At 40.7% G+C, this 60,948-nt stretch overlaps 3 protein-coding genes and 1 pseudogene across 3 annotated transcripts; 2 read left to right on the top strand and 2 right to left on the bottom strand.

The window, feature by feature from the left end:
- Positions 1–5,698: 5,698 nt before the first annotated feature.
- LOC136132635 (disintegrin and metalloproteinase domain-containing protein 1a-like) lies at positions 5,699–8,333 on the bottom strand. Its single transcript, XM_065889520.1, has one exon. The coding sequence runs from the start codon at positions 8,234–8,236 to the stop codon at positions 5,699–5,701; it is 2,538 nt and encodes an 845-aa protein (XP_065745592.1). The 5' UTR covers positions 8,237–8,333.
- A 4,030-nt stretch (positions 8,334–12,363) lies between these two features.
- On the bottom strand, positions 12,364–50,146 carry MAPKAPK5 (MAPK activated protein kinase 5). Its single transcript, XM_065889405.1, has 14 exons — positions 49,998–50,146; positions 39,827–39,900; positions 39,266–39,341; positions 38,375–38,472; positions 36,852–36,960; positions 35,328–35,417; positions 34,481–34,576; positions 24,032–24,112; positions 21,360–21,547; positions 19,089–19,209; positions 16,422–16,552; positions 16,043–16,158; positions 14,586–14,690; positions 12,364–12,737 (listed from the first exon to the last, which is right to left on the bottom strand). Exons 1-14 carry the CDS (start codon positions 50,031–50,033, stop codon positions 12,643–12,645), a joined length of 1,416 nt encoding a protein of 471 aa, XP_065745477.1. The 5' UTR covers positions 50,034–50,146; the 3' UTR covers positions 12,364–12,642.
- Positions 24,377–24,924, top strand: LOC136133153 (small ribosomal subunit protein uS5 pseudogene; annotated as a pseudogene).
- Positions 50,002–50,412, top strand: LOC136132484 (putative uncharacterized protein encoded by MAPKAPK5-AS1). Its single transcript, XM_065889406.1, has one exon. The coding sequence runs from the start codon at positions 50,002–50,004 to the stop codon at positions 50,410–50,412; it is 411 nt and encodes a 136-aa protein (XP_065745478.1).
- Positions 50,413–60,948: the final 10,536 nt, after the last annotated feature.

Here is a 60,948-nt window from a genome sequence, read left to right as displayed (position 1 = left end):
TTGTTATAACTTGTGGAGATTAAGAGGATGTAGGATGGGCAGGAAATACCCTATAAAGGCCTAATTTGTTAATATGATATGCAACAAAGGAAAACAATAGTAACCTGGACAAATATTTATTGACTTTATTTTGTTCTGAGCAGAAGTCTAAAAGTTTTACATATTAGTAATCCACACGATAACACTGCAGGGTATTTATGATTTATCCAGTTTTATGGTTGAAAAAAACTGATGTTCATAGGGTAAAATTAAGTTATCCAAACTCACTGCTAAGAAAGATGAGTAGAGATTCAAAGCTAAATCACTGTGACTTCAAAACCCAAATGATTTAGCCAACCTCTCAAAATAGCCCTAGAGTTGGCCAGTGGTATAGGAAGTGGTATGCCTGGATTAGAAGTTTAGATTCCATCTTAGTGAGTGCATTGAAGGAGCAGAAGGCCCCAAAGCCCAATGTACTATTCCTAAACCCTTAATGAGGTGTCTGGGAAAATTTGTTAATTTTTTTTTCATAGAGAGATGTCCTCTGAAACTACCTCTGCAAGGCCTTAAAGGAGAGGGGCAGGCTCCCATAAATCACCTCAGCCTTATCCCCTGCTAGCAATAATGAATTCTAGCTGTGGAGTTAATGCCTCTCAGAACCAGCACAACACAAGCAGCCAAAGCTTGAGTTAACTCAAGGTAACAGGATTGCTTGAAGCATGATACTGGGAGGTGCTTCTCACCTGGTCTTAGTTTCCTGAACATGTCTGTCAGTCATCCTGAGAGTAGAATTCTGCCAAGAGGAGTGGTGGAGAAGAGAAAGGAATAACAGGAAGATAGCATAGTTGGAGAATAGGGCCCAGAAGAAAATCCTAGATGTACTATATTCAGATTTGTGTATTTAGAAGTATTTTGTTGGCAGTATTATTTGTAGAGGCTAAAAACAAAACCATGGAAACAAAATTCATGGCCAACTATTGAAAATGGTTGAATTAACTGTAGAAGATACTTAACAAAATACCATGGAATACTATGCAGTCATGAAAAGAAATGATTTAGAAATATAGGATGACTTGCTGAGCTTGCCACTATGCAGAGAAAAGCAAGATTCAAAGGAATATAAATAATGTGAGCTCAATTTTAAAAGATTACCCCTAAAACACACACACACACTATATATATATATATATATATGTATATATACTTACATGACTATGGAAAAGGATATGGAAAGTTGTACACTAAGTTAGCAGTGATTTTCAAGAACAAAGTGAGAGCTGCAGCCAGTGAAGGGGGTAAAAAGAGGAGATGATCATGAAATAAATTAAGATAGCATCTTCTTAAAGGGAGGGAGTCCAAAATAAATGGAGCATGTAGGATAGGATCCCATTTTTAAAAAGTATTTGGGTCTTGGCTTTCTGAAAATAACAGGGATTACAATTCAGAAAACAGGAGATAATGGATGTGTGACATCAATGCATCAAAACTCAAGAGGCAGCAGTCTTCCAGAGGGCAGTACCTTCCAGCCTCTTGTGCCTCGGTCCTTTACCTGGACCCTCTTAAACAGACCCTAGGTCCCCAACTTCCAACTTTTCTCTCAACAAAATCCTTCCTTCTCAGTGATCAACATTACAATGAGCTCCATAAGGATGTAATTTTGCCTACACTGAAGACAGCTCATCTTTAAGTTTAGTCGAGCTGTATAAATCATGTCTCAACCACTCTAGTGAGGAATAGGCCTTGAGTTTTATCTTAAAATTTCACTGAAAGGTTCTCCCACAAGTAAATGCAGATTTTGCCTTTGACTCTGATTAAGCAAAAACTACTGAGAATTTGAAATGTCTGTAATTATAGTTCATTATGCTACAGGTTTCAAAGACACAAAATCTATCTCATAGGTAAGGTCATAGTCAAAGTATTTAGCTCCCCCCACCAATCAGCATCTGGAATTATAAGGATTTTCCATAACAGAACATAAGGTGGTGGAGTGTGCATATTTCTGGGGGGAGGGTTACGAAAGATTCATCTCCTCATTCCAGAGTAATCACCTGGAGCCATGACATATATTATGGAGTGTGATAACGGAGCTTAAATATTTTGACAGCTTTATGTATAGAAGCAGGTGAAAAATTATTTTAAAGTTGTTCATCATTTTCGTTGCTAGAGGAAGATAGCCTTTTTTTTTTTAATTGGAGTAAAATTGCTTTACAATGTTGTGTTAGTTTCTGCTGTACAGTGAAGTGAATCAGCTATATATATACCTATATCCCTTCCCTCTTGCACCTCCCTCCCACTCTGCCATCCCACCCATCTAGGTCGTCACAGCTCACCAAGCTGAGCTCCCTGTGCTATACAGCAGGTTCCCACTAGCTATCTATTTTACACATGGTAGTGTATTTATGTAAAACCTAATTTCCTAATTCGTCCCACCCTCGCCTTACCCCCCTGTGTCCACATGTCCATTCTCTACGTCTGCAACTCTATTCCTGACCTACAGATAGGTTCATCTGTACCATTTTTCGAGATTCCACATATATGCGTTAATTTACAATATTTGTTTTTCTCTTTCTGCCTTACTTCACTCTGTATGACAGACTCTAGGTCCATCCACATCTCTGCAAATGACCCAGTTTCGTTCCTTTTTACAGCTGAGTAATATTCCATTGTATATATGTACCACATCTTCTTTATCCATTCATCTAACGTTGTACATTTAGGTTGTGTAATAATGGAGCTTAAATATTTTGACAGCTTTATGTATAGAAGCAGGTGAAAATTATTTTAAAGTTGTTCAGCATTTTCATTGGTGGAGAAAGATTGCCTTTGTTTTTTGTTTTGTTTTTTTTAAGAGACTACTTCAGTGAGATTTTGGTCCACACCCACCCCAAATGATGAATTCTACTCAAGAATGAAATTTGAGCCCATTGCTAACATTATGCTCAGTGGTGAAAAAGCTGAAAGCTTTTCCTCTAAGATCAGTAACAGCACAAGGATGCCCACTTTCACCACTTTTATTCAACATAGTATTAAAAGTCATAGGCAGAGCAGTTAGGCAAGAAAAAGGAATAAAAGCATCCAAATCAAAAAGGAAGATGTGGGCTTCCCTGGTGGCGCAGTGGTTGGGAGTCTGCTTGCTGATGCGGGGGATGCGGGTTCGTGCCCCGGTCTGGGGGGATCCCTCATGCCGCGGGGCGGCTGGGCCTGTGAGCCATGGCTGCTGAGCCTGCACGTCTGGAGCCTGTGCTCCGCAACAGGAGGGGCCACAGCAGTGGGAGGCCCGCGTACCAAAAAAAAAAAAAAAAAAAAAAAGAAAAAGGAAGAAGTAAAACTGTCACTACTTGCAGATGACATGTTATATATAAAAAGCCCTAAAGACTCAACCAAAATACTGTTAGAACTATAATAAATGAATTCAGCGGGAGAGGCCACAACGGTGAGAGGCCCACGTACTGCAAAAAAAAAAAATGTCCATAATACCCAAAGCAATCTGTAGACTCAGTGCAATCACTATCAAAATTCCAATGACATTTACCACATAAATAGAACAAATAATCCTAAAATTTGTTTGGAACTATGAAAGACCCCAGATAGCCAAAGCAGTCTTGATAAAAAAGAACAAAGCTGGAAGCATAATGCTTCCTGATTTCAAACTATATTACAAAGCTATAGTAATCAAAACACTATGGTATTGGCATAAAAACAGACACATAGATCAATGGAACAGAATAGAAAGCTCAGAAATAAACTCATACATATATAGTCAATTAATTTACAACAAAAAAGCCAAGAATATACAATGAGGAAAGAACAGTCTCTTCAATAAAGGGGAAAACTGAACAACCACATGCATAAAATGAAAGTGCATCACTATCTTATACCATATACAAAAATTAACTCAAGATGGGTTAAAGATGTGAAAATAAGATCTGAAACCATAAAACTCCTAGGAAAAAAACATAGGCAGTAAGCTCTTTGACACTGGCCTTGACAATGGCTTTTTGGATTTGACACCAAAAGCCAAGGCAACAAATGCAAAAACAAGTAGAACTAGGGACTTCCCTGTTGATCCAGTGGTTAAGACTCCATGCTCCTAATGCAGGGGGCCTGGGTTCGATCCCTGGTCAGGGAACTAGATCCTACATGCCGCAACTAAAAGCCTGCGTGCTGCAACTAAAGATCCTGCGTGCCTCAAGGAAGATCCCTCACGTGGCAATGAACATCCTGCATGCTGCAACTAAGACACGGAGCAGCCAAATAAATAAATATTTTAAAAGGAAAGAAAAAACAAGTGGAACTACATCAAACTAAAAGGCTTCTTTCTGCACAGCAAAGGAAATCATCAACAAAATGAAGTCAACCTATCGAATGGGAAAAAATATTTGCAAATCATATATCTGATATGGGGTTAATATCCAAATATAAAAAGAACTTATACAACTCAATATCAAAAAGAAAAAAGTCAAATTTAAAAATGGACAGAGAATCTGAATAGACATTTTCCCAAAGAAGACATAAAGATGGCCAACAGGTCCATGAAAAGGTGCTCAACATCACTAATCACCTGGGCAATTAAGGGCATGTCAGTTGTCTTCCTGCTCACTTTTTTTTACTAAAGGAACAGGCTCACGAGGCAGTGGCGAATGTAGATTCAGTCATACCTGGGGCCGTATGCAGGTTCCACCCCTTATCAACTCTAGAGCAAAAGTCTTTGGTCTCTGTTTCTTCATGTACAAGATGGAGGTCTCATAGGGTGGATGGGAGGATTAATTTAAGACAACAAATGTAAAGTAGCACAGTGTCTTGCACAGAATGCATAATGTTATATTGTATGTGCTCTCTTTACAGACAATTGACTACCCTCCAAAGCTCTGTTCCTTTGGACTGTCAGTCAACAATATGTTAACTTAAAAAGGAAATGAGAAATAAATATAATAAGTGAAGTCGAAAAACAGAAAAGAAGGAACGATTAATACTTTCAATTGAACTCTGCACTAGACAAGGTTGTCTCTTGCCTAAGTTGCTCCCCTTCCCCCATGCACCCAGACCCAGGGTGATCGGACAACCCTGGATCAGATGTAGCCCCTTCCAAGAGAGCCCCAAAATAAAGAAGCCTCAAGGACTAGGCTGTATGGAGTCTGAAGCGATGCTTCATCTTAAAATAGCTTTTTATTTATTTTAAATTACCTTTTATTCGTGAATAGCAACTTTTGGAGCAAATTAGATTACTCAACAGATAACATTTTTAAGATAATGTGTTATGAGTGGGATTAATGACCCTGTGATAGTCATAGGTAGAGATAATACTGTGTATCAAACAATGTAGATGGAAGATGGTAGGCCCTGAAAAGTAATTTCAGATCAGAAATTGGCCCAAATGAAAGATGATATTGATAGGTATGATTCATGAGAAGAGCTTAAATAAAATTGTTTCATGAAATGGGAAAAAAGCAAAAAATTGAATATTTTATGAGTTCATATATGAACATATAACCAAATTACTAAAATGAATACTGAAAGCAGGGGCGTCTCTGTTCCCATGTTAGTATGTTTCTGTAGACTATATATCCTGTTCAGAGCTACAGAAGCCATCAATTCTCACTTCACCTTTGCTTCTCTGAGCCCCTCTTTCCCACTCAGTGCTTGAGATATTCGATATTTTTGGATTCTTCCACCAATACACTTCTGCCTTTGGTTATCCTTTTCCTTTACCTGCTACCTCTTATGGTGCTGGCTCTCCTGTTGGTGGGGCTTCCGGCGGCAGCAGCATTGCCTCCAGCGGGGGGGGAGCCTCCAGCAGCGGCAAGGGGGCCTCCTCCGGTGGGGGGGCCTCCTCTTCCTGGTCCTTCTCTTCTGACTCCTCCTCCTGTAGCCCCACTGGTAGAAACTTCGTTAAGAATCCCTCACTAGTGGTTTCCTCTGAACTTTCCTCCAAGGTATGCCCTAGGGTCTCTACTGACTCATTTACAGCCCTGAGGGTAATGTAAAATATTAAAACTAACAACAATATTAAAAGAAATGAAGGGAGTATGAAAATTAGCTTGCCAACATTTCTAAACTGAATGCTACGATGAAAAGAACCACCACCTAGACCTACACTTTGAATTTCAGTTGGTTTGCCAGGTGGACCACTGTCTACACTACCACCATCTCCTGGATCTCTGCAGTCAGGGGGAGCATAGCCAGCCTCACAATGGCAGTGCCTAAAATTGTTGCAAACTCCTTTACCATTACACATTTCTGCTGGTTTGCAGTCATACTTTAGCACAGCATAATCAGTACAAGAGTAATTTACACAGACTTTGTTTGGAGCACAAAGAGTGCCAGTGTGTACATCTCCATCATCAGGGATATCAGTAGTGTTATAGGCATCCATGCTCCAGCACCAGTCATCTTCATGAGCGACCTGGATCAGTGTATGATTTGGTTTGATTTGTGGTACCTGTCTAACATTTGTACATATAAGTTTCCCACAAAATATATTATCATCTACACACTTCAAATATCTTAACCTAGGTGAGTTGGTAATACCACAGTTTCCAAACCGGTCCCCTCTTCTGTTCATTGAAATGTAACAGTTTTCTGGGGCAGACCTTGCAGAGAACCCATATATATCCATGCACTGATTATCAGGGTTCTTACAGCGACCTCCAGCGCAATAGTGAATTCTGTCACACACTGTACCATCTATCTTATAGCTGTCTATGGGGCATTCTCCAGAGGAACCATCACAATACTCTGGGAGGTCACACTCCCCCAAGGCAGGACGGCACATGAATCCCTTATATTTCAGTTGGCATTTAACGCAGCAGAGTCCATCACCACACTCTGCATTCTCCTTCAGCCTACATGTTTGGTCACAGCATGGGTGATTGTCACAGTCAGAACCACAGTCACACTGCTCCCCCTCTTCTACAACACCATTTCCACAGCGGGAATCCCTCCGTACGCGGCCTTTGGGCCCAGGCTTGTTAAATAGGCAGGCCCCTTTGTGTTCCCAGAGGAACTGGTAGAAAAAGTCAGAGCTGCAGTTGCTGAAGCCACTTTCTTTAGTGATATTTTCACGCATGAGGCCAAAGGGTTTATCTTTACAAACGCAGGCCGAATGGTCATGCGGAATACCCAAGTTGTGCCCAAGCTCATGGACCATGAGCGCTGCAAACAGGAGGACATCCTCATGGTGGAAGGATTCAACGGCTGCTGCAAAACCACTTGAACAGGCACCGCTGAGAAATGCCTGCCCTGTATCCCCTTTAGGATGGTGTCCAACGATCATGTGGGCAACATCATGCTTCACGCGATGGAAGAGCCTCTCTTGTCTCCAGCTATTGAAATGCCTGAGTGCAACTTGCAGGTCCACTGGGACCTGTATGAGGTCCCCCTCGGTCCAGATCTCCATTCCAGCCAGCACCACCTCTGTGTTTATTCCCCTAGTGAAGCTGTTGGCCAGAGCAATGATGTCCATTACTCTCTGGACTGTCTCATTGACGTCACTGCCCCACATTTGGAACCGCAGGTTGTCGACCACGACAAACATCTCCACATATTTGGTATGTGACCACAAGTAGGATGGCACCTGCTGACTGCGAGGCTTGCTGCTCTCCTGTTGCCGGCTGGTGAATGCCACTTGGCTGTCATTGGAAGTGACACTACAAGAGACTAGAGCTTCATGGGCCATGGTGTACAACACATGTTCAAACCGTTTTGAAGAGTGAATGGGCTCAATGCCATAGGATTTTGCCTCCTTAATCAGGACGCCTCTGAGGCCTGAACAGGTGTTGACAGAAACAAAAGAACCTGGGACTCCTTCTATGTAGCCTTCATAATGACAGTCATGTGAGATGAAAGGCATTTCTTGCCCCAGGATGCCATTGTGGTAGCTGAAGACTGGAAAGTTATTCACAAAATAGTCTCTCTTCACCTTCAGGTGAATCAGCTGTTTCTGGCCCTGCATAAATAGCACATAGGAGAGCTTTTCCACTTGGTCTTCCCTTCCTTCCACTGTCAGACTCTTGGGGGTGACTGTTTCATAGGAAGAGTAATATACTGATCCCAGGTCACAGTACAAGCTTGGCAGAGAAATCACCAACAGCAACACAATCCTCAAACTGAAACATGAAGATCCTGGCACTGGCCCCAGCCTCAAATCCCTCTTCTGCTGAGCCCAAGTCTGAAACTTTATCTTACCCTCCTTCAGGGCCACTTGGTTTTTCCGTAGAGAAGGCAGTATAGAGGCAGAGTGTGTCACAGACGCTGCCATGTTAAATCAGTTGATGATGCAGGGCCTATGTCCAGCAGCAGCAGCTTTCCCTGACACGCAGACCCTCTGTCACAGGTATTCACTTCAGATCTATGCTGGCTCCCTTATGGGTGGGTACTGCCCAACTCAGTCTTACAGACCTTGGGGCTGTGTTTCTGTTCTTGCTTTTCTCTCGGCCTTCAGTGGTTTCCTTACTATATGACTTCCTTCCAACAGCAATGGTTTTAATGCTCCTTGGCTAAGTTCCCTTTACGCTTACACAGAGATATACCAAGTAGAAGGCCTGTAATGATTCAGCCAGGACTGTTACTCAGGTAAATTATCCTTATCCTCAGCCCAGGGCCACACTACTCCTGATATCCGTTAATCTGCGCATTCTTTGAAACCCAACATTCTGGCAGGAGGTCAGGGGGGAGGGGATGGGGATTCTTCGGGATCTCAGAGCAGGACGAAGCTCTCTGTTGCCCATTACCTCTTTTCCTCATTTCTGTAGTATTGAGGGTACTGTTTTTCAGTCCAGCCCTCCTTTGTCAGGGTCTGGTTTTTCTCCTTTAATTCAAGAAAACTTGTATGTGGATGCACAAATTCTCCCTCATTAACTTTTGTTCATAACAGATGAGTTTAGCCACTTTGTGTCTGCATATATACATAATTTTCCTCTAATAAGTTTTCCTAATGCACAAACGTACTAAGTGTTAAATGAAAGGAGTTCAGTTTCACTACGGAGACTTACAAGTGACTAAGATCAAAGTTCAGTTCCTCCCAACATAAAAACAAAGTCTGGAATAAAACTAAACTCTGATTAACCAGGTATCTAGTTACCATTTCATCAAGAAAATAAAAATGGACTGTATAAGAGCTTTTTAAAGACTTCTTGAACTGTAATGTCTATGGAAGTCCTTGGATTTGATTTTGATGTTGATCTCCTGGTGTATTTAGCAGTATAAATTTAAAAGGAAAAAAGCCCTATTTAACCACATTCCTTGCCCAGTTATTCTCCTTTGCATCATAAGATGAACTAAAGACTCTACATCTTTTATCTTGCATAAAAATAATTTTATATTAAGTCAAATATCTACAATATAAAACCTTCAAAATAAGGGTTATGGCTATAAGTACCACACAAAAATGGAGAAATGCCTTATATAATTCAAAAGAGAATGGAATAGTACTACAAGATCTCAGATATAAGCATGAGAGTAGATCAACTCATTATCCCCAGTTAATAATATTTAATTCCTAATACAGATGAAAAAATTAATCATCTACATCTATCAAGAAAATTAATACTATCATATCACAAACACATTAAAAAATTTATAGCAAAAATGGTGAAATGATTTCCAGCTGGATTTCTTTTCTCCTTGTGTTCTGTATAAGAGGAAAGCCTCTTAAAATTATGTAACTTGGAAATTATCACAGATTTAAGATGTTCCCCTGTGTCTTAACCAAACAGGCAGGGAAAATTTAAGTCATTCTGTGGGACAAAAAAATCAATAATGAAAGACCACTTCTACTTTTTTAAATAAATAAAAATATAATTAAAATCAAATATCCAATTTTCCAGTTCTCAAATTGAGACACATTTTCTTCAATAAATACACACGCACGCAAGCATTCACACACAAGATCTGATTTAAATCATTTGACTTCTTCAACCAATAATTCCTTCAACTTGTTCTATCTCAAATGAATACAAAAACAAAACTCTTTAAAAAGCAGTTCCTCCTATCATATGTTTCAGACAATAAATTTCCCACGTGTTCTCCTATAGCTTATACAATACATTAGCTAGAAAAATACAAAAGTTGTTTCGCATCAAGCAGATTAATAACTATGGTAAAGTCTAAAGGTATTTGAGTAATGGTTTTATAGTAAGCAGAGGGTTAGCAAATCATGTAGGAAAACTGAAGACTCTAACCTCCTGCCTATGAGAACTGTTCTTACAGTGTGAACTTCCTGCAGGTACAGGCATTAGGCCAAAAGAGACAAGGATGATTGTGTTTCACTTCCAGTACATGTGAATGTTTTATTAGTAAACCTGACTGGTAAAGTTAAAGCCTACAAACAAATTCCATAAACAACACTCCACTTTAAAGACCAAACATTGCTGAGTCTTTTGGAAGCTGTTGTTTTGTCAAGGAGCTCTCTGTAGGATAGGACCCACTTTTGAGTTACAACAGCTAGAGCATCCTCCAGGGTATTCACAAACTTTCAGCATGGACCTGTCTGGATACAGCACTCATTTTCACGGCCAGTTTAATTCAGACTAAAGAGACACGGGCAACTGCTGCTCAGAGTAAAAGGAAGAATCTTTTGGATACCCTTTTAGATCATGCCTAAAATTCACCACACAGGGAAGGAAATCATCTTGAGCCTCTAGAAGACACCCAGATAACAAATTTGAGAAGTTAATGGTAGACTGGGCATGCTAGAAGATTCCTCTGAAGAAAAAGAAGAGTAACAAAGTTAATTACTGCCTTTCTCTCCCAAGCGAATACTGAACCTCTACCCTAAGATAAGAAAAATAACAGGTATTCAGTTGTTCCAGAAACAACTGCAGAGTTTTTCCTGATTGTAAGAAGTGATTTTGATTTGTAAGACTGCATTTCACTGAAAAAACAGAATAATTCAACCCTTAATTCAACTCTCAGCTAAGTTTTCTGGTTAGTAAATAAGAAAACATTTTGTTTTTCTCTGCTGCCTGTTTGTTAGATTCTGCCATGTTTAAAAGTACTGAATTCTCGGGCTTCCCTGGTGGTGCAGTGGTTGAGAGTCCGCCTGCTGATGCAGGGGACGCGGGTTCGTGCCCCGGTCCGGGAAGATCCCACATGCCGCGGAGCGGCTAGGCCCGTGAGCCATGGCCTCTGAGCCTGCATGTCCAGAGCCTGTGCTCCACAACGGGAGAGGCCACAACAGTGAGAGGCCCGCGTACCTCAAAAAAAAAAAAAAAAAAGAAAAGTATTGAATTCTCCTTACAGGGTATCCATTTGTAGCAGTTATCAATCACCGAAGATTAGTGAGCCTTACCTCAAAAAATGCCTTGAATTTAAAACTCTCCAAAGTAAAAGGGAACCAATGTGTAAGGTAATTTCTAAGAGATACTTAATGTTTTTATCATATATTCCTACAGTCATTCACACACATATGGGACATACTAAGCAAATGTCACCCTGAAGACATACTCAACAAAGTGGAAGAGTTAGAAAATAAGTGAGCTCTGTGGGGTTGATTTTGATTGAAGAGAATTTGATGGGATGAAACTGAATAACTGAGCCTACTGATCCTTTTCTTCTCCTCTGTGAATTGGAGTTGGCCTATTAGCTCTCCCATTTACCAACACAGAACCACCAATCAAGAACTGCTAAAAAAATAAATAAAAATGGTGTGTTATGGATGCCCATATGTACAACAACAAAGTAGAAAAGCACCCAGCCTTGTTTTCTATTCAAGTATCTGATCTCTGGGCCAGAACCATGCTTCCTGAAAATGAAGGGTGATAAATTAAAATACATGCATCCCAGGGGATGCCACCATGAAACCCAGGCAGAAACGTTAGAGAAAAAGGGTAGCTTTAAGAGAAAAAACTTGGACCATCTTTAGATGCTAACCCAATAGTCCAGTTTTTATGATATGTAACTTTCTCAGAAAAATCATCCCATAAAAGGGGCCAGAAGAACAGGGAAAGGAGATAAGAAGCAATGGAGCTGGTGAGGGCTGCAGGAAAGGGAGAGGACAAAGTAGGATCTCAAAGGAGGTGGGAGGGCTGAAGCTCTGGTTAAACATGAAAAGAATAAACTCAATAGAGAATCCCATTAGATTTAAGAAATACACCAATACCTTTTAAAAAAATATGACAAAAAAGGAATATTACCACTCTTCTCTAGGGAATTAGGGATAAGAGAAATGAGGGCTCAACTCCCTGCCTCTTCCATCATGGGAGGTGGCACCCTGTAACAGGCAAGCAGTCTGCAACATGGATCCACAAAAATTTCTTGGCACCAGAGCTAATCCACTGATAGTGCAGAAAGTAAAATACACAGGGCAATTGAAACCAGATTCCACAGTACTTGATTCAACTGTTTACTAAGGTCAGTATAGTTGGTCCTTTGCCTACCACTGGCAAATGGTTTTTGTATACTTTATTACAAATAAAACAATCCTGCTTGACAATACCATCTGTCAGCTTTACCACATATGACTAAACAATCCTAAAGTAATAATATATTAGGAACTGAGCTTTTCTTAAAAACAAATGAACTATACTATTAGTAAATCCTGTATCTAAATTTATACAGCATCTTTAAGCAATGTGGAAATGAAATTATGATTTATTAATTTACATACAAATTATACATTAATGAATAAATTTTCAACTTGTTAAAAAACAAAGTCTGAAGCTGTCATTATTGGGATTCGTGGGATGTGGTTTGCTCTTCTATCACTTGCTTCACAATTTCTGCCAGTTTTAGTCGATCTACTTTATCTGTGAATCCACGACCTGAAACCCAAAAAAGAAAAAGGTCAGTCTCCAAACTGTTTGGGAGGTGATAAGATTCTTGACAGGGACCCAATAAGGTACATCTCACCAGTATGTGAGGAACCATCACCAACACTGATCAAAAGCAGTTCAACTCCCCCATTTTTCAAGTAGAACTGAGCAGCTTATTAACCTGGCTGTAAAAATCCAATGTTCAGTACAACAGCACAGCAAGAAACCACAAAGAGGGAGAAGTTCTTTGTGATATGTATGTCGACAACAGAACTCATATCCGGACTATATAAAGAACTCCTACACATCTATAAGAGAGATACAACTCAATAGAAAAATGGGCAAAAGAATAGGCACTTAACAAAATCTAAATGGCCAATAAACATTAAAACGTGCTTAAGCTCATAGTCATCAGGGAAAGGCAAAGTAAAATGACACGCAATACCAGTAGTACTTATTAATCAGAATGACTGAAATGAAGAAGACAATAGCAAGGGTTGGTGTGGATATAGAATAACTAGAACCCTCAAACACTGCTAGTCGAAGTGTAAATTGGTACAACCACTTTGGAAAACTGGTGGCAGTACCTACTGAAGCTAAACAGATGAATATCCCCATGAACCAGCAACTCCAATCCTAGATACATAAGAGAAGTGAGTTCATTAAAATATTCATAAAAGATGTACACAAGAGTGTTTATAGCAGTGCTTTCCTTAATGACCAAAACCTGGAAACAACCCATATGTCCGTTCAACAGCAGAATGGATAGATATAAATACAAAAAATATATATGTGTATATATATGGAGAAAAATATATACAGAGAGAATATATATATAGTTACATACATATATATGAGAATGAATTGCTGCTACACACAACAATATGGTTGAATCTCACAAATATAATCTTGACTAAAAGAAGCCAGACACAAAAGAACATAGACTTCTCTGACTCCACTTACATAAAATATAAAACCAGGCAAAACTAATATATACTGCTAGAAACTGGGATCATAATTACCCTTGTGAGGAGGGAGGTAGCAGTTAAAAGAGGGCACATGCTCCACTACATGTTCTAGGTGCCTGTTACATGGGAGTGTTCACTTTGTGAAAATTCATTGGACGTGCATACCTCAAATGTGATCACTTTTCTGTATTGATATTTCAAAATCTTCAAAAATAAAAAAAATCCTAGGGAAGCTAATCTCCTCCAAGTATGGGAATGGCCAGGCTAGCACTTTGGATTTCTCATGTCCAAGAATCAAGCTAGGCAATGAGTTTGCTTCCTTCCCTGAGCATCCTAGACCTTAAGTCTAGTTTAGTCTGCTAAAGTAGAAAGACAATACAAAAGCAGCTCAAAAAACACACCTGTACCTTGTTTGCCTGTGGGGGAAAAAAATTCAAAGAGCAGCAGATTTGGCATTCTCTACTCTTCAGTGAAACAGGTCTTCTCTAAGCTAAGCAGATCAGCAGGGCGGACTCTGTGGTACTTTGCCCTCTTTCTCCCCTTCAGAGTATACTGCTCCTTAATACCCAGTGAACAACAGTTCAGGTATCTGGAAGGAGTTCTGAGATCTGACTGTTTTTTTGCCCAAGTGGTATGTGACGGGGGCTCTGCAGCAATGAATCTGCGACACATAATTCATCTGAACTCTGGAAAACAAGCGAAAGGGCCAGATGTCCAGATATGCCTGGGCAGTTACTGTAGGGCTAACCCCCTGTCCCACAGTATTCCACTCACTCGCCAGCCCTACTTTACCTGAAAACAGTCCCAGCTTAGCCCCCAGAGATCCTACATATTCTAAACACAATTACTTCTCTGCATTCCTGGGGAAAGGCATAATTAAGGCTCCTACCATTCCAGCTGAAGCTTTGCAGAGTATCTCTTAGGAGTTTGCATTCCCGGTTATACTTCCAAGCTTCCTGAACTACTTCATTCAGCTTTTCATCTTCATTCTCTCCTATTGATAAAGATGAAGAAGAAGTTGCATTTTCCTGCAGCATCATGGGATTTTAGTGTCAGAGATGGAAGGACATGAGGTCCAACTTATTGAGAAGTGATGATTAAAGGTGCAAGCTTTACCAGACTATCATTACTTCTAGTCCCTACATTACATGTAGACCAGGGGTCCCAACCACTGGGCCGCACAGCAGGAGGTGAGTGGTGGGCAAGCGAGGGAAGCTTCATCTGTATTTACAGCCACTCCCCATCGCTCACATTACCACCTGAGCTCTGCCTCCTGTCAGCATTATGGTGAGTTGTATAATTATTTCATTATATATTACAATGTAATAATAATAGAAATAAAGCACACAATAAACGTAATGCACTTGAATCATCCTGAAACCACCCCCCCCGCCCCCCGTCCATGGAAAAACTGTCTTCCACGAAACCAGTCCCTGGTGCCAAAAAGGTTGGGGACCACTGATGTAGACCGCTTCTGGTTTCTCAACTCTTCCTGCTCTGACCACCTCACACAAATTCCCTGATGCCCCCAGAGTCTTAGCACTGGGGGATGGGAAATAGGCACCCATAGGATGTCGGACTATTGCTGAGCAAAAGCACCTGGTTAACTTAAGAGACCATGAGCCGGAGGGAGAATAAGGCTGAGTGGGCTACCTTCTTTCTCCTAAGCTCATTTCTTACTTTGGAAGGCTACCTGAGGCACACTAGTAAGCTCCCCTAAAAGCCAAGGAATCTAGGAAGACTGGTCAACTCAACAGTTTCCTGGCCTACTACTTGAAGCATCTCATTCATCTGCTGAGAAAAGCCCATCATACCCCATTAGGTGGAAGGAGAACATACTGAAAAGAGAGCTCTCCCTCGAAAGGACTTCTGTTTAAGTCCCACCCTGCCCATGATACAAGTAGCAGCCAGGGCCGCTTCTGAACTTGAGAGATCGTCTCTTTATATTCACAAGTTAATGACAGCCTTGTACTCTAAGGGCTCTGGATATGGTGTTTCCCAACCCTCCTGACCTTCCCAACCTAATCCTGACCCTGTTCACATTTTTCATCCTCTATCCTGTAATCTCATTAACAAACTAGGAAAATACAAAATTACGTGCTGTGTCTGACGCTGGCAATTAAACCGAAACTAGAAATTTTACAGGAAACCAAAGGTGGGTCAGAGCCTCACTTTTCTGAGTTCCCACCGTCCATTCTTTTCAGTGGGCACAAACTGTATAATGTACTTATTTTCTTATAACACAAAGATGAAACAGACAACTTCAAATTAAGCCACTCCTTTAGTCATGTGCATGTGTGCACACACAGACACGCACAGAGCATTCATAAATGGTGTGACCTTTACCAGCCTGGGGGAGAATACACTGAGCAATCACATCTCGGAGCTTTTCCAAGGCAACATTTGAATCCTCGGCTCCATTCTCACGGTCGTGGATATAAACACCATCCTTTGGCTTGGTGCTTTAGAAGTTTGGGAGAGAGGTAATAACAAGGTGAGACTCCAAAACCCAACTCTTAACAGATGTTAATGCTAAACATAAGGAACAGATTTTTCAGATAAATAATTAACTATAGAGTATCTCCAACTTCTGATGCTATTTAAAGAACATATCCTTTCCACCCTCTTAAGAGACAAAAAAGGGCAGACCCCTGGCTGACCTTTCAGAACCCTGTACTCAACCACACCAGCCATGAGGGAGAACTGAAGAAATAAGCTCAGTTACCCGAGTAATTTCCTCTTCCTTAGAATGGGGTTGTTCACAGAGTGCAGGGGTTTGAGGCTGACTTTCAGGTCCTGGATTCGCATGTTGGCCAACTGTTCTGCATGGGCCTGTTGGATTCCTGCAACCACCGCCTGAATGCAAACACTGTCATCAGTTTTCCACATTCTGGGCACCTAAAAAGCCAATCTAAGACAGTGGGAAGGAGAATCACAAAGAACTAAGGTGGCAATTTCATTCTTATGCTGGCAGTATACAAATTTTGATAAGGCAGAGGACTCTTCCCCATGGATCAGCAGGGCCCAGGGAATACCAGGCCAACAGCTAGCCCTTCTTTCCTGTGGGCTGACAGAAATGCAAGTAAGAAATACTAACAAGGCTCATACTCACAGTCACTGGCAAGGGCAAGTGTAAAGAGAGTCATACATGTACATCAGGGGAAAAGCTAGCAGGCTGCCGCCTGAGAAGCCTCCCTGACTGGCATTTACTCACTGCCCCCATGGTGTAGACAGTCACCTTAGCCCTGATGGCTCAGAACCCCAAGCATTTCACCTGGTGAGCATAGCAGACCCTCACAAACTGATCTATAAGCCAGTCAATTAATTTACAATGAGAAATAATTGTCATAAGGTCTAGCACTCTTCAAGTCTGTCTTTATGACCAGTGCGATCTCTCACTACGGGCAGACCAATAAGGGAAGGCAAATAATCAGAAATGGCTTTGTAAGAATGAGACGATCCCACTTCTGTATTAAAAAAAAAAGACAAACTCCATGAGTGTGTGTGTGTGTCTCCCCAGAAAAAGATCAGGAAGAATACACCAAGCCATAGGTCACCTCACCTCTGAGGGGTGAGACTGAGGCAGGGTAATGAAAGGGAACTTTTGCTTTTTATTTTATATACCTCCGTGTTGTTTGAATTTCAACAACAAAATTTGACAATTTACAAAAATAGTTCCTTGGTAAGCATGCAATTAGATCAGGAAGAGTTTGAACTCATTTAAGAGAACTATACTAACTGGCCCTGGCTACACGCCCCCAGACCCTTGAATCTATTTCCTTATCCGTGACAGCCCGACCAAAAAGATGAGAACACCTCAAGGTTGTGAGCTCAGGCTCCATCTCTTAGGCACAGCTTAGATGGACACTATTCAGTTTCTGCATATGTGGACATTTTTTCTACACTTCCAAAGTTGACCAGCCTGCATCTTGACCACATCATTTCTTTAAAAATGGGAATACACTGTCACATTGCAGTTCCATCTTATAGGCCCAGGAGCTACTCCTCCTCATTAAGAAGACTATGCATATCCATACTTGGCTGATTCATTATACACTAATCTTAAAGTAACTCCAGAAGGCAATCTTATTTCTCCATTTCAAGATCTTGAGGAAAGCCACAATGTAACACTCAATTGCTGACAACCAGAGGGTATAAGTAATCCTTTTGTATTCTGGACTGACCAAACAAACCATTTCTGGACTACTGGGCACATTTAAACCAGGAAGACAACTGCACACAAATCAGAGATAGCAGAAAACTCTGTTCCTTCTAGCTCTCCTTTCTCTCTCATACTCCAGCTAAACTAAGGGAGGTCTTAGCATTCTTTTTTCCTATTCGCTTACATTTCAACTCCATCCCTTCTAAGTCAGTAACACTCAAGTCTGTGTCACTGCCTTTCCCTCTCAGCCACATTCTGATTCCACACCACACATCCATCTACCACCTTAAACAATATCTAAAACCTAAGAGACTTCCCTTCACCCAAAACCAGCCTCATTCCTGATTTCCCTCTGTCAATGGTGTCACCAGATATGCCCACTGTCCCCTTATATCCAGTCAGTCACCAAAAATTGTAGAAATTTGTCTTCAAAAATATTGAGCCTATTCATTCATCTCTACTTCTCTGCTCCTAGAGCAGCTTCTCAGCTTCTAGATTATTGTAAAAGTATTAGGTTGGAAAGTCTGCAAGTCTGACTAACCATCTCTAAACACCTTCCCTGTGGCAAATCTCTTCTCAAAAATCTACAATAGCCTCTCAATTATGTCCTACTAAGACTTAAACCCCTCTGTCTACTTTCAAAGCCAGGTCGGCCACACCCATTTTACCAACTTCCCATCAATGAAGTCAGGCTTCATTACATGTAAAGGGGTTAAACATGTAAAGGGGTTAAGAAATGCCACACAACAGTTAATAATTGTGATGGTTTTTGCCTTCTCTTTGGGAACCCTTCCCTAATTACAGCCCTTCAAAGATGTTCTCTTTTTCTGAATTTCCATAGCATTCACAGAAAATTTAGCATGCAAAAGCTCTGATGTCTGAAAATGTTCCCTCTTTGTTTTGTGTTTATTGGTCTTTCCAACCAGTCTTGTTTAAACTCCTTGGGCAAAAGAACGGTGTCTGATACTGCTCTGGGCCCCCAACCCCATAGCACAAATATGAAGGACAGTCCTTTGAGTGTTCCCTTAGTGTATTTACCAGGCCTTGATCTGGTCTTTTACGGAAATAATCTCTTTATTTCCAATCCTGATCTTTGGAAGACCAGAGATATTTCTCTGGGAAAGACTGTGTGCTCTGCATTGTTTTGCCTTTAACCCCTCATTGAGTCAAGCCTCAGCATTCCTTCCCAACACAGCCTTTTTGGCCAACAAAATAAGCATCATTCAAAACCTTATCCATCATCAGTTGAGCAGAGGGTAGCACATTATCCAGGGCCTCAGTTGAGTTGAGCCAGGGGTGATCCAACACTCCCTCGATGGTAAGTCTTTCCTCTGGTTTGACCTTCAAGAGCCTGTGGAGAAAAGGCCAACAGGGCTGCCATGCAGTTGCTTCCAGAGGCCGGGAAGTTCCTGGGTCTGGCTCTAACCAGCTCCAGCTTCTGACTTTCCACCAACTCTTATAAGCCTAGGCTTTCTATTTGCAGGACAGAGGTGGGGCTCTCGTCCCTAACCGTTAGTTGTGAGGGCACTCTGTCCTTAGGCAGTTCTTTCTATACTAAATAAATTGAGATAAGAATGGTAGGAAAAGGCTTAGTCCAGTGATACCTCAGACTGAGTTCTAGGTTCAGTAAAGTAATCTTACATATGGCTTACAGTTCCTGAGACACTGAATCCCCAGACTAATGTTTCTAGGACAGTGGGCTATAATTTCCAAAAGGGACTCAAAGTGCTCTTTTGGCTAACAGTGACTGTAGAATTAGTCGAGGGGTCATACGGTTCTGAAAATCCAGGTTGCTACTTGTGATAAAACTCTTGTCACCATTTGGCAGGACATGAACCCTTTATTCCAAAGACATTCAAAAGCTAAAAATCTAGGGTTTCCCTGGTGGCGCAGTGGTTGAGAGTCCGCCTGCCGATGCAGGGGACACGGGTTCGTGCCCCGGTCCAGGAGGATCCCACATGCCGCGGAGCGGCTGCGCCTGTGAGCCATGGCCGCTGAGCCTGCGTGTCCAGAGCCTACTGCTCTGCAACGGGAGAGGCCACAACAGTGAGAGGCCTGCGTACCGCAAAAAAAAAACAAACAAAAAAAACCCACACAAAACAACAACAAAAAGCTAAAAATCTAATCTCTGAGAAGGGGATGGCATTTCCTTCTAAGCCTAATGTATTGTTCTGTACCATCGGCTTTTTGACCATAGTTCTTTACATCTTGTACATTTATCCTAATGCAATTCCTAGCTCACCCCAGCATGTTCCCTGGGCCTCTTACAGCACCTTCTTCCAAATACATAGCCTCCCATTCCAAACATCAGAGTCAGGACAACGTGCCTACTTGCTCTTTCATGTTCTCTGTAACCTTTTGGATCATTGTGAACAAACAGCTTCAGATTCTAAAGAAAGGATTATTTAGAAAAGAATCTCAATGCTGAAAGAAGATAATCAATGTTGCTCTAGGGAGAGGAAATATATTCTACAGAACTGCAAAGAACCAATTAGAGGATACTGATATTTTGGTTAAGTAACTGAGAATACAGCAGGGAAAGAGCATAGGAAGACAAATGATGATTTAAACATTGCCTCCACCCTCCTAAAAAACTTTCACCTGTATATTTTAGAAACTAGTCCCTTTTTGAATACATAAACACCTAACCAACAGAACAAGCTCACTTCTGAAAGAGAGTAATCTCCATACAGAAACAGCTGTACTGTTAGGAGACAGTTCCCAGGTACTGCCCTTTTAATGCTTATCTTTATCGCATTACAGATGAAGAAACTGAAACCAAAAGAGGAAAAGTTACTCAGTGAAGAACAAGCAGTAGGATACCAGAACAGCGTCCAAGTTCCAGTCAGCTAAGCCTCTGACACAGGTGGGTAGAAAAAGCAAAGACACCTCATATTTAGGTCTGACTTCTTTCTTAGTGCTCTAGCTAATTTCTCCAAAGGACTCTGAATGTCAAGTCTCCATCATCCATTCACTACCCCTAATTCTTCTAAATCTTTCCATCTTAATATACACCAGAGCAACCAACTAGCAGTAGGAAGGGCAGGAGGTGGGGTCCAGGCCCCGCACAACCAATCACACACTCCCACAGCAGCTAAGGAATGAAAAGCCAAAAGCATCATGGTCATTTTAGCACCCCAGTTCAGTTCCTGGAATCATGTCTGTCCCAAATGACCGGCCTCCGTGCAGGAAGGGTACACCAGGGGGGTTACCATTTAAGGTCCTAAATTAATGCTCACAGATACAATGGCTACCAAGGGACCTGGATTCAACCCTAAGGACAAATTCTAGGAGTGCAACAGGAGGGAGCAAAGCTCCAATTTCACCAAGGTGTGGACACTGAGAACTCTCATCTCAGGCTCCAGGGAAAATTTTCTGTGATGCTAAAATGAGAAGGAACATGCCTGGGAAACAAATGACTTTCCTTTACCCAACATTCCTTTGTGTTCCACCACTTTTAAGGCCTCCCTGGCCTCCCCCCGCAGTGGCCTGGGGACTCACTTCCTCACAACATCTTTGGCCATCTCTGAGATCTGGCTCCACTCTTCCTCTGGGAACTCAAAACTGCCTGTCATGATCTTTCTCCGCATATCCTTTGGGATAGTCCGGCTGTGGTGTCTGGAGTAAAAAGGAGGGTATCCGCACAACATCACGTAGATAATCACCCCTAGGGACCACAAGTCACAGCTCTGAAAGCAAAAAGAACATGGTCACTCACAGCAGAGGCACAGCTCTAAAATAAAGTCCCTAGGACTGACCCAGAAACAGCCCCTGATATACACAGGCTGATATCTCTGAGAATCACTTCACAGAGACTGTAAAAGCTTCAGGAAGTCTTAAGAGAATTAACCATTCTCTCCTTATTTGTTACGTGCTACCAACACTACACGTGTGCACACCATATATACAAGGCCAGTCTGGGGTAAAATAGTCACTTATTCTCACTGTTTAGGCCCAAGCTGCTACCTGATTATTGGGTACAGATGTAGGATACTTTGTCCCCAGCCAGAAAAGTGATAGCTATAAGCCAGCTGGTTGTGAAACATTTACTCTGTCCACCTGGGCAGGGCTGAGGGTGCAGGAACAAAGCAGCTAGGACACAGGTGGGCTGACTCTATAAAACAGCACAAGTCATTTTATAAAGGCCCAAAGCAGTCTGACAAAGCTTAGGGATAGGCACTGCAGGGAAAAACAGGAAGCTAAAAGCAATCCTTTGGCCATGAAGGACTCACTGTGCCCATTTGCAAGACCATTCTTGGGGAAGATATTCTGAACGAAACAAAACTGCCACCAACTACCATGTCTGTAGATATTAAGGCGATTTCATGGCCTGTAGTCACAGCATGCTTATTAATAAAGGACTCCTATTTTAATTAAACGTAGCTCTACCTGCCTCGGAAACTGGGTCCTCAGAGGCTTCAACACAGAGGCTTGTCCTCCTGAATTGCAGGACAAAAGCAGTGTCCACCTGAGAAAGGCAGCCCAGGGAACCTGCCACTGTGGCCACACGCTCCTCACACCACAGCTGTGCGCTGCTCTGAGTGAAGCCTGGAAAATGAGGTGTCTCAGGTACTCTCAGCCATGTCTTGGCATCATACTAGTAGACATTTATAGATGACATGACCCATGCTGTAGAACATACTTATAAAATTATAGAGGTGGAGAGAAATCTTAAAAAATAGTTCACATGAGGAAACTGATACTACAGAGATCTTGTCATCTCTAAGGTCATCTGTCAAGAGTGAAACTAAGTGCACCACCAACATCATACAGCTGAATGGTGGTGGAGTCACAGCAAGTCACCTGGCCTACTGCCTCTTTTTCTTTTTCTTTTTAATTAACGTTGATGTATTTATTTAACTTTTGAAATTTTAACTACATCTTTTTACTTTATTTTTATTTAAAAAATTATTTGTAAATGTAGCAGTCAGTGTTCACTTAGTTGCCAATATAAAGATTATAACTAGACCAACATATATACACATTCAAAAGTAATATGAACTTATTTCAATATACTACTCATCTGTGGAGTGTAAATTTTATGAATGCCATGCTAATTCACAAACACCACTAGATTCACAAAATGGAACAGGAAGAGGAGAAAAAAATAGTACTGGGAAATAATGTATCACACAAGAATCCATTGTATTCATGATGAGAAGACCGTATCAAGTAAATTAATATCTCTGTTAGCTAAGTGCTTCTACCACTCAATTCCTGTCTGCACTGGGAAGCAGGAAGCAGTTTCTGACTGACTATAATCAGCACAGCCCTCACTTCCAACCTTCACTATATAAGGGCACAGCTGCCTACAGTTTTGCAAGTAGATCAAGATGATGTGGAGCAGTTCTTACTTGGGGACTGAACAGTGTTAATCATGAAAGTAGTTGTTTAGCGTTCTGGTCATGCTGTGCCAGTGCCAGCGCCAATGCAAGTGGAGGGTCCTGAGTGCCACAGAAGCCTGTGTGTTCTTCGATATGTATGCCTGCATGTGTGCACGCACATGCATTAGGAATATGTGGGGCCCTCTAAAGGTGTGGGACCAGGAAGAGCTGGCCTGCCTTTCTACCATCCTCAGCTCCCTCTCTACCATCTATATCACCTGGAGTCCCCAAGCAGCATCATTTTCTTCTGATCTACTCAGTGACTCCAGGACCTCTAGGACCTGTTTCAAGAGGCCCTAAACCTCTCATACTTTAGAACAGAGAAGCTTGATGTGTAGGCTACTGATTAAGAACTGTGAAGTACCAGGTAACACTTGGGAGCACTTGCTATGTGTACTAGACACTGTTCTAAGTTGGGTATTTTATGGGGTTAGAAAGAATGGCACCATAAATAGACAAATAATATTCTCTGAAATGGCCTCCACCTCAAAAAAGCAAGACAAACATATCTTTAAATGTGATCAGTGGACTGTACAGCTAGCCAAATATATAACCTCCAGGTGACCATAGCCTTTGGTTCCTGCTGTAAAACCTAAACTGGTATGAATCTTATTTCATCAGACAAATACTTGAATTCCACTCTTCTGCATATGTGGCTGCTTTCAGCCTCTTGGGCAGCAATATTAAGGGATAAGAATGGAATTTGCCACCTTCCCAGAGAGCCACAAACACCTCATAGGAGAAGAGGGGCTACACCCAAGGGGTAAAGATTAGTATCTCCTCTCCTACCTTGTTATAAGTGTAGGGTGTTGGCGAGGTAGGTATGATGCCAGATTTCTCCTTCTGATGCCTTCTCTGTGCCTCCAGTACCTGTCAGAGTTATACCAAAGGGGACAGTTTACTGAAAATCACACCAGCGACCTGCAGCTTGAGACAGACTGCTGGAAGGCTGAAGAGGGTAGTCACTGGCAGTCAACAATCAACAACTGAAAAAACTCTACATAAATACTTTCAAAAACCTTTTTCTTTCTTGGAATCAGCAATTTATCAGTGTTTGCCGAGGTCAAGGACATGAAGATTAAGTCCCTGAAGGAGATTTATCTCTTCTTCCTCTCGATCTGAGGTTACTTTTCCCTAGAGGAGTCCCTTATGCCTTTGAAAGCAGTGAAAGCAGAATGGTGCTGGCCAGCAGTTCAGGTTCGAGGTATTTGTTGCCATGAGGGACTGTAATAGTCACATGGGTCTGGGTGTTAAGTGCTCCAAGGAGGTAACCACTGCCATCCACAGGGCCATCCTCCTGGCCAACCACTCCGCTGTCATGGGTAATGGGACTCCTGGAAACACAAGATTGGCAAACCCCATACAGTTCCTTGAAGGTGACAGGATACTGCAGCTCTCTGCTGGTATGCTTCATCCTTGCACCCAGATCCACTGCTAGTGTCTTGGTCTTCGTGGCCACAAAGCTGCTGCTGACAGCAGGCACTGAAAACTGTTACACCTTGGTCAGCGGCTGCACAGCCTCATTGGGCAACTTTACCAAGGCCACCTTCGATGCCACCTCTAAGACCTACAGCTATCTTACACCTGACCTCTCGAAGGGGACTGTGCTCACCAAGGCTCCCTATCAGCAATTCATTGACCATCTTGTGTTGCACAAGGCTTGTGTTTTCACACAAGAATAATAAAGTGAATTAATTAAAACTGAAAAAGAAAATACCACTTATGAGAGCATAAAAAATTAAGAATTGGGCTTCCCCGGTGGCGCAGTGGTTGAGAGTCCGCCTGCCGATGCAGGGGACAGGGGTTCATGCCCCGGTCCGGGAAGATCCCACATGCCGCGCAGCGGCTGGGCCCGTGAGCCATGGCCGCTGAGCCTGCGCGTCCGGAGCCTGTGCTCCGCAACAGGAGAGGCCACAACAGTGAGAGGTCCGCGTACCGCAAAAAAAAAAAAAAAAAAAAAATTAAGAATAAATCTAAAAAGACATGTGAAAGACCTGTACATGAAAACTATACAAATATTGCTGAGCAAAACCAAAGACAAAAATACAGCTGGCTTATGGGTCAGAGGGCTCAATATTGTTATGATGTCAGTGATCCCATACTGAACTATACGTTTAAAACAACCCTAGTCAAAATCCTAGCATGTTTTTTTGTAGAAGTAAACAGTCAATTCTAAAGTTCATATGGAAATGCAAAGAAATTTGAATAGCCAAAACAACTATGAAAAAGAAGAACAAAGTTGGAGGGCTAAAACTACCTTATCTCAAAAATTATTAAAAAGTGTCAATAATCAAAACAGTATGGTATTAGTGTAAAGACAGACAAAGAGATCAATGGAACAGAGTGGAAAATCCAAAAATAAACCTACACATATACATTCAACTGATTTTTGACAAAGGCTCAGAAGCAATGCAGTAGAGAAAAGATAGTTTTTCAACAAATGGTACTGGAACAACTAGATATCCAAATGCTAAAAAATGAACTTGGATCCATACCTCACACATTATACAAAAATTAACTCAAAATGGATCACAGACCTAAATGTAAAGTCTAAAATTATAAAACTTGTAGCATAAAATCTTTGTGATCTTGAGTTAAGACAGATTTCTTGGATAGAAAACCAAAAGCAGAGTCCATAAAATTTTTTTTAAAAATTAACAAATTGGCCTTCACACCAAAATTAAAATCTTTTGCTCTTCAGAAGATGTTGTTACCACCTTACATCAGTCAGAATGGGCATCTTCAAAAAGTCTACAAATAGGGACTTCCCTGGTGGCACTGTGGTTAAGACTGCACGCTCCCAATGCAGGGGGCCCAGGTTTGATCTCTGCTCAGGGAACTAGATCCCATTTGCATGCCGCAACGAAGAGTTCATATGCCACAACTAAGGAGCCCACCTGATGCAACTAAAAAGCCCAAGTGCTGCAACTAAGGAGGCTGCAAGCTGCAACTAAGGAGCTGGTGAGCTACAACTAAGGATCCCACCTGCTGCAACTAAGACCCAGCACAACCAAATAAATATTTTTTAAAAATCTACAAATAATAAATGCTGGAGAGGGTGTGGAGCAAAGGGAACCCTCCTACACTGTTGGTGGGAATGTAAATTGGTGCAGCCACTATGGAAAATAGTATGTAGGCTCCTTAAAAAACTACAAATAGAGTTACCATATGATCCTGTGATCCCAATCCTGGGCGTATATCCAGAAAAGATGAAAACACTAATTTGAAAAGATATATGCCACCCAATGTTCACAGTAGCACTATTTACAATAGGCAAGACATGGAAACAACTTAAATGGCCATCGATAGAGGAATGGATAAAGACGATGTGATAGACACACACACACACACAGAGGAATATTACTCAGCCATAAAAAAGAATGAAGTAATGCCATTTGCAGCAACATGGATGACCTAGAGATTATCATACTAAGTGAAGTCAGACAGAGAAAGACAAATATCATGTGATATCACTTATATGTGGAATCTAAAAAAGTGATACAAATGAACTCATTCACAAAAGAGAAATAGACTCACAGACTTAGAAAACTAACTTATGGTTATCAAAGAGGAAAGTGGGGGAGAGATAAATTGGGAATTTGGGATTAACAGATACCCACTACTATATATAAAATAGATAAACAACAAGGACCTATTGTATAGCACAGGGAACTATATTCAATGTTTTGAAATAACCTATAATGGAAAAGAATCTGAAAAAGTATATATACATGTGTGTGTGCGTGTGTGTAACTGAATCACTTTGCTGTACACCTGAAACACCGTAAATCAACTATGCTTCAATTTTTAAAAAAAGAAAAAAAAAAGACACTGTTAAGAGAATGAAAGATAAGCCACAGACTGGAAGAAAAATCTTTCCAAAGCATATATCTGATAAATGACTTACATCCAAAATATATTTTAAAAACTGTAAAATTCAGCAATAAGAAAATAAACAATCCAATTTAAAATATGGGGAAAAGATCTGATCCGATACTTCACCAAAGAAAATATACAGACAGCAAAGAAGCACCATGGATGCTCAACATCATTAGTTATTAGGGAAATGCAAATTGAAACCACAATGAAATACTGCTACATAGTCACTAAAATGGCTAAAAAGACTGTCCAGGGGACTTCCCTGGTGGCACAGTGGTTAAGGCTCCATGCTCCTAATGCAGGGGGCCCGGGTTTGATTCCTGGTTAGGGAACTAGATCCCACATGAATGCTACAACTAAGGAGCCCATGTGCTGCAACTAAAGAGCCAGCAAGCTGCAACTAAGGAGCCCTCGAGCCACAACTAAGGAGCCTGCCTGCCTCAACTAAGGAACCCACGTGTCACAACTAAGGAGCTGGCGAGCCTCAACTAAGGAGCCCATGAGCCACAACTAAGAACCCTACCTGCTGCAACTAAGACCCAGAGCAACCAAATAAATATTAAAAAAAATTAAAATACATAAATAAACAAAAAATAAAAAGACTGTCCATACCAAATGCTAGTAAGAATGTGGAGGACCTGAAACTTTCATACACTGCTGATGGGAATGTAAAATTGAACACCACTTTGGAAAACAACTTGGCAGTTTCTAAATAAGTTAAATACATCTACCACATGATCTAGCCATTCCACTCTAGGTATTTACCAAAGAGAAAAGGAAATAAATGTCCATCCAAAAACCTGTGCAAAAATGTTTGTAACATGTTTATTTTTAACAGCCAAAAACTGAAAACAACCCAGATGTCCATCAATAGATGAGTGGATAAACAAACCATGGTATATCCACATAGTGGAATACTTCCCAGCAGTAAAAATGAAAGAACTATTGATACATGCAATAACATGGATAAATCTTAAACGTAATTTTGCTGAGTGAAAGAAAACCCCCCCAAAAGAAAATACCATATGATGTGCTACTTTATATATAAATCTACAGAAAATGCAAACTAATCTATAATGACAGAAAGCAGATCAACTGCTGCCTGGCAATGAAGGGAAAAACAGAGAGGCAGGGAAGGATTTCAAGGGGCACAATAAAATTTTGGGGGGTGACAAATACGTTCATTACCTTGACTGTGGCGATGGTTTAATGAGTGTGTATGTGTATGTCAAAACTTATAAGTTGTGCAAGTTAAATATGTATAGTTTATCATGTATCAATTACATCTCAATAAAAAAAATTTTTAAAAGAAGGCTTATATAAAACAAATCTCGAAAAGAATAAGCACCAGCTATATATATGTATATATATGTGTATATATGTGTATATATATATATATATATATATATATACGCACACACACATACACACACACACATATATGTATGTATGTATGTATATATATATATATATATATATAAATGACATGCTGGCCATGATGGATTAACCAGTACAACTTGCGTTTCTACCATACACAACTAGAATATTGGACAAAATATAAAAAATACCTTTTCTGCCACTGAATAGGCAATAAATACAGGTCAGTGAACCCTGAGAGAGAGCAAGCAAATGTGGGAAGTCCAATGAACTACCAAAAGGCACTTTGTGGAATGCAGTTCAGGGAAAGAGAATCTAAGCAGGGCACAGGGGGCTCACGGAGTTCAGCAGTGTGGCTGAAATTAGTGGAGCAGAGTATTAACTGTGGGGAAGGTACACAAAAATCTGCGTAAGGGTCCCTTTGAGTCCAGCTAAATAGTAAGCTGCACATAGTAGAGCAAGACTCCATGAAGCCAGGGAAGCAACCAGGTGCTGTAATGACTACTGGAGCTGTAAGCTAACTAATTCCCAGATGTCACACAAGTCCAGGAGGTATCTGAGCTCCAACTAGCCAGAGTAAAGAGACCTCGCTGAACATGTGTGGCATCAATAGAGGACCCAGAAGTGATTCATCTGGGGAGTAGGGTTGAAGTAGCCCTAGAATAAATCCTGTTCTAGACTTGCCCTGACAGAACTTAAAAATGAGTTTCAAAACAATCAAGCTAATCCACAAGTAACTTAACCACTCGCCAAACCAATCTTTAATACTCTTCAATGACAAAATCCAGACATTCATCAACATAATATTATAAGATCCAGCATCCAATCAAAATTTATTAGACATGCAAGGAAGCAGAAAAATGTTATCCAGAGCCAGGAAATGGGATCTATAGCCAGGAAGGAAAAAATCAATCAACAGAAGCAGACTCAGAAATGACAGATGATGCAATCAGCAGACAAGGATTTAAATAAATTATTAAATATGCTGAGGTACTTAAAGGGAAACATTAACAAAATGAGAAGATAAACAGATTATATAAATCTGAAGTGAGGAAATTCACAGATTAGACAATGCAGAAGAGTCATGAAATTGAAGACCTAGCAATAGAATCTAGCCAAAGTGGAGCACAGATATCAAAAAAAATGAAGGAAAAAAAAAAAAAGATCAGAACCTCAATGCTCAGTGTGTGATCTAACATACATATAACTGGAGTCTCGTTAAAATGGCACAGAGAGGACAAGCACAAAAATATTTGAATAAATGTCTGAAAAATTTCCTAAATTGGTAAACACCATAAACCGACAGATCCAAGGAGCTCAATAAACCCCTAGCAGGAAAAACAAACACCCATACTATAATCAAACGGCTGGGACTGCTGTTTCTGTCTAGGATGTAGAGAGCTGGAAAGGGTGTCACTCTCACCCTAACAGCAAGAAAAATCCAGATAAACTATAAAATCATCACTTTTCTTGAACTTATCAGAGGTCTCAAAGCAACAAAGTATTCTTGTCCCTTCCAAGAAGAGACAACACATAAAGACTGGCTCATCTGTGACAGAGCCCAGGAGAAAGCATTATAGCATGCCATAAGCATAAAAAGAAATTGGCTAAATTTTTAACGAATTGCTAAAGGCAAAGTTGGGGCTAGCAGACCCCTTAGGAGCCATGGAAACAAGGGGCATTCGCACCCACTTGCATGCTCTTCTGCTCTTGAGACTCAAGAAAAGAGGACCTGACCAAGACTGAGGCTGGTTCAGAAAAGAGATACCTCTCCACCCATCGTTGCCATCACCCTCCATCAGGCTAGCAAGCACCAAGTAATAAGTAACAGCAGTCCACTGTTAGTGGCAGAAAAAGACTGTGAAGCAAAAGCCCCTCTGAGGCAGAGGCACACAGCCAATGCCAAAGATAAAGATGGAGAAGAAACACAAAAAAACACACAAACCTGTGGCACCCCAAACCCCACCCTAAGCACAAGGTAACAAGAGAGGAATCTCAAGCCAGTGACACAGTAAAAATAACAATAGCAACAACAGAGCTCACACTAAGCTCAACTCCTAAGTAGACTGACTCAATTCCCTACTCCCATACTAAAGGACTAACTGCAGAAGCAGCAAGCCGACTTCCAGACTTCCACCTCCATCTCTACAGATCCTACAAAGATTTAAAAGGTTAATAAGGGATTATCATAATTTTATGCCAATAAATTAAAAAACAGTCAAATTTCTTAAAGACACAAATTACTAAAACTGGCTCAAGAAGAAATATAAAAATTCAATAGACCTATACCTATTTTTAAATTGATTACATCATTAAAAATCCACAATGAAAACTCCAAATTACCAATCTTACAAAAACTGTTTCAGAAAATAAAGGAGGAAGACACATTTCCCAACTAATAGTATGATGTCAGCATTATTACCCTGATACCTTGAAACAAGGCAAAGACATTATGGAAAGGATTATGGACCAATATCGCTTTTGTTAAAAAACACAAAATCCTTAACAAAATATGAGCAAAACAAATCAATCATTATGACTGAGTTTTATCTTAGGAATGTAAGATTGGTATAATGCCTGAAAATCAATTAATTCATCATATTAACAAAATAAAGAAGAAAAAATATATCATCAGTTCAATAGATGCAGAAAAAGCATTGGGTAAAATTTAACACATTCCCTTTCAGTAAACTAGGAACAGAAGGAAACTTCCTCAACCTGATAAAGGACATCTACAAAAAACATAACAGTTAATATCATACTTAATGGTGAAAGACTGAACATTTTTTCTGTAAGATCAGGAACAAGGCAAGGATGTCTGCTCTCATCACTTATATTCAACTGGTAGTTCTAGCCAACACAATAAGGGAAGGAAAAGAAATAAAAGGCAAACATACTGGAAAGAGCAAAGTAAAACTATCTTTATTCACAGATGACATGACTTTGTATGTAGAAAATCTTAACAAATCTATTAAAAAATCTACTAGAATTAATAAGCGATTTAGGCAAGATCCCAGGATTCAAGGGATCAAAAATCATTTATTTCTCTACAAACTATAAACAAACAATTGGAAAATGAAATTTTTAAAAATATCATTTCCAATAATTTCCATAAACATAAAATATAGGAAAAAATTTAAGAAAATAGGCATAAAACCTATACACTAAGAAATATAAATGTTTCTGAGAAAAATGAAAGACCTAAATAAATGGAAAGATATACCGTTTGGGCTTCCCTGGTGGCACAGTGGTTGAGAGTCCGCCTGCCGATGCAGGGGACACGGGTTCATGCCCCGGTCTGATGCCGCGGAGCGGCTGGGCCCATGAGACATGGCCTCTGAGCCTGCACGTCCGGAGCCTGTGCTCCGCAACGGGAGAGGCCACAACAGTGAGAGGCCCGCATACAGATAAAAAAAAAAAAAAAAAGATATACCACGTTCATTAAATAGAAGACTTTATATTGTTAAGATGTCAATTCTTTCCAAATTCATCTATAGATTAAATACAATTCAAATCAAATCCCAGGAGGCTTTTCTGTCATAGAGAATTGAATTCTAAAATTTACAGAGAAATGCAAAGGATCCAGAATAGTGAAAACAATTTTGAAAAAGAATACATTTGAAGGACTTATTACACTATCTGAGGTCAAGACTTACTATAGGTCAAGATTTAATATAAAGCTACAGTGATCCAGATGATATATAGACATATGTATCAAATAAACAGAATAGAGCCTAGAATAGACCAACACATATATGGTCAACTGATTTTTGACAAAACTGCAAAATAATTCAATTTGACAAAACTGTAAGGTAATTCAATGAGGCAAGGATAGTCTTTTCAACAAGTGATATGGAAACAACGACATCCATAAGGGAAAAAAAGAAGCTTGACCCTTTACACACACACACACACACACACACACACCCCTCAAATGGATCACAGTCTAAAATGTAAAAGCTATAACTATAACCTTTAATAAGAAAACATGAGAAAATCTTCATCTCCATAGATATGGAAAGACTTCTTAGGAACAAATAGCACTAACCATTGAAAAAAAATTGGTGAATTGGACTTGATCAATATTTAAAACTTCTACTATCCAAAAGATCATTAAGAAAACTGATGGGGACTTCCCTGGCGGTCCATTGGCTAAGACTCTGTGCTTCCAATGCAGGGGGCATGGGTTCGATCCCTGATCAGGGAACTAAGATCCCACATGCCATGTGGCACGGCCAAAAAAAAAAATGAAATGCAAGCCACAGACTGAGAGAAATATTCATAATACATATGTTGTAGGCAGGATAATGGCCTCCCAAAGAAGTCCTGTCCTAATCCCTGGAATCTATGAATATGTTACCTTACATAGCAAAAGGGACTTCTAAGATTTGATTAAATTAAGGATCTTGAGATGGGGGATTATCCTGGATTACCCAGGATAATCTGACCAATTATCCTTGGTCAGAGTCAGAGAGACTGGAAGATGCTACCTACACTGCTGTCTTTGAAAATGGAGGAAGAGGCCACAAGTCAGGGCTTCCCTGGTGGCGCAGTGGTTGAGAGTCCGCCTGCCAGTGCAGGGGATACGGGTTCGTGCCCCGGTCTGGGGGAATGCCGCGTGCCGCGGAGCAGCTGGGCCCGTGAGCCATGACCGCTGAGCCTGCACGTCCGGAGCCTGTGCTCCGCAATGGGAGAGGCCACAGCAGTGAGAGGCCCGCGTACCGCAAAAAAAAAAAAAAAAAAAAGGGGCCACAAGCCAAAGAATGCAGGTGGCCTCAGAAGCTGAAAAGGCAAGGGAATGGATTCTCCCCTAGAGCCTCCAAAAGGAACACAGTCCTGCTGACATCCTGAACCATTTCAGACTTCTGACCTCCAAAACTGTAAGGTAATAAATGTGTGCTGTTTTAAGTTACTAAGTTTGTGGCAATTTGTTACAGCAGCAGTAAAATATTAATACATATATATGACAAAGAACTTGTATCCAGAATATAATTTTAAAAATTCTTATATCTCATTTATAAAACAACACAAAAAGAGCAAAAGATTTGTACCCATACTACACAACAGAATGTTGTACCCATATTTCACAATAGAACAGCCAGTAGACACATGAAAAAATATTCAACAACAGTAGCCATCAGGAAAATGCTATAATTAAATCCATAACGAAATAACACGAACATACCTACCAGAATAACCAAGATTATAAACACTAACAAACATAAGTTGGTGATAAGAATGTGAAGAAACTGGAACATTTACATTACATTAGTGGTGTATACAACCATTTTGGAAAAAGATTTTACCAAAAGGGGAGGGGTATGTCCCCCAAAACTCGTAAATGAATGTTCCTAGCAACTTTATTCCTAATGGTGAAAAATAGGAAACAACCCCAAATGGCCATCAGTCAGTGAATGGAAAAACAAATGTGGCTTGCTCATATGATGGAATACTACTTAGCAATAAAAAGGAACTAATTACTGATACATACAGAAACATGGATGGATCTGAAAAACATGCTGAGCCAAAGAAGTGAAACACAAAAGGTACAGAATTCCATTTTTATGAAATTCTACAACAGGCAAAACTAACCAATAATGACAGAAAGTAGATCAGTGGTTTTAATTAAGGGGATTAAGTTGGGAGCAGAATGACTGCAAAGGCACACAAGACAGTTTTTGAAGTGATGGAAATGTTTTGCATCTTGACTGTGGTGATGTTCATGCAGGAGTATCCATTTGTCAAAACTCATCAAACTATACTTAATGTAGAAGTATTTTATTGTATATTAATCATACCTCAATAAGGCTGCTTTTAAAAGAATAAAATGCCTGCACCAAATTAAGCAGCCTATAGGTTTATGAAGCTGAGTCCTCCTTCTTCCATTTGTAATATATACCCACTCATGCTGTGGAATGGAAGAAACGTGAGTCTACAGGCAGCTTGGTGACACATCCTACGGAAGAAACAGCACATGCTTACCTGAGGTGCTACATAATATGGGGTGAACTGAGGTGTCATCAAGTCACCTTGGTCAATTTTGGCAAATCCAAAGTCACACAACTTCACTGGAGCATCCTGAAATAAAACAAATGGGAGTCACTGCTCCACAGTTCTTGGAAAACGTTAAAGGAAAATGCAGGTGCAAGACATGTTACCTTAAGCTCTCAGGAGTTTCTAGCTGAGACCTGAACCTATGAGTAGCATGTCCTTAGCTCTGGAGACAATGATTAATATTTAGAAATTGTTCTTAGTAATACAGAAGTAAGGAATTTCTACCCACTCACAATCATCCCTGTTTTATAACTTGTAAAGGCAGCACTAAAATCAAGATGCTTCCTGACTCTATTGGCCCATTATCTCTCATCAATCTAGGGTGCTGCTTCACCCTCAACATCAGCTTCATGATAGCCAGAGTAAGTTATCTGGTGGGACACAGTGCATGGGGCATGGATTGGGGCTGGAGAGGAAAACACACCTTATGAAGGTTAACACTAAACACAACCATTAAGTTCCAAGGTAACATATAACAGCATATAGATTCCTGCCCCTTCCCAAAGTCCTTCCAAATAATATCCAAAATCTAAAGTCCTTATGTACAAACACACATCAGTGTCATCCACAGTGATCGATGCCAGGGGTATGGTACAATTTCTCTGAGCCTCTAGCAAGGAAACAGATTTGGGAAAAGTAAGCTGCTTGCAGCACTTTGGCCTAAAGCCTCTTCACCATGGATTCAGAGCACTCCAAACATATACACACCTACACACTGTTCCTGAACTATACTCAGAGTAGCAGCACTAAAATACAGAAGGGCAAGTCATCTCACCAAAGAGTTATCCTTGAAGAGCAGATTTTCAGGCTTGAGGTCTCTGTGTGCGATGTTTAACAAGTGACAGTGCTGTAGAGCCAAAGCTATCTGGAAAGGACATAATGGAGCAACCATATCTTAGAAAAGATAGCTCTTTAATTCCCCTGGTTTAGAGAACTCAGGATGTTAAAAAATGATCCTTACTAAGTCAATTAAGACTGTGGTCAGTTTTCAATTTTAAAGCAGAAATTAAGTAAGATTTCAGATATCAAGAAATAGAAATGAATTAAGCTGTATTTTGTTCAACAAAAAGAAAAAATACAACAGTAAAACAATTCTTTGTCATAATCAACTGATGGTTAAATCCTGTATGAAATGGGAAAAATGAAATACTTGCACTTCCATTAATCTGAGATGTGACAAGTACTGCAAAGCAAACACTGGGCCAGGCAGTCTTCAGAGGGCCTGGCTTCCCCCTAGCAGGGCAGCGGCACTAACGCCTGACTCAAAGGAAACCTGCACTCTTCAGGGAGCCCAACTTGAAGTTCTGCTTTCAAGAACAACAGAAAGCAGCTGAATGGATTTTTCCACCTGATGTTCTAATCTGCCCGTCCCACTGGTTGAAAATGTTGCCTGTTTAGGTGGATTTAAAGGAGTTTGGTTTTACAGAAGATTATCAGAGCTCATCCTTTAGGCCTAATATTTGAAAAATACAAGCTATAATTTTTAAAATCAAATAGAACAGATTTTATCTGTTCTTTAACACTCTGTATGGAATTGCCTTGGCATTCCAAATATCAGTTCCTCCCTACCAGAAAGGAGGCATCAAAAAATGCTTGAGGCTCACAGAAAATTTGGAAGAATTTTTTCATTAAGAACCAGTTGGGCTATGTGTCCTGCTTCTCTCTGCTTTGCTTGCTTGGCCTGAAGAGAAACCTTGAGGGTTTAGATTTTTCATCTCCTCATGAGGTTATTTCCAGTTGGATTCCTAGTATTGTTTGTGACGTACATCATTCCTCTAGCAATAAAATGTGATGTCAAAATAGAGAGAACATAAAACCAGGAATAACCCAGAATTACAAAGACCTTAGACTACTATTAAAATCTGATGAGAGAAAGGTGACTCATAAGCAAAAAGTATCTTATATGTAATTGCCTTAGAACATATTTTTACACCATACAGTCTTTCAGGTAGTATCACTAGCATTTTATCTCAAAGTCCAATAACAGTGCTTGGAAGCTATACGTCTAAAGATTATCTACAATCTAAAAAGGAGTTAAGATTACCTTCCTTCCAGAGTTTATTTAAATCTTATCATAGGCAAACAATTGAAAACCACTTAAGAATACAGGTTCCCCCCACCAAAGCATAAAAGGGGGTCACATTCCTCCTGTCAAGGTATCTTTTCTAATTACATAACAAAGCAGGCAATGAGAGATCAAATAGAGCTTTTCTTCAAGCTTTCTTTTATTCCCCTCAATGAAATTGTGCTTGTTAACCAACACTGTTGGCAGTTTGATTGGTACCCGGGGTTAACTTGCCTGCTTTGTTACTTGGCTGGCTTGCTTCTCTGTAAAGTGCCGGTGCTGGCTGATTCTGTGAAATAGCTCTCCCCCTTCCATCATCTCCATTACAATTAAGAGTCGAGCCCTGTTTGAAAGCATTTGATTTTGTTAAGTTAAAAAACAAAGCAAAACAAAACAAAACTGAAACATCAAGTAGCTAACCTAGATACCTCATCTACAAAGTGTTACTACTTCCTAAATCTAGTCCTACCAAGCCCCTTTGAGTTGGATCCCTTGTCACTACCAGCTGGACAATATGAATAAGGACTATCCCTGACCTAAAGGTTTCTAAGAAGCTAAAAGAAAGCAGAAGAATTAGTTTTGAAGACAATGATCCTTTTGAAGATTCTGTACTTAACTTGTATATACATTTTAGGGAAGCTACACTGAAAGTGTATCGAAAACAGAATACGACTTTGTATAGGACATGAATATCAAGTCATTCAGTTGGGCTGTCTTGGTTATTCACTCTCGTGTGTGTGTGTGTGTGTGTGTGTGTGTGTGTGTGTGTGTGTCTCCCCCTCTCTACTCCCTGCCCCCACTCCACTAGTTTTCCATACAACGCACAGCATGCCCAGCAAGATAGCCAGATAGGGTTACACAGCTACTAAATAAAAGCAAAAATTCTCATGTTGTGAAAAAAAAAATCCGAATTTTGGTTACCACTCTTTGATATAAATGCTTCCAGCTTCCATCCAAATGCTTTCACCAACAGAGCACAATTTTAAGAAATAATCATTTGATTTCCCATTCTTCTTTACAAATTCCATCTTTTTCCATCTGGAAAACTCCTACTCACCCCCTTCAAGTCCTCGCCCCCACGTAACTGCTCTGAGACACCTCGCCTCCCTAGCCTACAGAGGGCAGCTCTCCTCCTTTGTAAGCTCAAAATATTTTATGCATGCCTCTCCTTGGTACCTATCACACTGCTAGAATAATAGTCCCTTCAATAGAAACCATACCTTATTTAACTTTGAATTCCCTGGAAAAGATTTAGAATGACACCCAATGAGCTTGCCAAACATTTGGAGGCTAAAAGAATGATGTTGATTTCTTCCTTTAAAAGGAATGTCAGATTCAGCAATAAGGGCTTTTTGCCATATCAACTTCTAAGACATTGCCTAGAATAATATTTGGTCTCCTTTTGCTAATTTGAAATAGAATCTGTTTTAATTCCACATTACTCGGCGGGGGCGGGGGGGGGGGGGCGGGCAGGAGAGTGGGTAGGGTATAGATGAAGCACGGCTGGCAATGAGTTGATAACTGTTGAGGCTGGGTGATGGGTACTTAAGGATTCATTACATGATTCTTTTACAAATGTTTGAAAATTTCCAAATTAAAAAGTAAAGGAGAGAAGAAAAAGAAAGAGGAAGGGAGGGAGGCAGGCAGGGAGGGAAGGGAAGGGAGAGAAAGAGGGCACAAAAGAAAAGAAGACCCCACTACACCTTGGCTTACATATGGAGAGGTGGTCATGTGATAATGACCCTGTGTAGTCTTACCTGGGGCTGGACTCATGAGGAAACTGTACACTGTTAGCAAACACTTCAATGATTTGAACTATATTTGGGTGTGTGGCACACATCATGTGCAGACGTACCTTAAAGAAGAACAGAGGAAATGTTTCTGTACATAGGGGATGCCAACATTTTCTCTCCAAACTTTCCCCCCAAAACTGACCACACTAGGCCTGTGGATGAGCCTATTACAGTAAAAAACCTTATCACCTGGAATGATGTAAAAAAAAAAGTGTTTTCATACACAGATTACCTCCTTAATGCTCTTTCCATGAAAAAAACCTCACCAACAGGTTTATTTACTTCTACTGTCCTATCTATTAGCAAATGAAAAATTTGGTAAATAATACATCTTATTTCAGAAATTATTCATATATCTCTAAGCAAAAGAATAAGTCCTTCATTGCATATTATTAACATGTCATCACCACATCCAAATAATTTTAAACAAATGCCTATTATTAAAAACTAGAAATACATCCTCAGAGTTCTCCTGCAACACCTTTTCAATACACTATTCACTAGAACCTTCCTCATAATATTTTATCTCCACTCTTTAAAGACCTTTTCCAATAAGCAAAAGCTGAAGTAAACCTGAGTATTTTGGGGTATAAGAATCGCATTAATTGAAAAAGAACAAAAGGTGGTTTGAAAGGAAGCAAGACTTCACTAACAGCTTTTGGTATTGATGGATGAAGAACTGCTTTATAATGATAACATGGAATAGCAAAAAGTATGAATATAAAGAGAGTAAGTATGAACATAAAATTCTTTGTGAATCTCTGTATTCTCTCCATGAAGCTGCCTTACTTGTAAAAAGAATAATTCTTAGGCACTTCAAATATTTAGGCAAATCAAGGCAATAAAGGACCATACCTCATTTCTAGCTTTTGGACGATCAAAAAGAATTTTCAGTGCAAACCGTTCTTGGGTAGATTTCTTCACACAGACTCTAGATTTGGAGAAAAAAGTTCAATCAGAAATTATCTAAGTTACAGTGAAAACTAATTTAGCAAGCTATTCTTTGAGAACTGTGCTTCTAATCAAAAATATATCCAGGCGCATCAGAACAAACTTGCCCCCATGTCTAGCAGATGGAAAGGCAGAAATGCATCTCGCCCACCCTTCACAGGCCTTAGACATGTGAAATCAACTTGATGCTGGCCAAGAAAGACAAAATGGCCTCTGCTGGCTACAAGTGACTGATACAGTGGCTCCATGGTATCAACATCTTAAATGATTCTGTTACAGATCATGTGACTTCGTCACTTAAATATATTTCTAAATGGATGAGAAAAAGCCTATCATAAATACCTCTGCTTGTTAAATTAAGGCTGTTTCACAAATCTGGCAAACCTAATGCTTCTAACTTAAGATGTATTTCGAACAGGTCCTCTTGAGAACAATTGTGTCATAGTTTGCACATGGGTCTCTTACCTAACTGGACCACTAATTCCAGCTCCCAGCTTCTGAGTCCAATTGATATTGTATTCCTCTAAAATGGAGGTTTCCTATTAAAATAAAAATGGAGGAGGCAGAGAATGATTCTCCAGTTAAAAAGCTGAATAGTTAAGTAGAGGTGGGACAACAGAAAACCTTAATGCTCAACATCTCAGCTTCTGAAAGAAGCTGATAAGTAGAGCTTTGTGTAGGGCTTTATAATTACACATTTCGCCTACAGGACCATGCTAGGCATTGCTTTCCAACAAGAGAAGGCAAACTTTAGGATAAAAAGAAATTCTTCAGCTCATCTGCAAGGTCCATGTGAGTAAATACTCGTGTTTTTTTTTTTTTGAGTGTGGGAAGAAGATATTCTTTCAAAATGTTTCACTACTAAGTACTTATTTGCCAAATGGTCAAGTATATTTTCTGAGATTCTAGAAAGATTGGTCTGATATATGCTGCTATGATATAGAGGTCTATATCCTTGAACAAGATCAAATTGGAATAACTGAATAAATTAAAACTTAAAAGTTCAAATAAAATAGTAATAAATATTGTAGTACATTTATCTAGTTTTCAAGTGCTATTTTGAGTACAAAGATATTGTCACGTTCACTGTATAACTATATTCTTCACAGTTTTAATAGATTCCAATAGCTTTCAATAGTTCCAGATAGAGCCTCTACAGTTTAATTAAAGTTTTTATGGAATTACTGTGTAGTCATCAAATATTAAACTTCTGTTGCCATATGTTTTTAGGCAAGAAAGCCATACACTTAAACTGTGGTAGGCTAAAATTCATTTTTCAGGGTTCCACGGGTAGAAAAGAAAACTGACTACAGACCTGGAGAAATTAGGCCAAAACTCATAAGACTATCAAATTGTTTTGTTGCAATGAAAATCTGATAGATTATAATTAGCAACAGAATCTTGATTCCCAGGTATAGGAACAGAATATTTGTCCATGAAACACAAACTCAATGAGCAGTTAGTAAGTGCCAGACACCAGGATAAGTTCAGAGATGAAAATAGAGCTTCTGTCCAATGAATATGTAAGTGTATAAAACAAGTTTAGAATAGCCTTCATCTCCACACCTTCCTGCTGCCAGTTCTTGATAAAGGTTCCCATCATATAGTAAATGCTCAATAACTATGGAATGAATGACTAGAAAGGTGGACTAAAACCAGGTGATGGAAGGACATTGATTTGCGAGAGACTAGCAAAATCATTACACAAACTCTCTTCTGAAAAACTGTATATCAGGGTTAAGGAGCTTGTCAAAGTCACACAGTGAGTTATAGGCACTGATAAGACTAGAAACTATGGCTTTGGCCTCTTCCCCAGCATCATTCATCTTTGGCATCATCCCCAGCTATCAGGGGTAACTGCCCAGGCCCCTGCATGAGGATTAGGAATGAATCCTGCCCAATTAGGGAGGTCCCAGGTCTCCACTCACCATCTCCTAAACAGAATTCAAACCTACCCATTTAACCTGTCTACCTCCTTCATGTTTCCACTGCCTATCCTGCCGGATTCAGAAGTATTTGAGAAGACAGAGAGGAAGACAGAATTGGGAAAGAAAGAATTGGAGCATAGTCTATGCTTCATGGTAGAGTAAAATTTGCCAGGCCTCTAATGAAGACATACACTCACTGGAGACTCAATGGAAAAGACAGATTCATTCTACGGAATTATTTGTTACAGTCAGATCAAAGGACTATTCATATGTCCAGTTCCTGGGATGTAAAAATAGTATTAGACCAAATTCTTCACTGCACTGGTGCTTATTAAGATGGTACTCTACCTAATGGACAGCCAAGAAAGTTCAAATTATAGAGGCTCTGACTGAAGTTTTGACACTTGGCTTTGCAGAAGGTAAGAGAAGCACTACCAGATCTCTCTACAGCCCTGATCTCTGAACCCTATTTTTCTTACGTCTGTTGTCCTCTTTACCAGGTTTAATTCTTGCACATTTGTTGATGGTGCCATAAACACTAACCAGTTCTAAGACTTCACTAAGCCCAGCTGGGCAAAAGAAGTAACATTCTCACATCAGCTGACTCTTCTATGTGTAGATGGCATATTTTCTCACATATTTTAATGGCAAAGAGAAGGTAAAAAGGCATGGGTCAATTAAGACACTTTATTGAAGAAAATTATGGACTACCTCAAATGTATCAATGACAAATACATTGACTGGGTTCTGCTAAAGAAATCTATACACTGGGACTTCCCCAGTGGCACAGTGGTTAAGACTCCGTGCTCCCAATGCAGGGGGCCTGGGTTCTATCCCTGGTCAGGGAACTAGATCCCACATGCATGCCACAACTAAGAGTTCACAAGCCACAACAAAGGAGCCCACGTGCTGCAACTAAGGAGCAGGCGAGCTACAACTAAGGAGCCCTCAAGTCACAATTAAGGAGCCCACCTGGCGCAACTAAGACCCAGCACAACCAAATAAATAAATATATATATATATTTTAATCTATACACTGTCTTAAATAAGGATATAGACTCATGGAATGAAGTACAGTTGACCCTTGAACAAGATAGGGGGTTAGGGGTGCTGGCACTGGCACAGTCAAAAATCCACGTATAGGGGCTTCCCTGGTGGCGCACTGGTTGAGAGTCCACCTGCTGATGCAGGGGACACGGGTTCATGCCCCAGTCCGGGAAGATCCACATGCCGTGGAGCGGCTGGGCCCGTGAGCCATGGCCGCTGAGCCTGCGCATCCAGAGCCTGTGCTCCGCAATGGGAGAGGCCACAACAGTGAGAGGCCTGCGTACCACAAAAAAAAAAAAAAAAAAAGACACATGCACCCCAGTGTTCATTGCAGCACTATTTACAATAGCCAGGTCATGGAAGCAACTGAAATGCCCATCAACAGATGAATGCATAAAGAGGATGTGGTACATATATACGATGGAATATTACTCAGCCATAAAAAGGAGTGAAACTGGGTCACTGGTAGAGACGTGGATGGACTTAGAGACTGTCATACAAAGTGAAGTAAGTCAGAAAGAAAAGCAAGTATCGTATATTAACACATATATGTGGAATCTAGAAAAATGGTACAGATGAACCAGTTTGCAAGGCAGAAATAGAGACCCAGATGTAGAGAACAAACATATGGACACCAAGAGAGGAAAGTGGGGGGTGGGGTGGAGGTGGGATGAATTGGGAGATTGGGATTGACATGTATATACCAATATGTATAAAATGGATGACTAATAAGAACCTACTGTATAAAAAAGTTAAATTAAATTTTAAAAAAACCCCAGAGGAACAGGCACAAAAGAATAGACAAAATGGATGTTATGAAAATTTAAAATTTTGTGCATCAAAAAACACTATTAGGGGCTTCCCTGGTGGCGCAGTGGTTGAGAGTCCGCCTGCCGATGCAGGGGACACGGGTTCGTGCCCCAGCCCGGGAAGGTCCCACATGCTGCAGAGCGGCTGGGCCCGTGAGTCATGGCTGCTGAGCCTGCGCATCCGGAGCCTGTGCTCTGCAATGGGAGAGGCCACAACAGTGAGAGGCCCTCATACCGCAAAACAAACAAACAAACAAACAAACAAAAAACACTATTAACAGTGTAACAAAGGCAACCCACAAAATTGGAGAAAATATTTGCAAATCATATATCTGATAAGGGATTAATATGCAGAATATGTAGAGAACTCCTAAAACACAACAAAAAACCCCCCAAACAACCCAATTCAAAAAATGGGCCAAGGACTCAAACAGACATTTCTCCAAAGAAGATACATGAATGGCCTAGAGCACATGAAAAATGCTCAATGTCACTAATCATTAGGGGAATGCAAATCAAAACTACAATGAGATACTACCTCAAACCCATTAGGATGGCCACTATTAAAAACAACAACAACAACAAAACAGAAAAGAACAAGTATTGGAGAGAATGTGGAGAAAACTGGAACCCCTGTGCACTATTGGTGGGAACGTAAAATAGTACAGCTGCTGTGGAATATGGTATGGTGGTTCCTCAGAAACTTAAAAATAGAATGACTATATGATCCAATAATTCTACTTCTGGGTATAAACCCAAAAGAGTTGAAAGCAGGATCCTGAAGAGATATTTGTATGTCCATGTTCAAAGTAGCATTATTTACAATAGCTAATACATGCAAGCAACCTGAGTGCCCACTGATGGATGAACAGATAAGCAAAATGTGGGCTATACATACAATGGAATGTTATTCACCCTTAAAAAGGAAGGAAATTCTGCAATATGCCACAACACGAATGAACCTTGAGGACATTATGCTAAGTGAAATAAGCCATTCACAAAAAGACAAATTCTGTATGCTTCTACTTATATGAAGTATTCAGAGTAGTCAAAATCATAGACAGAAAGTAGAATGGCAGTTGCTAGGGACTGGGGGAAAGGAGGCAATGGGGAATTACTGCTTACTGGGTAGAGTTTCAGTTTTATAAGATGAAAAGAGTTATGGAGTAGAATAGTGGTAATGGTTGCCCAACATTATGAGTATATTTAATACCACTGAACTATACAGGTAAAAATGGTTAAGATGGTAAATTTCATGCTATGTATGCTTTACTAAAAAAATGAAAAAAAAAAAAAGAATGGAAAAAAATATACCACAAGTAACCAAAAGAAAGCTGGAGTAGCTATACCTGACAACAGATAAAACAGACTTTAAAACAGAAGATGTTAATAGAGAAAGAGAGGAACTTTTTATAATGATAAGATCAATTCAAGGGCTTCCCTGGTGGTGCAGTGGTTAAGACTCCGCACTCCCAATGCAGGGGGCCCAGGTTCAATCCCTGGTCAGGGAACTAGATCCCACAGGCACGCCAAAACTAAGGAGCGCAAGTGCCATAACTAAAGGAGCCCCCCTGCTGCAACTAAGACCTGGTGCAACCAAATAAATAAATAATTATTGAAAAGAAAAACAAAAATAATAGTTGGCGATTTCAAAACCTCCACTCTCAATAACAGATAAACTAGACAGAAAATCAGCAAGAATGTAGAAAACAACACTATCAATGAACCTGACCTGACATCTATAAAACACTCCATTCAACAACAGGGGAATATATATTCTTCCTAAGTGCACACGGAATATCCTCCAGGATAAACCACATGCTAGGTCATAAGTCTCAATAAACTTCTGAAAATTAAAATTATGTAAAGTTCTCCAACAATAATGGAATTAAGCTATAAATCAACAGAAGAAAATTTGGGAAATTTAAAAATATATAGAAACTAAGTAACATGCTTCTAAATAACCAATGAAGAAGAAATAATAAGGGAAATTAGAAAATATTTTGATCTGAAGGAAAATGAAAACGCAATAAGCTAAAATGTATGAGCTGCAGCTAAAGCAGCATTTAGATGAAAACACTAAACACTGCTTTAGCTATCAACACCTCTATAACAAAGGAAGATCACAAATCAATAATCTAAGCTTCTACCTTGAAAAACTAAAGAACAAACTATACCCAAAGCAAGCAGAAATATTAAAAAGTAGAGCAGAAATCAATAAAGTAGAAAACAGAAAATAGAGAAAAATAAATGAAAACCAAAAGCTGATTCTTTGAAAGGTCAACAAAATTAACAAACCTTTAGCTAGACTGACTGAGAAAGAGAGAAAAAACACAAGTTATTAACATTAGAAATGGGGGCTTCCCTGGTAGCACAGTGGTTAAGAACCCACCTGCCAATGCAGGGGATCCGGGAAGATCCCACATGCTGCGAGGCAACTAAGCCTGTGTGCCACAACTCCTGAGCCTGCAAGCCACAACTACTGAGCCCGTGCACCACAACTACTGAAGCCCACACACCTAGAGCCCATGCTCTGCAACAGGAGAAGCCACCGCAGTGAGAAGCCCCGCCGCAACTAGAGAAAAACCCGCGCGCAGCAACGAAGACCCAATGCAGCCATAACTAAATAAATAAATTTATTTTTAAAAACAATTCCACCCTTGATAGCATCATAAAGAATAAAATATTTAGGAATAAATTTATCAAGAGAAGATCTATACACTAAAGACTCAGACACACTGATAAATAGGGGAAAGCCCAGAAAAAAATGGAGAGTTATACCATGTTCTTGGCCTAGTAGACAGTATTGTTAAGATGGCAACTGTCCTCAAACTGACCAACAGATTCTATGGAATCCCCCATCAAAATCCCAGCACACTTTTCTTGGTAGAAGTTGACAAGCTGATTCTAAAATTTATTTGGAAATACAAAGAACTTAAATAACCAACTTAATTTTTTTATATATAGAGAAACCTTCAGTTTCCTAGGTTTCTTGGGGTTTGTTTGTTTTTTGAGATTTATTTATTTTATTTATTTTTGGCTGCGTTGGGTCTTAGCTGCGGCACGTGGGATCTTTTGTTACAGCTCACGGGCTTCTCTCTAGTTGCAGCGGGCAGGTTTTTTCTTCTCTAGTTGTGGCGCACAGGCTCCAGGGCACGTGGGCTCTGTGGCCACACAGGCTCTCTAGCTAAGGCGTGCAAGCTCAGTAGTTGTGGCGTGCAGCCTTAGTTGCCCCACGGCATGTGGGATCTTAGTTCCCTGACCAGGGATAGAACCCGCGTCCCCTGCATTGTAAGGCAGATTCTTTACCGCTGGACCACCAGGGAAGTCCTGCCAGCTTAATTTTGAAAAAGAAAAACCAAGTTGGTTCTCATGCTACCCAATTTGAAAACTTACCATAAAGCTTCAGTAATCAAATCAGTGTGGCACTGGCATAAGGATAGTTATATGGATCAATGAAACAGAAAAGAGAATCAAACAAACAAACAAACAAACACAAAAAAAAGAAAAAAGGAAAAGAAGAAAAAAAGAGAATCCAAAAATAAACTTACACATTTATGATCAACTGATTTTCAACAAAGGTAATTCAACAAGCAAAAAGACAGTGTTTTGAACAAATGGTCTTGGAACAATTCCATTTTGGAAAAGTTTTGCCATTTCTTAAAAAGTTAAGCATAAACTTACTGTACTACCCAATAATTCCACACGTAGGTATTTACCCAGAAGAAAATGAAACATACGTTCACACAAAAACTTGTATGGACAAGTTTTATTTATCATTTTATTCATAATAGCTAAAAACTGGAAACAATCTAAATGTCCATCAACAAGGGATAAACAATAAAAACATTCCTCAACAATAAAAAGGAGTGAACTACTAATGCATGCACTAACATGGATGAACCTCAAAAGTATAAGTAAAAGAAGCCAAACACGTAAGACTACATATTATATAATTTTGATTATTTGGAATTTCTAGAGAAGACAAAAGAATAGTGACAGAAAGCAGATCAGCAGTTGTCTGGGGTGGGGAGTCACAGTAGAGGCTGACTACAATGAGGCAGAAGGAACTTTCCAGGGACAGGGGTGGGGTGGGGGAGACGGAGGCGAGATAGAAAAATTCTAAAACTGGATTGTGAAGACAGATGCACAGCTCTATAAACTCACTAAAAATTACTGAATTATACACTTACCTTGGGCGAATTTTATAACTGCAATTTTTAAAATGTTTTTAAAACTAAGAAAATGAATTTTCATTAAGTTCATAAAGTATTAAAAACTCTGCCATATACAACAGAAAACAAATATGTAAGGCAATCTCTAATCCCAAAATGCTCATTATCTAGGTTTAGCTAAGTGACTTGGGAGCAGTGAAGTCATGGCCTATGGCAGCAGAGACAGAAATGAGAAGACAGAGTCTATGGTTGTAGACAGTTGGCCTTATCCTAATACCTTGAAGAGTAATAGGATGAGATCTTAAAGTCCAATCCACCCACTCTCAGGTAATCAGGCAGCAGAAGTTTAAATGTTGTGGTTAGAACCCAGGGAAATAGCTTTTCCAGCTGAACTCCAGAGGTCTCAGTTCTTACCAAATGAGGGACAGCCTCAAAAAAGCAAAACAATGAATACAACACAATGCCACAGACCAAAAGTTTTATTTGATGTGATGCTGGCTTGCTGCCAAGGGAATATATCCTCATCAGTACTGGTTGTTAGATCAGATATTTTCAACTCCACTAATTTGTATTGGTTGGACACACCCAAATTAGTCGCAAGATTCACCAATGACCTATTAGTAAGTACATGAAGAAAAGCTAAAAAGTTTTAAGAAAACTAAGTTGGACAATAGTGACCGACTGAAGAAAACCCCAACTCTTTCTAAACCATTCTTAGGTTGCTATGAGCTAATATCCATTGAGTTCTTACTAAATGTTAGGTACTGTAAGCACATTTAGATACATGTGCTTATTAAATTCTCAAAAAAACCCTAAGCTGAGGAGATTCTTTTATCCTCTTCCTATGGATGAGGAAACTAAGTGACAAAGAAGTAAAGTGACTTATTCAAGGACACAGTTAAATGAATGGCCAGGCTGAATTTCAACTCATCAGTCAACCTGGAGAAACTATAACAACCACTCAGTAACACTGCTTCCCCGTTTATACATTTGCCCACTAGAACTATGTCCCTGTTCTGCTCAAAACTCTCTGAGATTTCCCCTTCTACTCAGGGTCAAAGCCAAAGTTCCTACGATGGCCTACAAGGCCCTGTGTATACTGTGGCTTCCCATCACCTATCTCTAACATAATCTATACTGACCCACTGTATTCCAGCCACCTTGTTGTTCCTGGGTCACACGAGACCCACACCTATCTCAGGGCCTTTGTACCTGCTGTTCCCACTGCCTATAATATTCTTCCCCAAGACAGTGGAGGTTTGTTCCCTCATTCCCTTCAAAGCTCTATGCAAATGTCACCTCCTCAGGAAAGCCTTCCCTGCCTACCCTTCCTAACATAGTACTCCCCACTTTTTAATACTTAATTATATCACCTGGCAATGTTTATTACCTAACTCCACCATCTAGATAGAAGCTCTATGAAAGAGGGACATCTAGGAGTCTGGCTTTGCACCACAAGTGCCTAAGACTGCACCTGGCACAAAGCAGATAATACTTCTTGTATTTAAAAATCTGCCAAATATATTTTGATTCACAACCCAATCATATAACTTTAGGCAATTCACGACGCTATACCAATAAAATCCAAACCAAAAGAAAAAAAATGTATCTATCAAAGTAGTCTTTTAGAACCTTTATTTCTATTATTTAAAGTTTGATCTTCCTTAATGTGTATGTTCTGTTTTGATGCCTCGTTTAAATGGTGAATTTTCTTTGAAGTGACTGATGACTTCTATAAACTTTACCACCCCCAAAATTGTTAGATGTGTAAGTTATTAATTCGTTATTGACTGTAGTGATTGTGTCTTGATGGGGAAAATAACCCCAAGTTGCCTGTCCCTCAAGGGAAAATGAAATTCTTAAATGCACAGAGTTCACCTAATACTGTAAAATAAGTAAATAATACATATCAAACTTTAAGATTCAGTGTTCAATTCACATAAGAACCTAATTTCCTAAGTACAGCTAAATAATAACTTTGACTCCTGTGACTGAATGCCTCAGTGTCTGCCTGTTTAAAAAAGAGTAAAAAGCAGGTTTTAAAAAATGTGTCATTTTATTTGGGTCACTTTGGAACACACATATTTGCTTTTCTTTTGGTTAACAGAGCAGTAACTTACAGGACACCATTAGCTCCTTCTAAATAAATTTAGCGCTACCTAGGAGGAGAAGGAAAAGGAAACAGGAATAGGGGAGGGACCACACGGAAAAGTGAGAACAACTTATTTGCCAAAGGACAGGTCTTGTAAGAAGGCGATCACCTCCTTCCGCAGCAGCAGATTTAAAACAAATCTGGAGCGATGGGTAAGGTCCAGCTCTCCAAGTGGTGTTGCAGCAGATCATCTGAAAGCAAATGCTAATGGCACTTGGGGAATGATCGAAAACAGTAGTGGGGCCCCCTCCGTCCTACTCACATCAAGTATCTCCACGCCACTCACCTTCCATTCTAGCGAAGCGGGGAATCATATCCCTGCTTTAAGCAGGTAAGTCGGAGAGAGTCGGATGTCCCTCCCTACACACACAAACCCTTCGCCCCAGTGCTGTAAAACGCAGTCCACGGAACCCAGTGAAACCCGAAACCCGGGAGTTGCTCCAAGTTCTCTCCGCTTTCTGAGGTTGGAGCCGAGAGGAATGTCACAGAGACAAAGCGGGGAGGAAGGGGGCATCTCCCCCTTACCTTGATGGCTTTCTCCATGTCGCTCTCCTCCCACATGCTCCGCGGGGCCCGCACGGCCGGGAGCAGCGGAGGCTGCGCAGCTGCCGGATCCCGCCGCAGCCGAAGGAACAAGGGGCTCAGCGCTCGGGGCCCTGGGTCTCGGGGAGACGGGCAGCAGCCGCCCCCAGGGACCTGCGGGGATGACGGCCCCGGCGCCGGCTCGGCCTCGGCGGGCGGCTCTAGGCTGGGGGCGGCGGCGGCAGCGGCCCCCGGGAACAAGCCTTTGTGCTGGGCCCCGCGCGGCCGCCTCCCGGCCTCATCCCCGGCCGGGGAGGCAGGCTCCCGGGGCAGGGCGAGGCGGCGAAGGCCCCGACCCGGGGCGATGTGCTGGGGCCTCGCGGGGCCGCCGCTTAGGCCCGGGCTCGCCAGGTCCTGAGTAGGAGCCTGCGCCTCCGCCTCCGCCGCCGGCACCGCCGCGAAGCCGAGGCCGAGCCCGCCGCCGCTGCTCCCGCTGCCGCTTCAGCGCCACACATCGCCGGGACACCCGCGCCGGGCAGCCCCGCCAGGCGCCCGCTTGCCGGCGCTGTGCCCCGCCTGAGCTCCGGGCCGCCTCTCCTGACGCCCGACTTCGTGTCCCCACGGCTCCACGCGCCCCTCGTCACGGTCAGCTGCGGTTTCCGAGCCGCCCCCGAACCAAGCAGTTGACTTGCAGGCGTCCGCCAAGGCCTCCCCAAGGTGGCGCCACACCCAGGATAGGCCCCCGGGCCCTCCGCAGCGCTGGCGCCGAGTTGATGACGTAAAAGGTTCAGGCTCGCGGGGCGGGGCTGTTGGGCCTCAGCGCCGGACTCTAGTGGCTGCGGGAGCGTTTCTCTTTTCTCTTAGCGGCGCGGACGAGATTTGTGGCGCCAGAAACACCCTGCGGAAGGAGCCGGGGATATCGACTAGTGAGAGAGAAGAGGAAACTGAGGCCACGGGCGGGTCCTACGGTAAAAACAATTATATATAATAAGTTATATATACGGAGCGTTTATTTTACGTGAAGCCCTTTTCTTCTCTTAGTTCCTTTCTCCTTTATAAAGTAGGCATTTGGCCTTTTCAGGTAAGTTTGTGCTTATTTCCTGTTAACGGATGCGGCAACTGAGGGCCTCAGAGAGCGGCACTCATTTGCGCACAGCTGAGAAGTGGTTAAGTCCGAAGCGGAACCCAGGTTTGTGCTCCTTAAACGACACCAACAATCTGTCAAAGAACCTTGCAGGAGCTTTTGGTTAATTACCTCTTGATGCCTCTTCATTCATTCACTTATTTACTGAGCACAGCTGTGTGCCACGCCTACTCGACCCTGGGGAAACAGTAGAAAAAAGACACAGTACCTGCTCATAGATCTTATTTTCAGTAAAGGGAAGCAGAAAATAAAGAGGGAAAAACAGAGTTTGTGGATACTAAAAAGCAAATAAATAGGATGCTGAGGTAAGAGAATAACGGTGTGGGGGCTTTTTCCAAGTAGATAATCAGGGAAGGTCTCCCAGGCCGTAACCTTGAAGCTGAGACCTCTAATGAGAAGGAACTGTCTATTGGAAATCCAAGGGGATTTCTGAGCAGATGGAACAGCAAGTGCAAAAGTCTTAAAGTGGAAGTAAGGTAAATGTGGTCAAGGAGCAGCAAGATCATTGTAGCTGGAGCAGGGTGAGTAGCAGAGAGTGATAAAGGATGAGGTTGGAGAGGTAGGCAGAGGTTGTATCATATACACCCTTAGGGGTCATGGTGAGAACTTTGGGTTTTATTCTAAGCCACTGGAAGGTTTTAAACTAAAGAGTGATATGATCAAATTTATGTTTTAAAAGATAAGACTCTGCTGTATGGAGAATGAAATATTGGCAAGCGAAAGTGGAGACATGGAAAGTTATTAAAATGCTTTTGGAATAACCCAGATTATTATGAAGCTTGAACTAAGAAAGTGGCAGTAAAGATAGAATAGATGGGTTTATGATATGTTTTGGAGGTAGAGTTGAAAGGGCTTCCTGAAGGACTCCACGTGGAAGATGAAAATAAGAAACAAATCAAGGGGACTTCCCTGGCGGTCCAGTGGTTAAGACTCTGCACTTCCACTGCAGGGGTCATGGGTTCGATCTCTGGTGGAGAACTAAGATCCCACATCCCACGTAGCACGGCCAAAAAAACAAAAACAAATCAAGAATAACTTCCAGGAGACTGCCTTAAGCAACTTGCATGGATGGTGGTGCCATTCAGTGAATGAAAGACTCAGATGAGAGTGAAAGCAGGGAATCCAGAGTTCTTTTTTATCTGGTTAATTTGAGGTTCTTGAGTAATGTACCAGAGAATAAGTCAAGTATTTGACTTATTTAGTTGTTCTCTTTGTTGGCCATACACCTACAGTACATTCCTCAACCCCCTTAAAGTGGCCATATGCCTATGCTCTCCCCCAGTGGAAAGTGAGCAGAAGGGATGTGCACATATCCAGGCCTGGACCAGAAAATCTGTCAACAGATGCTGTTACTTACTCTGCCAGCTGGAAGATGATGACCAGGTTCTGGAGAAGGCAAGGCTTTAAGATGGAAGATACCTGGGTGGAGGAGAACTCTGCCCTGTTGACCTAAACACCCACTCAGCATTGTTACATGAGGAAAAAAAAAAAAAAACCTCTTGTGTTGAGCTTTTATCTATTTACGTCTTTTTATTATAGCAGCTTTGTTTATGCTACCTAATACAAATAAGAACAGTGATCCAGCAGTGAACTTTGGAAGAAAACTTCAAAATGACTTGAATTGACATTATCTATAACAGTTAGGAAATAGAAGGTACCTTGGATTCATTCATTCATTAAGAATTTATCAAGTGCCTCTCTGTGCCGGGCACTGTGCTACATAGTAGAGATGCAGAGATGAAATCCCTGCCTTAAATGTTCTGAGTCTGGCAGTTAAACTTATTGGCTGTTATCTGCACATTACTATCTATCTAGAGACTTACTCTCCCCACCCAACACACACACACAGCCCAATTTCTACACAGTCTTCAACCACATTCGAAATACTATTTTATCAGAAAGAGTAGGCCTGACCCTTGGTTCAATCTAAATCAGATATTCCTATTACCTCATAATTTACTTCGTTGTACTTATCACAATTTTAATTTATATATCCACTTGCTTTTTTTCTTTAGTGTTCTCTCCCACACTAGACTAAATACTCTCAAGGGAAAGAACCTTGTCTGTATTATTGGTCACATCCCCAACAGCTGGCCCACTGTAGGTGTTTAATAAATATTTGTTGAAGGAATCAAGGAATGGAGAAGGCAGAGCCCTGAGGAAGGAGAGGTTTCCTCCATTTTTTCCATTTTTTTGCTGGGGAGGTAGCAGATAGCCTAAGATAGCCTTCAATGATGCCCACCTCTGGGTATTCATGATCTTGTTTAATCCCCTCACCCTGCTCGTGGGCTGATCGAGTGACTTGGTTCTAATGATGGGATGGCATGTCTGAGATTAGGTTGCAAAAAGTCTGTGGCTTCCATCTTGGGTACCCTCTCTCTCCTATTCTCTTGCTTATTTGCTCTGAGGAAAGGCAGGTCAAAAATGTGAGCTGCTTTATTAGTTTCCTGGGGCTGCCATAACAAACTACCACAAACTGGGTGGCTTAAAACAACAGAAATTCTCTACAGTTCTGGAGGCCAAAAGTCTGAAATCCAGGTGTCATAAGGGCCATGCTCCCTCTGAAGACTCTAGGGAAGAGTGGAGTCTTCCAGCAGTCCTTGGCATTCCTTGGCTTATAGGTACATTATTCTAATCTCTGCCTCCATCTCCACATGACCTTTTCTGTGTGCCTCTATGTTCTCTCTTCTTATGAGGACAGCAGTCATTGGATTTAGGGCCCACCCAAATTTAGTATGACCTCATCTTAACCTAACTAATTACATCTGCAGAGACCCTATTTCCACATTCTGAGGTTCCATGTGAACATGAATGGGGGAGGGGATACTAGTCAGCCCACTATAGTTGCCCAATAGAGGGCTCCATATGTCAAGGAACTAATGTCTCACCAACTGTCAGTGAGAACCTGAGGCCTGGCCGGTGGTCACATAAGTGAGCTTAGAATGAATCCTCACCTAGTTGAACCCTGAGATGATTGCAGCCTTGGCCAACAACTTGATTGCAACCTTCTGTACCAGGGGCACCCAGCTAAGCTGTGTCCAAATTCCTGACCCACAGAAACTGTGAGATAATAAGTGTTTTTAAAGCACTAAATTTAGGGGCAATTTGTCATGCAGCATAGATAACTAATACAGATTTTGGTGCCTGGAAATGGGGTGCTGTCATAACAACTACCTAAAATGTGGGAGTGGTTTGGAACCAGGCAGTGGACAGAAGCAGGAAAGATTTTGAGGAGTGTGTTAGAGATAGCCTAAATTATCTTGAACAAATTTAGTAGGAATCTGGACTTTGATGATGCTGCCAATGAGTGCTCAAAAGGGAGTAAGGAACATGTTATTGGAAACTGAAGGAAAGAGGATCATTGTTATGAAGTGGCAGAAGGTTTAGCAATAGTATCATCTGCAAGTATGTGGAAAGAGAAAATGTTCCTAGTGAACTGGGTGATCTAACTAAAGCAGTTACCAAACAGAAGGTGCTGCCTGGTTTCGTCTTCCTTCTTGTAGTAAAATGGGAGAAGAGAGATAAATTATTGAACAATAAGGAGTCAGGACTTGATGATTTTGAAATTTTTTAGTCTCTCTAGATGGCAACCAGGGCTAAAATTAAGCTATGGCTTTCAAGCAAAATCAAACCCAGGGTCCTGTAAGGAAAACATGATCTGTCTTTGTCAGTTCAGGCTGCTATTACAAAATATGTGGCCCTGCAGATGCATGTCTTCTCACATGCAAAATATATTCACTTCATTCCAACAGCTCCAAAGTCTTAACTCATCAGAATCAACTCTAATGTCTAAAGTATCTAGATACTGTTGGACTTCCCTGGTGGTCCAGTGGTTAAGACACCATGCTTCCATTGCAGGGGGCATGGGTTCAATCCCTGGTCAGGGAACTAAGATCCCACATACTGTGTGGTGCAGTCAAAAAAGAATAAAGCCTTCCTTAAAAAAATAAAGTATCTAAATACTATCTAAATCAGATATAGGTGACACTCTAGGTATGATTCATCTTGAAACAAAATTCCTCTCTAGCTGTGAACCTGTGGAACCAGATAAGTTATCTACTTCCAAAATACAGTGGTGGGATAGGCATAGGGTAGACATTCTCATTCCAAAAAGGAGTAATCAGAAGAAAGAAAGGAGTAATCAGAAGGAAGAAAGGAGTGATGGGTCCCAACCAAGTCCAATTCTAGCAAGGCAAATACCTTTAGATCTTAAGGCTCGAGAATAATCCTCTTTGGTTTGATGCTCTGCCCTCTGGATCCACTGGGTTGTGGTCCTACCTTTGCAGCTCTGCCCAGGCAAGGGTCCTGACTTCAGATGACTTCAGATGAAACCTGTCTGTCCTGTTGAAACCAAGGTGATGGCCCTGATGATTTCTGAATTGCTTGTGGGATCATTCTTCCCCTTTCTTGAATAGTGCACATTCATAGCCAAGTAGCTTTATCATCCTGTCCGGTAGAATCAACATCTGAAAGCATTTCTTCCCATCTCAGTCCCCTTCAGCACAAACAGGCAGTGTTTCTGTTCCTATAATCCAATAATCTCTTATCATTTGATAGTCCATCCACACCGTTTAGTGTTCTCTTCCAAACACATTTGCTCATTTTTTGGGATATGGACAGGCTGAGAATTTTCCAAAGCATTAAATTCTGGTTCCCTTTGCTTAACAATTCCTTCTTTAAGTCATATCTTTCCTTTCACATTTTATTGTAAGCAGTCAGGAGGAAGCAAGCTACTCTCCAAACACTTTATTTGTAAATCTCTTCACTGAATATTCATTTTCTTTTTTTTACAAATATGACTTAAATATTTAACTTTGATCTTTTACTTGCAGCAGGATTTTTTCTTTTTTATTAAATTTTATTGGAGTATAGTTGACTTACAATATTGTGTTAGTTTCAAGTGTACAGCAAAATAATTCAGTTATTGAATATTCATTTTCATTGCTCTCCAGCTGTACCTTGCAAAAACACTAGGACACAGTTCAGCCAAGTTCTTTGCCACTTTATAACAAGGATCGTCTGTTCTCCATTGTGCAACACCATGTTCCTCATTTCCCTCTAAGACCTCAACAAAGTGGACCTTACCATCCATATTTCTGCCAACACTCTTTTCATGATTATTTATGTGTTTGCTAAGAAAATGAAAGCTTTCTCTCCACCTCTCCTCTTTTCTTTCTGAGCCCTCACCAGAAACATCTATCTTTCTAGCATGTACTTCCAAATTCTTCCAACCTCCGCCCTTTCCCCAGTTCAAAAGCTGCTTCCACATTTTTAGGTAATTGTTATAGCAGCACCCCACTTCTCAGCACCAAAATCTGTCATAGCTTGGGCTGCTCTAAGGAAATACTGTAGACTGGGTGTCTTTGAATTAGACATTTATGGGTGTGGCCAAGATGATGGAGTGGAAAGACCCAGAGCTCACCTCCACCCATCGGCACACCAAAATTACAACTATTTACAGATCAACTATTGATGAGAATGACCTGAAGACTAGCAGATTTTCCACAACTAAAGATGGAAAGAAGGAACTACAGGGAATTCCCTGGAGGTCCAGTAGTTAAGACTCTGTTTTCACTGCCAAGGGCCTGGGTTCAATCCCTGGTCAGGGAACTAAGATCCCACAAGCTGTGCAGTGTGGCCAAAAAGAAAAAAAAAAGAAAGAAAGGGAACCACAGCCAGGCAGATAGGAGGGGCAGAGATACAGTATAGTTAAGACCCACACCTTCAGGGTAGGCCATCCAGAAGAGTCCAGCCCCAAAACGTCTGGCTTTGAAGATGAGAGGGGCTTCTGTATGGGAGAACCAGAGGGCTATACAAAACAGACTTGGCTCTTAAAGGACATATGCAAAATTTCACATGCTCTGAGACCTAGTACAGAGGCAATAATTTGAAAGGAGCCTGGGTCAGACCCACTTGCTGATCTCAGAGGGCCTCCAGGAGAGGCAGCAGGCAACTGGGACTCCCCATGGGGACACAGACTCTGGTGGCAGCCATTTTTAGGAGCTCATTCTACCATGACATTGGTTCTGCCAAGTGCCATTTTGGAGTCCTCCTACTAGCCTATTAGTACCAGGGCCTTACCGCCACCAGCCAGTTGGGGATCCCAGGATCCCCAAGCTGAACAGCCAGCCATGCAGGGATATGCCCCGCCCACCAGTAGGCCAGCAGCCTCCACACAAGGCAGGGCCTGGCAGCCAACTGGGCTGGAGGCCAGCCCTGCCTACCAGTGTGCTCAAAGTAGTCAGCCCTGTGACAACAGATGGACCCATGAAACCCACATGGGGGCACCCCTAGAGTGTATAGCTCTGGTAACCAGAGGAGAAGGTGCTGCTAGGCCCCACAGGACATCTCTTATATACGGCCACTTCTCCAAGATTGAGAATTGTATCCAATCTACCTAATACATAGAACTAAAAACAGAATTAGGCAAAATGAAGCAATAGAGGAATATGTTCCAAACAAAGGAACAAGGTAAAACCCTAGAAAAAGACTAAGCAAAGTGGAGGTAAGTAATCTAACCATTAAAGAATTCCAGGTAATTATTATAAAGATGTTCAATGAACTCAGGAGAAGAATGGATGAACACAGACGCTTAACAAAATATAAAGAAGAACCAAACAGCCGAAGAATACAATAGTGGAAATAAAAAATACACAAGAAGGAATCAACAATAGAATAGATTATACAGAAGAACAGATCAGCAAACTGGAAGACAGAGTAGTGGAAATCACCCAAACTGAACACAAAAAAGGAAAAAGAATTTTGAAAAATAAGAATGGTTTAAGGTACCTCTGGGACAACATCAAGCATACTGAAGTTCACATTATAGGGTCCCAGAAGGAGAAGAGAGACAGAAAGAGGCAGAGAACTTACTTGAATACATAATAGCTGAAAACTTCCCTATCCAAGGAAAGGAAGCAGACATCCAGGACCAGGAAGCACAGAGTCCTAAACAAGATCATCACAAAGAGGTCCACACCAAGACACATTGTAATTAAAATAGAAAAAAAATTAAAGAGAGAACATTAAAAGCAGCAAGGGAAAAGGAAGTAGTTACATACAAGGGAACTCCTATAAGACTGTCAGCTGACTTTTCAGCAGAAACTTTGCAGGCCAGAAGGAAATGGCACAATATATTTAAAGTGATGAAATGAAAAAACCTACAACCAAGAATATTCTACCCAGCAAGGTTATAATTCAGATTTGAAGGGAAGACAAAGAGTTTTACAGACAAGCAAAAGCTAAAAGAGTTCAGTACCAATAAGCCAGCTTAACAAGAAATGTGAAAGGGACTTCTCTGAGTGAAAAGGAAAAGACCACAGGATTTCCCTGGTGGTCCAGTGGTAAAGAATCCACCTTACAATGCAGGGGACATGGGTTCAATCCCTGGTCAGGGAACTAAGATCCCACATGCCACGGGGCAACTAAGCCCACGCACCACAGCTACAGAGCCCACATGCCCTGGAGCCTGTGTGCCACAACTAGAAAAGAGAAAACCCACACGCCACAACTAGAGAGAAGCCTGTGCATGCAATGAAAGATCCTGCATGCCACAACTAAGACCGGATGCAGCCAAAAATAGATTAAATAAATAAATAAATGATAAATCTTTAAAAAAGAAAAGACCACAACTAGAAATATACCAATTACTAAAGGAAAAATGTAAAGGCAAATATACAGTAAAGGTAGTAGGTCAACCACTTATAAGGCTAGTAGAAAGGTTAAAAGACAAAAGTAGTAAAATTATCTATATCCATAATCAGTAGTTACGGGCTACGCAAAACAAAAAGACATAAAATATGGTTTCAAAAACATTAAATATTATACGCAGTGGTGAGTAAATATGCAGGGTGGTTAGAATGTGTTCAAACTTAAGAGATCAACTTAAAATAATCACATATGTATATATGATTGTTATATATAAACCTCATAGTAACCACAACCCAAAAACCTATGATAGATACACACACAAGAAAGACAAAGGAATCCAAACAACACTAAGGATAGCCATCAAATCACAGAGGAAGAAAGCAAAAAAAGAAGAAACGAACAAAAGAGAACTACAAAAACAACCAGAAAACAGTTAACACAATGGCAACAAATACATATCTATCAATAATTACTTTAAATGTAAATGTATTAAATGCTCCAATTAAAAGATTTAGAGTGGGTGAATGGTTAAAAAAAAAAAAGACCCATATATATAGTGCCTACAAAAGATTCACTTCAGATCTAAAGACAAACAGATTGAAAGTGAGGGGATGGGAAAAGGTATTCCATGCAAATGGAAATAAAAAGAAGGTTGAGATAGCAATACTTATATCAGACAAAACAGACTTTAAAACAAAGACCATAATGAGACAAAGAAGGACATTAGATAATGATAAAGGGATCTAGCCAATAAGAAGATACAACAATTATATATGTACCCAACACAGGAGCATCTAAATACATAAGGCAAATACTAACAAATATAAAGGGAGAAGTTGACAGTAACATATCATTGTAGGGGACTTTAACATCACATTTACATCAATGGACAGATCATCCAGACAGAAAATCAATAAGGAAACACTGGCCTTAAGTGACACATTAGACCAGATGGACTTAATAGATGTAAGTAGAACTTTTTATCCAAAAGCTGCAGACTGAAAATTCTTTCCAAGGGCACATGGAACATTCTCCAGGAAAGATCACGAGTGTCAATAAATTTAAGAGAACTGAAATTATATCAAGCATCTTTTCCAGCCACAGTGATAGCTAGAAGTCAACTACAAGAAAAAAATGGCAAAAAATACCAACATGTGGAGACTAAACAATATGCTACTGAACAACAAATTGTTCACCAAAGAAATCAAAGAGGAAATAAAAAAATACCTGGAGACAAAAGAAAATGGAAACGCAGTGATCCAAAATCTTTGGGATGCGGCAAAAGCAGTTCTAAGAGGAGAATTTATAGTGATACAAGCCTACCTCAGAAACAAGAAAAGAAATCTCAAACAACCAAACTTTACACCTAAAGGAACTAGAAAAAGAAGAGCAAACAAAACTCAAAATTAGTTGAAGGAAAGAAATCATAAAGATCAGAGCAGAAATAAGTGCAATAGAGATTTAAAAGGCAACAAATAAGATCAATGAAACTAAGAGGTGTTTCTTTGAAAAGAGAAAATTTAGTCAGACTCATCAAAAAAAGAAAAAGGGCTCCAATAAATAATTAAAAATGAAAGGGAAGTTACAACCAACACCACAGAAATACAAAGGATCATAAGAGATTACTACAAACAATTATATGTCAATTAAATGGACAACCTAGAAGAAAAGGGTATATTGCTAGAAATGTACAGTCTACCAAGACTGAGGCAGGAAGAAATGGAAAATATAAGGAGACCAATTACCAGTAATGAAATTGAATCCGTAATTTTTAAAAACTCCCAACAGGGACTTCCCTGGGAGTCCAGTGGTTAGGACTCTGTGCTTCCACTGCAGGGGGCCCGGGTTTGATTCCTGGTCGGAGAACTAGGATCCTGCAAGCTGCAAGGCACAGCCAAAGAAAAAAGTGAAAGAAGACAGACACAAAATGTCACATACTGTATGACTCCACTTACATGAAATATCCAGAGTAGGCAAATCCCTAGAGACAAAGTAGATTAGTGATTGCCAGGGGCTGGGGTGGGGGGAGTGGGGGGGATTAGGGGATGACAGCCAAGGAGTACAGGCTTCTTTTTAGAGCAGTCAAAATGCTGTAAAATCTATTATGGTGATAGATGTATAATTCTGTAAACATACTAAAAAAATTCAATTGTACTCTTT

The sequence above is a fragment of the Phocoena phocoena genome, chromosome 13 (genome assembly GCF_963924675.1).
Source record: "Phocoena phocoena chromosome 13, mPhoPho1.1, whole genome shotgun sequence".
In the NCBI taxonomy this organism is placed as follows: domain Eukaryota; kingdom Metazoa; phylum Chordata; class Mammalia; order Artiodactyla; family Phocoenidae; genus Phocoena; species Phocoena phocoena.
This window is presented reverse-complemented; position numbering and strand designations above follow the sequence as displayed.

Bases quoted from the DNA above. Each gene is read 5' to 3' on its own strand.
- LOC136132635 (XM_065889520.1), bottom strand. From the start codon at position 8,236: ATGGCAGCGTCTGTGACACACTCTGCCTCTATACTGCCTTCTCTACGG.
- LOC136132484 (XM_065889406.1), top strand. From the start codon at position 50,002: ATGGCTTTCTCCATGTCGCTCTCCTCCCACATGCTCCGCGGGGCCCGC.
- MAPKAPK5 (XM_065889405.1), bottom strand. From the start codon at position 50,033: ATGTGGGAGGAGAGCGACATGGAGAAAGCCATCAAG. The intron at 38,473-39,265 runs GTATGGTCCTTT...TTCTTCTTTAAG, and splicing joins GTCCAAAAGCTAGAAATGAG to GTACGTCTGCACATGATGTG. The intron at 16,553-19,088 runs GTTTTGAATGAT...GTTTGCATTCAG, and splicing joins CTCAACTGATGATGGATAAG to GCGGTGGTTGCAGGAATCCA.